Below are 56,798 nucleotides of genomic sequence, written 5' to 3' on the forward strand. Positions count from 1 at the left end.
AAGATAATGGCCATGATGATGATCCTTGAACAAAAGTTAGAAAAGTGGAAGAGTTGTAAGGAAGTTGCAAAAGGAATATTAAGGCAGTTCATACTCCTCCGTACCTTTTTGCTCCATTGTCATTTTTGGGGTCAAACTTTTAAAACTTTGACCATAAACTACCATATATTTATAAAAGATAATATAGTCATGAGTGATCTTGTTAGATTCGTCTAATTGCATATTTTATTAATATCACGTTTTTATAATTTTTGCATATATGAAAATAAAGATATAAATGTTTTATTATGCGTCTCAAAGACCATGCATAGTTTAATGATGCAAAAAAATAGGGATAGAGGGAGTATTACTAGGGAATCAAACTAGTGAGCTCTAACAATAAATCTATACTTCTTCTGTTTTTTTTAATTGACACCTTTCTATTATCACACTCGCCAACGCATGTTTTTCATGATTAATATCTCTAATTCTCAACATTATAAAATTATAAATAGTGGATATTAATAAAATATACATTGACACGATTCAAGCAAAATATTACATGACTATGTTTTATCGTATCTATAAATCACAAAAGCGAGTCAAAATGTAGTGTGTGAATAGTGTAAAAGTAACGGTGTCAACTAAAAAAAACGGAGCAAGTATTATTTTAGCTTTCACACTGCCAGAATAGTTGAGACGATCATTGTTAACGTTGTTGAAAACATAAAGAAATTTTGGAGTGTAACTGTATATATGCAAGCCTCATAGTGCCTTAATGACTGCTTTTTTTTATTTCTCATTCTACAAAGTTCATATTATGTGAGTATCTACGTATCTATATTACATAAATTTAAGTTACATATTCAAATAACAATCTGTTTTATATCACTTCTACAGCAACCACTCCTAATTTCATAATTAGATACAAGACTACAAGAGTGGTAAACTGGTAATAGTAAATTCGTATTGCTCCCTACTTTACGAATGAAGAATTTACTATTGTAAAGGTCAAAAGTCAAATGCTTTTAATGGTCCATTTACAAACTACTCCGTAATAAATTCTAATTTGGGCCAAATGTCTTGTTTGGGTAATGCAAGAATTTGGATTTATATTTGGGCCAAATCCAAGCATTTAAAGGATTAAGTCCAGTTAATGAATTACAAATGCCATTTCAAATAATGTCATTTCAAATTCTCACCTTAAGTAAAAACCAATTTTCTCTCTCCTAGTCCTAGGGCTCATTTCCCTTTCCCCAATTTTTGAAATTCTATGTTTTCCTAAATAGTTTTTTGGAATTTGAAATTCTAAATTTAAAATTCTCAAATTTCCCAAACATAGAAATTGGAATTTATTAACTGTTACTAAAACAGGAAATTGCTGACATCTTCATCTCCCCAAACTATATACGTGTCGTTTTCTCATAAAAAAATTTCCCGCCTAATACACTTATGATGTCATATATATTTTTGATTATTTTTTTTAATCATTTTCATTTCAATCTTTTGAATGTGTCAATAAATAAATAAATAAACAAATATTATTTTTATCTTTTTAAGTTTTTTTTTTTTATTTTTTATTTTTTTTTATTTTTTTTTTCTTCTAAGGATTGTGCAAGCAACTTAACTATGAAGTCATGTACTAATAATATGGATGTTTGTTATACAAAAATGAACTAATGTTGTCAGTAAATATTTTCATTGTTTTGTATTTCCAAGGTGATTCTATTTATTTAAATTACAAGTATTTTTAATTTGTATTTCGAACTCTTAGATGACATATAAATTCGTATGCATATGGTTTGATTAGATCAGATTGGTCGTCTTTCATTTTTATATTTTGTTACTTATGTAATTTATTATGATAGATATGTTTTTATGATCTAATTTATAAGTGTCCGGAAAAATAAATAGCATAAATAAGTTATTTCATTCCAATAATTTTTTTAATTTGTGCATCGCACGAGCCTAATCTAGTTGAAATCTAAAAATTGATATTCTAGAGTTGGATTCAACAATATGAAATGAATTCTAGATATCCAAATGCAACCTAAAGTATGATTATAAATCAACATCGAAAATTAGAGTTCTATTTGAATTTGTTTTTTTTTTTTTTTTTTCAAAGAGGAATGAGTTATTGTCAAGGCCGTCTAATTTCAGGCATAGAAACTGTGACCTTCATGATTGATTGAGGACATGAAGCAAATTCAAAGGCCCATCACATCCAGTTGACAAATGTAGCCCATAAAATCGCTTAATTACTGGTACTTAAATTGGGTCTCTGACACTACGGAGCTAAGCTTGTACTCCATTGCCCAATAATTATTACTCCGTATTAGACAGCCCGATGGCTAAATCAGTGTTGCACCCTTGCATAACAAGTTGACAGCATATCATCACATTCACCCCTACGTGATTAGGCCGTGTTTATATTTTTTAAGCCTGGTCAGCTAGCTCAACTACACTAATTAACGCTTGAGAGCATAGAAAAAGGTAAGGTAAGTTCTCCACCAAGCGTATTTGTTTACAATTTGTTATAAAAATAGTCAAGTAACCTCTTGTTAAAAAACTCACAATTTTAAAATTAATTATTATCCTAAAGAAAAAACATACAACAATGAAATAATATTTTATCAATATTTTTATACCTGTTTATTCAACATTTCCCCTCTTTGATTAATATTTCGTATCAAGTTTCCTCTTATATTTCAACACCTTGAATTTTCTCAAGTATTATTTTATGGTGTAGAGAGAGCTACAAACAAAATTAATCTCATTTTTTAGTATCAACCAAGACTTTAACCCCTACTTATGAATGATAATGGCAAGTTGGGAAGGATACAATTTTCTAAATACAAATAGCAAACCTAATAGTCAATGCTTAATTGCTAAGGAAGGATTGATATATATATATATATATATATATATATTTATTGATATTAGAATAGAAGTATAATGACATAAAATAAGTTTACTATATATAGACTACAAAGTTTGTGACTTATTTCTTTGGTTAAGTATGATTTTTAAACAGTCTATTAAACTTTTATAAAATTGTCTAATTAAATAATTTTTAATCAAGCTCTAACTTAAAATGAATTCGATATTTACACCATTATAAAATTATAGCGTAATTTTATTCATTTTTGTGCCCTCTCCATTTCATAATCGGTCAAATACTCGAAGAGAGGTACCAAAACTGGTTGTTACCCGGGACTCTCTCACACAAACCCGCAAGTACTACAAACACTATAAACTCGTTTTATTTTAGAGCTAAACTTTAACCACGGAAAAACACTTTAAACTTGAACATTTCATTTCAATTCAATCTCATTTTCAAAATCCACTACTAACAAAAACATTACAACCATCTTTCTCTCTTTTTTCTCTCTCCTCCTAAACTAACACCAGAGAGGTCGACTATGGCTTCTTCTTCGGAAGAACAGCAACAACAACAACCACAATCTCAAGAACAACAACAATCTTCAGATGAAACTGCTTCTGAAAGTGTTCTTCACAAAACGAAGACAATCAATTTCTTCGGTCGTTCTACTCCTATTATTCTTCAAAACGACAATGGACCTTGTCCTCTCATCGCTATCTGTTATTTCTCTTTCTCTCTCCTCTATTTCTAGGGTTTCGTGTTTTTCTTGATTGTGTTTTTGTTTGTTTGTTGATTGGATTGGATTTGTTGAATCGATTTTGTTGAAGACTTGTGTGATTTTCCGCCGGAAACCTAAAGTTGTTTTCTGATCTGAAATGCTTGTTTTGGAAGTTGTTTGTTGTTTTGAATTGTTGATTTCTGTGTTTGTGATTAGGTTTTGTTGTTGTTTTGCTTTGAATTAAGGAATTTTCGCGGTTGATTGAGTTTGTAATAAGGACGTTTTCCTTGATTTTGCGTGGTGAATGTATGAATTGCTTGTTTTCTGATGTCAATTGTGTCGTAAGTTTGAATTGGCGGAGTTTAGGCTATTGAGTGAGAATCTCCGATGTTTGTTAGAAAACTGACAAAGTAATTTGATTGAAGAATTTGTAAAATTAGGATTCGCTTACGTCTGTGGCGCTTTTTAGTCGAGCATTGGAGTATTGATGTGGACAGTTTTTCTAATGTGGAAAATACTGATGATTATGTCAATGTTTAAATTGGCGGAGTTTAGGCTATTGAGTGAGGATCTTGATGTTTGTTAGAAAACTGGCAAAGTAATTTGATTGAAGAATTTGTAAAATTAGGATTCGCTTACGTTTGTGGCGCTTTTTAGTTGAGCATTGGAGTATTGATTTGGACAGAGTTTTTCTAATGTAGAAAATACTGATGATTATGTCAATGTTTAAATTGGTTTTGACTTTCATATTAGAATAGGAAAAAATTTAGTTGTCTCTTGAATGTGAATAATCTTAATTAATGTATTCTATTGAAATAATATGGACATAGTTACTTACTGAAATTTATGGAAAATAACGGGGATATATAACTGCCACTGTAATCTTTAAGGAGGAGATGTTGGTATATGGCATTTTTACGTTGAAGTATGAAGAAGCCCTGATTTTACTGATAAGGTGTTTCGGGCTTATGTAGGTAATGTACTTCTGTTGAGGAATGAATTGAATTTGAGTGCTGATGTAAGTGAAGTTTCACAGGAGAAGCTACTTTCATTAGTTGCTGAGAGATTGCTGGATTCAGACAGCAATAACAATGTAAATATCTTGCCTGTATGATGTCAAAATCACTTTTGCATTTCGTGTTTGTTGGTAGTTATAACTAATTCAATGGGTTGCAGAATAAAGATGCAGGTTATGTTGAAAACCAACAACAAAATATTTCTGATGCGATAAACTTGCTGCCATGGCTTACAACTGGCATTGATGTAAATGTCAAATTCGATAGGTCTGATTTTCATTCTTTTTTCAAGTTTATCATGGTAATGCTTATCCTTGGGTTTTCTTATGCCTAGGTCCTCTCTAATTTTTCATTAACTTAACTAGCCTGCATTTCACAGGATTGATGCTTTTGAGTTTACTCCAGAGTGTGCAATATTTGATCTTCTGGGTATCCCATTATATCATGGTTGGTTAGTTGATCCTCAGGTATGCTTCTTTTATTGTGGATATTTTACATACCCTTTTCTTATATGTATAGTTGGTATTGTAATTATGTCTTTAAGAATACTTGTTGGTCCATTAGTGATAGCCATGTATACTATTTCTGAGTTGTCCGGATAGAGTTGTCAATTTTAGAAAATAGAGTTAGTCTAATAAAAGCTAAGGAGTTATATAGAGTTGTTCATATATACTCCTTAGATTTTATGCATGGCTGATTTTTAAGGGCATAGTGTTAGTCTAATACTGGCAATGACTTATATGTTGTTTTGCTTTCGTTGTGGTGCTTCTATGAATATGACTTGTGATGAATGTGTTAATCTAAGGAGTTATTTGTTCAAACCACAGAAAGAGAATAATCTTAGGGTAATCAAGATACAAGGTCATGTAAGCTATTAAATAAAGAGTTTAGATTCTAATTTCTCTTTTAGCCTTCTTCACCCCTCACCTCTTACTCATTAGGCTTGTTCCTTGCCACTTACCGCCTTCTCATTAAACTTGTTCCTTGCCACTTACCACCTTCTCATGAGGCTGCTATTGTTTCTATTCCCCAATTGCCTTGATCAGCCTCTACCCCTCAGATGTTCTATGCTACAACTCTACCTCATGCTGTTGGCTCACCTAAAGGCCATTTGCCACTTCATCCACAATGATTGCTTGTGAACAGGCTATAGGGGCTGGCCAATTGGCCATGGATGTTTAATCAATGTCCATTCTTGGGTAATGACCATTGAGGTTGAGACTTGCTGCCAATTTCACTACTTGCCACCCCACTTTCTTATCCCACTATTAGTGCTCAGATTGGTTTACATGGAAGCCTTGATAGTACCAACCATATGGGTTGGTTGGGCCGGTTTGTGTCAGATTTTACTCCCTGCCACCCCCTCTTTCTTTTGTAACCAAGAATTTTTCAGTTAGTTTAGGTTCTGGTAGAATTGGGTTTCAACTCACAAATATTTGGTTTAAAGCCTGTTTTCTAGCTGATGGTCATGTATTTAAGCTCATTAGAAACTGCTGTCAACAAATTTTTTCTACGAGCATGGAGATGCCTGTATTGTGTAAGTGGATATAGTGTTCTCACAAACAACATAGGGGTGTTTGAGAATTAACTAGAAATGGTTATGTTTGGTCTCAAATTACAATCAGAGTGCTGATCAGTTAGAAGGACAATTTTTGGACTCTCTGTTGGCCAAATTTCTTTGGCCACCTCTATTGGTGCTTTAACATGGGTATAATTTTAGTTTCGAACTTCGGTGCTTATGTTTTTTTTATTTTTTCAACAAAATCCTAAGTGATGGGACCCCTAACCCCATCTAGAAGGGGGAAAAATTGGAGCAAGGGAATGGAAATTTTATGAAACATAGACTGCACTTAATTCGCTTTCCCTTATCTACTAGTGCATGCAAAAATGGCCTCTAGGCCACATATATTATTGTAACTTGTATGTAGGTTATGTCCTTTTGGGCAGATAAGGCAATGCTGCCACTTCTTGACCAGCCTATCTTTTAATTGCATGGATCTTTATTTTATTATATTTTTATTGAGAAACTCTCAAGTGATACCTTTGTTTTTTTTTGGTCTAGCACTATAAATTGTGCTTTAATGTTAGTCTTTTTAAGACTATTGTTTATATTGCTTAAGGGAATGTGTAGTATATACATTTGATGATCCGATAGTTGCTATATGATGCTTTATGAGATTTGAGATTCAAATATGATTTTTTTTTTTGCTGTTACTTCTTCCTTGTTCCCTTTGGCATAATGTCTGTGTATCTATGGGTGTTAGGATCATGAGACTGCTGAAGCAATTGAATCAAAATCTTATAACACTCTTATGGGGGATCTTGTTGCCTTGGAAACATGGAAAATGGAGAATGTGGGCAAGGATAAATCTGATGAAGACTGCATTGATTTTGCGGCTGCAACTACTGCAGCCTTGGGTGTTCCTTCACCTAGCCTTTCAAGGGCTAAATCTTTTGACGAGTCTCCACGCTCTGCTTCTGATCAACAAATATTTGGGAAAGGAGATGCTGAGGAAGAGGCACAGCTGTTAGAAGTGTTGAAATTATCGAAGGCTGATCTACCTTCTAATATAGAAGCAGTCCCTGCAGGAGATGTAATAATATCTTTTGATGAGAATGTGCATATGTCCAAGTCACCTATGAATTCTGCTCATGTATCTGAAGGACATAGCACCAGTGGACTATTAGATGTAGAGCCTTCTGTATCAGGCAGTGATGATGTGCATGGTCATTTTGACAGAAAATTACTTTCATCTGAAGAGCAGGCTCTTTTACTTTCCTTCACTAATGATAGTGAAAAAGATCATGACCAATTATTTCCTGCTCCACTTGGAGAAGTTTCCTTGTCAAATGATTTGGCAGAATGCAAGATTGACACAGCGATTCTCAGTGACCCTGCTCCAGCAAAAGATACAGTAAATGATCAAAAAGCTGAAAGCTTGTCTACTCCTGTAATTGATGTCAGTGAGGGGTTGCATAAACTATCTTTAGAACAAACTTCTAGTCAGATTGCAGGTCATGCTGGTTATGAGCCATCTAGTGGCTCAATGCCCAGCATTGAAGCAGTTGAATCCTTTACGCCGAGTCTTGATGGAAGTGAACCTATATATGAAGGGGAGGAGTGTATACTGGATCCAGGAAAAACACTCTGTGAAGATCACGAACCTGTCTATGAAGGTGAGGTGGTTTTGGCTGAACAGGCTGACAATGGAGTTAAAGATGCCTCTGATGTGAGTCCCAAGCATGGAATATCACTTAGACAGGGTACATGTAATTTGAATTTAGTGATTTTCTGATTTATAATTTTAATTTTGAATTTCCATGCTGATACTATACATAAGGCTATTTTTTTTCCACTTGTAAAGTTGTAATTATATTTTCTCTCCATTTCAGGGGAACTTATTGACAACTTCTTGAAAGGCAATGCCAGCCAGTTGACTTTTTATGGGTATAATGCATGTTTTAATTGTTGATTTGCTCCTGTTCTTTTAGAGTAAAGTTACTTTTTTCCTTATGCCAGCTTGTTTTGTTTTTTTGTACAGCTTATTTTGCTTGCAAGCAGGTCTCGATGACCATAAGCTTTGTGTTTTTTTCCGAAATAATCACTTCAGCACAATGTTTAAGGTTTGTGTATATATGTATTTCTTCACATAGTGTGAATTTTGCTTATTTGTCCTTGGCTTTTCATTGTCGGATAATTTCATTATTCTGTTGCTTGTTGCAGCTGGATGGTGAACTCTATCTTTTAGCCACAGATCAAGGATACATGAATCAGCCTGACTTAGTATGGGAAAAGTTGAATGAGGTAACAGATTGTTTCTATTCTGATGATTATCTATTTATCTGTAATTTTTTATTTTATTTTTCTTATTGCTTTCTCTGTTTCTATTGTTTCACTTAGACTCTTACTCTATTCATATACTCCTCCTTAGCCATCTTTTCTGATATAAATGTAAAGTTTGATATATATTCTCTCATAATGTTAACCTTTTATTTTAAGATATTATTGGTATAAGCTGTGCATTTTCAAATGTGAACCACATAATGATGCAATAATAATAATAAATAAAAGACTAAAGGAATTATTATTTAATCGTGGTCATCAATAAAATACATGTTCTTTTAGTCATTTAGGCCTTGGACAAATTGGGGATAAACCTGGTTTTCTGATTTGTCGGTGGTGGTATCCATTTTTTTTTATATTCAAGTCATTCGGTTTGGCTTTAACTCAAACTGGGCCTAGTTAGTTCAGCTCTTATTCGGGTCTACTGAAAATGTAATTCTTATGAAAAATCTATCATAATTAGTTGTATTACTGGGTTGTTTTGGTGTGGTTTGGGTCAATTTCAGTATGGGTCAAATATGGTTTAATTAGTTTTTGGTATCATTTTAGTTTAGTTTGGTTAAGTTAATCCGATTATGGAGGAAAATGATAGACTAATTTTTATTTTTTTATTTTTAAATTCATGAAGATGGGCACAATATGCAACACTATTTATTTGCCCCAATTTTTAGTTCTATTTCAGCAGTATTATCCCCCTTGGTATGATTAGTAGGGGAGAAGACCCTTGTGAGGCACAAGCTTTGCAATCATAGTATGCTGATTATAAAGTGCTTAAGGCTGTGAGTTGTGAGTTGGGGTTTGAGTGTGCCAGCCATATGTATGATATTGCTTATTGCTGTAATGCTGTTTCAGCCAAAGCACTACTCATTAGATGTGAAGGGTAATTAGTTGCTACTATTTAATTTACAGCTGTTTAGTAAGTAGCAGAGGAAAACTAAGATATATTAGGTATTTGATCTGCGAAAGAATCCCCTTCCTTTGCAGTCAACCAATGCTATCCCCTGGATTTCCAATCATATGAAAGATTTGAAAGATAAAAATGATAAATGCTGTTGGTATCATGTATACATGACAAACTATCTTGTTGCTATGATGAGCTGTTGGCCCTGCGTCTGCATGACAGAGTATCTTGTTGCAAAGATGATGTGTGATAGGAACTATGTTTGACACATCCTTTTTTCTTTTTCTTTTTTTTGTTATATATCTGGCTGAGATGCTCAAATAATTTTTAAATTATCATGTGTTTTAATATGTTTGCTTAATGTATTTACTTATCTTTGAGACTTTGATTACCAAGAGCCAAGAGGTGATAATTTTTTTTCAAATGCAGGCAAATCCTACTATGCAGTAGGAAATAATTGCTCATTTCTTTTCATTGTCAATATATACATGGCTTCTTTTGCTCGCTCTCTCCCTCCCATCCTCATTTCTCTTTTTTAACCTAATAGTGTAACTTATGTTCATGTCAACAAATCTCTGCAGATCAATGGAGATACACTATTCATGACTAGTAATTTCAAGGAATTTAGGCTGGAAAGCAGTTCAAATGGTACATGGGATCAGCAGAATGCTGTAGCTAATACTGCTGTATGCCCCTTTATCTTTGAATTATCTATCTCTATGTTTTCTTCTCTTGGTCGTGCTGTGCTCATGTGTACAACTGAACCATACATTCTTTCCTGAAGTGTATATGCTTATACCTGCTATTTGTGTTAGCCTTAACCAGCTTGCATTGTGGACATACTTGTAAAAAACCAATTAGATGAAACTAAATTTGAATGGTGCTGGAGATAAACGTCTTACTTCTGGCAATGTTGCTCTCCTATTTGATTTAATATGTAAATGATTTGAATTCTTTACTGTTCTTTTTTTTTTTTTTTTTTTCGTGGGGGGAGGGGGGGGGGGTAATGGAATGTAGGTAAAGTGCATGTGTGTGTGTGTGTATATTAATGCAATTCTCTTTCATTCGAGTCAACTAGCTTTGCTTGAATGCATTTATGTTTGATTTAATTCTCCCTGAAGAACTTGTCATTTTGTAATATCTGTTGCTAATTCTTTTTTTTTTTTTTTTTTTTTTTTTTTTTTCCTCAGGACTATCTGGCTAGCATTGATAATTCAAAAACGAATGACTCAAATATGAAGTAATTATTCCAATTAAATAATAACCTTTTGTTTCTCCTAAAGCCTTTTGTGCTCTATGATTTGATAAGTCATTCTGTTCTTGCTGTACTGTTCGTTTTGCTCGGTATAGTTTGGTTGCTTTAGTCAAACATTTTCCTTCTTTTTCATTTGGGGGGTTTATAATATTTTTCTGTGCATCTTGACAGTTCCGATCTACAATTGGCAATCGCTTTGCAACAGCAGGAGTTTGAGCAGCAGCAGCAGCAGCGGAATCCTCCACAACAAGCTTCTAGTGCTGGCGGTTCTAGGCTCATAACAGGTCCCCAGGTGAGAGGGATATTTAATAACAATGAAAAATAAGAAGCTGATTGCTCTGTTTAATCTTTGATATTAGTGCTCAAAGGAGCGGTTAACTGTGTTCCTGGCTCTGCAATGTAAATGTAGCTGCACACTGCATTATTAGATGTTAGTACCTTCTTTCTAGCCTTATGATGTCAAACTTTTAGTTTAGCAGCCAATGAGAACCTAAGGGTTCCTCTAGAATCTTTATAATAAGAGAAATTCTAGTACAAGTCAGTCGTTATACAACATCTTCATCAGAGCTTTGATTCACAATGATGGGGTTGGCTAGTTAAAGATGTGTAAATTTCGGCTTAACTCTTGAAGGAAATGTTAAGATAGAGAAGAGAATAAATAATATTCTGTTAATCAAGAAAGACATTATTGTTTTTTATAGTTCATACTTTTGGTTCATTTGCTAACATATCTTAAATTAATCCCAACTTTAATATATGTATGGTTCCAACTCAATTGGCCATGGAATATGTGGCAAGTTCTTTTCCACATGGCTTCATAATGTTATTAATCTTTAAATAACTTAATATTTAGTGTTTTGTATGTTGCATCGTCTGTAACATGCAAATTCTACTTTTTAGGATGTATGCAGGGTTTTGTACTAAATAAGGGCATGATCCGTTGTCAATTTGGTTGGAACCATTTTAACAAAATATATTTGAAGCTGGGATTATTTCAATTATGCTAAAGTAGGGAATTGACAATTTACACTATTTCATATATAATATTTTGACCCGCTTTTGTTATTTGTAGTTATGATAAAACCTAGTTATGTGGGATCTTGTTAATATTGTCTCAATGCTTACTTTTATAATATCAAACTTTTTATAATTTTTACTTATTAATAATTAGAGATATAAATTATTGAACTTTTGCTTTGGCAAACATGATGAATAAAAACATGTTAACTAAAGTGGAATAGAGGAAGTATATCATTGAGATTCATAGTAGGATTTATTTTGTTTTGAAATTTTGGATTTCTCTTGAGTAGAGAAAAATATTGAATGTAAATTGTCTTGACTTATATTTGTTTAAAATGAGAAAAGAAAAAACCCTTTTATGTGTTGTTCGAAGTTCTTTGATTTTGTAACTGATGACATAGAAATTGGAGCTTCCAATCTGTGAAATGGAATCATATTTAATGTTGGTATTATGTCCATTCAGGTTTACTAAACATATTAAAGATTATGTGTATCATGCTTAAGATGAATTTCCTTGTTATTGATAATTTAAAAATTTATAACCATTTGATTGTAAATTTTTAACGTTTATATCGTCTTGTTTTTTTTTTTCTTTTTTTTTTATGTAATTTTTGTTATGTTTAAGTAGTTTGTTTTAGTGTATGACCAAGTGAATTATGATGGTGTTCTAGGTTCCCCGAAGTAGTGCAAAAGCAACATCGTCATCATCGACCCCGAGACAAGATCAAAAATCAAAAGATAAATCCAATTGTAAAATTATGTGACATTTTTTGGTGGGGAGTTTGTCAAATTGTAAGTGTAAATTTTGTGTCTCTAACTTGTTTTATAGCAGTACATCTGATGTATCCATTCAAAATCCCCTCCTGATTGGTTTTGCATCTTGATTTTATGCTTTTGGGCTGTAAATAATGATGGTATAATATTGCCATAGGCCTTGCAATGCGAATTCCTCCTTTTTGTTTTCCTCTCTCTCTTGCAGGTTCCATTGTTCCAGTTTCAAGTTATGCTATAAATTAATGGATTTCGTTATTTAGGGTCAATTTTTTTTTAGTGTATTTTATATTCATGTATATGTTGTATTGCAATGATTATACTACCTCTGTTACATATTAGTTGCAACTTTGGAATATTTTATGTCTCACAAATAATACCCTAAAGTTGCAACTAATCTGTAACGGAGGTAGTAAGAGTAAGTAGTTGAATTATTTAGGAAATTTTTTCTTTATCACTATTTTTTTCCCCTTTTTCTGCAACCCCTGTTTGTAAAACTTCAATACCATCATTCAAGTTTCTATTGAGATTTTGTGTATCCATCTTTTTTTGACAGTCTGTGTGGCCTATTACTACTACATTTGTATATTGGATGTTATCTTCTTGTTGCAGATGATTTGGAAGGAAAAGCCTTATCCTTCAAATTTATCCACGTGAAATAGACTATGTAGTCACTTGGCGACTATGCTTTGAGTCTTATCTTGTCGCTTCACTAGGTATATGTAGGTCATGTTATCCGATTCACCGGAATGGTGCAGGTTTGGCTAATTAACCCAAAATGAAAGCGCTGTTCAAGTTTCGGCTTACAGAGGAGGTATTGGGTCATTATTGTAGCTACTTTGGTTTATGTTTTCTTTGAATGAATTTGCAGCAGTAGGTATGAGTTTGTTGTTATAGCTGCATCTGCTGTGAGTGATGAGTCCCATGACTTTTGTTTTGTCTGCTTCTCTTGACACTTGATTATTTTTAACACTTGTTATCATCTCAAAATTTTAATTTAATTTCCAGGTGGCCCACGATTTTTTATTGGTCACAAGACTCCCAACAGTTCTAAAGTTCAGTCTTCTAACGTTATCAAACAACATATGATACTCACCATCTAAGTGATGTGGATTGCTTTCCTCAAAAAAAAAAAAAAAAAAAAAAAGTGATGTGGATAGCCACTAAATTTCCTCAAATTTCAAAACCAGAAACAATGTGATATCCAAAAAAAAATTAAACGATATGCATTTTTTTTTTAGAAAACACATGCAACTTCTTGTAATAGTATAAATAGGGATAGCTCAAGTGGTTAGAGCTTCCCTCCCGATTTCAGGAGATCCTAGAATTGATTCTCACCCCGTTCTTTGTGGCTTTCTAAACACAAAAAAATAAAACATGGTTGCATTACATTTTTTTTTTTTCCATATATGAATAGTTGTATAATTGTATTACAACCTAGGTCTTGTTTGATTGGATGTAGAAAGTAGAAATTTCCATGAAATCTCAATTCTTATGATATTGTACTTCCTAGGAATTCCCAAAAATTGTTTGATTGGATGTAGAAATTTCTACTTCCCATAGGAAGTTCCACTTACCTAGGGGGGACTAGATAAGTTAATTCCTCCATTTTGTGGGAAGTAGAACTTCCTAGGAAGTCCCAATTTCTACATTATTGTCAACCAAACAAGTATGCATATATTCATTTCCTAGAACTTCTTATGAATTTGTTTCTCAATCAAACAAGGCCCTAATGTAATAGAGAGTGTGTTAAGGTGCAATTTGGTAGTGAGCTATTCTTTGTATAATCTTATTTTTAATAGAAATTGAGTAACAAGTATCTATTAATTTATTACTCGTACGTCGTGCTCCTATAATTAGTGTATATTGGGTTTGGAGAGAAATGTAGGGAATTTTAATTAAAACTAGTGTAATTGTGAAATTTTGATTTCTTTTAACAATTTTCATGGAGTCCACTCTAAAAAATGTGTCAAAATACATCTTGAAAAAAAAAAGAGTATATAAATAGTGTAAAGGTAACAAAAAAAATTATTTAAGAAATAGAGGAAGTTTTTCATTAAGTACTCGTAATTGGTTTGCATATGGAGCATTTAAATTATGCTTTCTTTTGTTCTACATATCTTGTTGAAGTAGAAAGTTGAAATGATGAAAAAGAGATAAGAATGTGGCTATGAAGATTCCAGCAGCAATATGTTAGGAGTTAAAATACACCGTTAAAATGATCTTAATTAAAAGCATATGGACGATAATAAGTCTTAATCGCTTAATAACTCAGCTATATATAGATTGAATCACTTTGCCACTTCAAATTAAGTCGGGATACATTGAATTGGATTAGTTTTTAACATTTCTTTTAAATGTAGTATATATGTTAGTGATGAATGATGATTGTTTGGGTTCAATTCAGTTATCCCTAATTAGGCCGGTCCAAATGATTAAATTACAAAAGCCTAATGCAATGTTCAATTCTCCGGAAGCATGCTAAAGTCAATCAGGCCCAGTTTGCATGGCAAGCCCATCTGACTTCAAGGGCCCAAGCCTCTTCATTGAGCAAAGGTATATAAGACATCAATTGTATTAATTTACGGTCATTCACAATCAGTCTTAAGCAATTAATTCTCTTACATAGCATTTACTCTCAATACACTGAACTGACTTTAGCATCGAAGGGGCCTTCCTCGGCAACCACCCCCGAGGCTAGTTTACGTGTGTTTGCTGTGCAGGATATCCTCGGCCCAATCGTCACTTGGACTGAGATCAGTCTTCTCCCTTGAGAAGGGCCTGCTATAGGTCCTATTGTTTTTATTCGAAACAATTTGGCGCCGTCTGTGGGGACGATACAAAAAATCAATCACTCTTAGTAAAAGCATGACTAAGAGTGGCAAGAGCACCAAGAGTGCTAAGAAGAATGGTCCCACCTCTTCAAAGAGGGACAGAGATCCGATTACGGTGAGGGAACATCGACCGATCTCACCATCACCAGAACCAGCTTCTTCTACTTCAAAAGCTCCCCGTTCTCTGGAAAGGGAAGCTTCAGGGGACTCTCCATCCAACCATATATACTCGCCAGCCGACAAGTTCGTCTTGGCCGAGTAGGTCCAATGCGAAGGGTCCTCCACCGCAGAGTCTACACTCTCGGTCCAAGCCTAAAGAAACCCTCCATCGGGGCCCTCTACGGAGGAAGTGACAAGGGCTGTAGCGGTCTGTATGGAGTTCCTCAAAGCCCAAGGAGGACAACTCCCATTAACGCCCCACAAGTCTTCACCTCTTCTGCCGAGACACATGAGAAGGAGAATCGTTCAAGAGGAGGATGGACAAGTTCCATCCTATAAGGAGCTTGGGGATAAGTGGCAAGAGGACACTTGGAGGACCGAGCGGGAAAGGAAAAAGAACCCTCATTTCTTTCACCGTTCCGAGACCCGGGACTCCATGAGCTTCCGAAGTAGCAATACCACCTTTGCGTGGAAAGAGCCTGCTCGCCAAAGTGTCCATGAACGCTTAGGCTTGAGGGAGGTAGACGTGCGTAGCCGTCTCACCTTCCCAGAAGGAACCAGGCCGTACCCCGAATTGTCTCGGCCAGGGACGAAAACCACTTCCACCTCTCTAAGAGGGAGAAGCGAGGTCTCTTCGGCCAAATAGAAAGGGAAGGCCGTAATGGTCCCTACAAGTTCGCCCTTCCAAAGTTGGATATTGGAAGAGCATGTGCCGACGGTGAAAATACCGTCGCACATAACTTATGACGGTACTTCGAACCCGAAGGATCACATTGCCTCTTACGAGGGGCGCATGTATCTTAACCCCAGGTCCGAGGCTACCTGGTGTAAGTATTTTCCAACTACTCTCAAAGGTGTTGCAAATCGTGGATCACCAAGGGAGTGAAAGAAGGCTCTATAATCGGTTGGAAAGACCTTTCCAACAAATTCAAGAGCAAGTTTTCTACGGCAAATCGCCGAGAGAAGACAACTGCAGAGTTGATGAGCCTGCAGCAAGTGGAGGATGAAAGCCTCCAAGACTATCTGACTCGCTTCAGCAACGAGTTATCCAGAATTACAAGTCTGGATCAGGGCCTTGCCGTATTTTCACTACGGAATGGCTTGCAAGCTGGAAAGTTCCTTGACAAGATCTGGTTCGAAAGGGCTATCTGAAAAAATACCTTGCGGATCGCCGCGAGGAGAAAAAGCCGAGAATGATTCTCGGCAAGATCTGGACTTTCTCTGGAAAAAAGACAAGCAACAGGATAAGGACAACCTTGACATTCTTGCCATTTTCGGAGGAACTTCTCAGAGTGCAATGAAACGCCACTTGAGGGGTCTAACCAATCAAGTAAATCATGCTGAGTTTCGAGCACCTCAGTCTCCGGTGCCGAACATTCTATTCACAGCCGAAGACTGCGAGGGGGTGGTGTACCCCTATGATGACCCATTAGTGATCGTAATGGGCATTGCAAATCGCAACGTCTGGTGATCCCTCATTGACGGCGGTAGCGGGGCAAATATCCTCTTTTGGGGAGCATTCGACCAGCTGAGATTGTAGGCCAAGCACCTAACTCTGGTACCCTACCCGGTATCCGGATTCAACGACTCTCCATCATATCCTGATGGGAAGATCCTTCTTCCTATCACCATCGGCAAAGGCCGAGCAGCACGAAGCATCATGGCCGAATTCTTGGTCATGGATGTCCCATCTGTGTATAATGTGATCATGGGGAGACCCCTCATTCACGACATTCAAGGAGTTGAACCAATCTGTATATGTGGAAGTGCGCCGAGAAAGAAGTGTGGACCAAGAACCTGAGGTTTGCCGTGTCGCACACGAGTCGAGCTGGATGGACCCCATCCTAGCTTACAAAGTTCGGGGATAACTTTTTGAGGACAGAAACTTAGCCTTTAAGATAAAAAGAATCAGCTCAAGATTCATAGTCTTCAGAGGAGAGCTTCTGAAAAAGTCCTTTTCAGCCCCGCTACTGAAATGCGTGGGTCTAACAGATGCTGACTACATTCTTCGAGAAATCCACCTCGACATCAGCAGAAGCCACATAGGGGGAAGAGCCTTAGCCCATAAAGCGCTAAGGGCTAGATAATTTTGGCGACCCATGATCATAGATGCAAAGGAGCTGGTCAGAAAATGCGAGAAATGTCAAAAGTTCGCACCAGTCATCCATTGGCCATTGCGAGATCTTCAGCCAATCCTAAATCCCCTCCCATTTGCTCAATGGGGATTGGATATTTTGGGACCATCCCCTGATGCTCCATATAAAAAAAGATGGCTAATAGTCGGAATAGACTATTTCACCAAATGGATCGAGGCCGAAGCAGCTTCAAACATTACAGAGCAAACAGTCAGGAAATTCATTTGGCAGAACATCATAACTCACTTCGGGATTCCGAGAGTATTTATCTTTGATCATGGAAGGCAATTTGATAATCTGCCGCTGAAGCGGCACACAGATCAGTTCGGCATTAAACTGGCATATTCTGCGGTGTGTAATCCGCAAAGTAACGGTCAAGCCGAAGCTGCAAATAAACAAATCCTTAACGCTCTCAAGAAGAGAGTTGAAGATCAAAATTCCAAGTGGATAGGGGAACTTCTAGGAACCCTCTGGTCACTTCGGACAACCGAAAAAGAAGCAACGGGATATTCACCTTTCGAGCTTGTGTATGGATCTGAAGCTGTCCTTCCAGTGGAAATGGGCTCAGAAAGTCTACGAGTGAATCTCTTCTCAACCGAAGAAAATGAACAACTCTTGAAAGAGTCCCTTGACTTCTTAGACAAGATCAGAGATTCAGATCGAGATAAAATGGATGCATACAAGCAGAGAATCAGCAAATTGTACAACCGGGATGAGTTCGTGCAAGACTTCTCAAAATTGGGGATCTTGTTCTTCGGAATGTTATTGCTGTGCAAAAAGGCCGCATTCATGGGAAACTCTCAGCCACTTAGGAGGGACCCTATGATATATAATGAGGTTCAACCAGGCACGTACCGACTTCGGCAGTTAGATGGTACTGAGCTGAAAAATCACTAGAATGCCGATGTACTTAAAAGATATCATGTGTAAAGCCCTTTGGGGGAAGAACAATCTATGTAGGTACACTTTTTACACTAATGAAAGGCCTTTGAGCCACCATTTGTTCAAATTCAGCAAGTTTCTATTTTTTCCATTTTCCATGGTTTTTACAAATTCAAGGTTTTTGTATGGTGTTGTCCGAAGTATTTCCTAATGAGGCATTGTACTTCGGCAAGCCGCAAAGCCTGCTGAGACGAGGATACATGATTAAATCCCGAAGTATTTCCTAATGAGGCCTTATACTCCGGACGAATCAGTTTCTTTGGTAAAAGAGGCCATAGGCGCATCGGAAACATTGCCTAAAAAATAAGAACTGATAAAGCCCCAAAGTATTTCCTAATGAGGCCCTCTACTTCGGATGAATCAGTTCCAGGTGAAGGTTGCATTTCCGAAGTATTGCTTAAGTGAAGCATTGTACTTCGGATAGATCATTGCCTAGGAATTGTGCTTCGGATAGTTGTTCCCTTGGATGAATTAAAAGGGTCACAAGAGTATTGCTCTCAGAGTCTACGGCTCTTGAGCAAGAAATCAGACCTTTTGAAAACAAAATAGAAGAGAAAAGAAAGATGAGCAGAAACTTCAAAATCTGGATTATTGCAAAAACTTCACCAAGGCAAAGTTCTCGGCTGTGCCCAAGGAGTCAAAGAAATTACCTTAGAAACCTGAAGACTTCATCTTCAGATTTCTAAGGGGGGAAAGAGGCACTCATTTAGCAAGTTCCTAGCCAAGGCTTAGTACTTGGAAAAATTTTCACAAGTTGAAAAATCTGAGATAAAAGAGCAAGGTAAAAGGAATACAAGCAAAAGCAGTTCACTCTCAACAAATAAAGAAGTTCTCAGCCAAGAATGTCTCCATGCCGAGGTTCTACACTTAGACAAATTTTGAAGAAATTCAGAAAAACAACTAAGTACATAAATTAGAAAAATAGGCACTGGAAAAAAGCAAAGCTGAGAAGAACATCAAATATATTAAAAATGAGGATTTCAAATGTCAAATACAAAGATATCCTAAATCTCCAGCCGCCCACAAGCAGAAAACACAGCTGTCGAAAGATGTACATAAACAAAAATAAGTTTGTACAAAGCAAGGCTAGCTGAAGCACAAGATAAGGCAAAAAGCAGTTGCGGCATTAAATCAATCAAGAGCATGTAGACCCGCAAGATTCTGCAGACGACTACATGAGTCCCTATGCTTCGGCATTGGCTGGATCAGAGTTGGGAGCCTTTGGAATCTCAGTAGCAGAAGAAGAAGCAGCATCATTCTCTTTTGTCGCAGCCTCTTCCTCTTCCTCCTCATCTTCTCCAGCTTCATCTGCAGTGAGGCGAGCAAGGTAGGCATCTTTAGCTGGGTGAGCTGCAAGCAAGTTGGCATGGTAGGGAACTGCTGCCCATTCTTCGACCAAGTCCCAGTTGATGTTTGGATTAGCATGGAAGGCCAGACGCCGAGCAACATTGAATCCGTTATCAAAACCTTCCTTATATTGCTCTTAGGTATAGATCTGGACCTTCAGCAAGTTCTGCGTAGTCTCGAGATCTGCCTTAGCTTTAGAAGCTTCATTAGTCTGGACCTTTAGCTGGATCTTCACCCCTTGCAGTTCAGTCCTCATGGCAGACATATCAGAATCCTTGGCATCCAACTGGTTGATAAGTCGCTGAATCTCAACCTCATGATCAACTTGCTCCGTTTTAAGCTCTCGGCGAGCATTTGCCGGGTCTTTGCCTCCTGGATCAAGCACCATACTCCTAGATCAAGGCCTGGCCCTCGGAATCTAGGGAAAATGGTTTGCTCAATCCCTCGGCAGAAGTCTTGGAGTGCAGTTTCCATCTCTTTCATCTGAGACTGGCTAGCAGAAGACTCTTCTTCTGCCTTTTTGCTTTTCAGTTCTGCCAGCCGAGCTAGGCAATCAGCCTCCTCAGCTTTATTTTCAGCTCTTCGTTCAAACCAACTGTGATGACGTGGTTGTGAACGGCCTGCGAAGTTCAGAAAAGACAAGTCAACTGAGGAAAAAGACTTAGCAAAAATTTGAGAAAAACAACAAAATTAGAAGAATGCAAGCTTAACAAAAAAAAAAACGGGGAAGCAAAGACACTTAAAACTGAAAAGATTTAAGTAAAGGCTACCCGCATTAGCAGCTTGTAAGTTTCGACTACGGGGTCTGGCACCCTCACAAATGGTTCGGACGCTCCAGCAGCTGCCCGATAAGACCAGACCTTAGCCTTCTCCAGGTCTGAAAGGCCAGACAGATCACCAAAAAACTCAGTAGCTGAGTTTTGGTGAGACAGCATGTTGTTCCTCACAGCTTTCGGAACTGGCCCCAATAGGGTGGACTCAAACCCCATAATCGCAGACAGAAAGAGTTCCGAGCAGATGATGGAATATCAGAAGTTTTGGGATCATCAACTCTTTCATCAACCTCCTTAAAATCATCGGGTTTCCCCGGCAAAATTTGTACATCGTCATCCTTGACGGGCTGCACGATGAAGGCATCAACCTCTTTCTGAACCTCGGCAGCAAAGTGCTCAGCAACGTGCCGAGGAGACTGTGATAGGACAGTAAGAGTCCTCTGCTGTACTTCTTCCACCTGATCCTCGGGAGGAGGAGGAGTCTTTTCCTTGGCCGCCTCGGCCTGGCTCTCAGCGAGCCGAGGTCTCTTGGCAGCAGGCTCAGAAACCGGGAATTCTCCTGGGTTTACAACAACTCTTCTCAACCTCCTCCTCCTCGGGGCTGCCATGTCTTCTTCTGAAGATTCGTCCGAAGAAGATGACTTAAATTTTTCAGGATCCTTCTTGTTTTCTTCTTCTTCGTCAGACTGCAGTAGAAGAAACAAGGGGGGAAAGGGGTGATATCAATATCATCAGTATCATTAAAAAAAAATACATAAAGCCGAATCTTATTACTTGGACAATTTTCGCAAGATGAAAGGTATGGGAAGAAGGAGTGAGGCAGCTGAAGTTTGATACTAAGTAAAAAGAACAAAAGCTAGGAGTAAATGAAAGCTGAGGAAGCATTAAAAGCTTATTGAAGACTTCAACAACAATTTATCTTCAGCGCTTAGGACGTAGGGCTCAGCAACAGGTGTTGCTTGCTCAGTGTTCTGCCCGGAGCCAACAGTAAGGACTCTAGCATCAACAGCGGCAGCAGTAACAACTGCTTATTCCTCGGGGCCTAAGAGAAAAAGGGGTCCCTCTTCAAATACCAAGGCTTCTGCTTGGACTACTCAGCTGGCTTAACTATTTTAAGCTGTGATGGATGCAATGATGGGGCCGTGGCCGAAGGAAAAATAATAACAGGAGCGTTCCTCGTCACTTGCCGAGAAGCGCTAATTCCAAGCCTCCTATACTCCAAGCCACAGTTTCCCTCGTGCAGCACTGAAAAACCGAAAGAAAAAGGTTATTCTGCATGAAAAGGAAAATAAGCAAGGAGAAAAATAAGTAAAAAAGACAAGTAAAGGCTTTCGGCCCTAGCCGAGCTTCTTACCATCTTGATATTTTCGGTTGAGGCTGACAACAGCTAATATCTTCTCCTTGAAGATATAATTGTAGTAAGGGAGCCAGGTCTCTGGCACATAAACCTATCGGCCAGTCCCCCATGGGTTCTTCTTCTTTCCGAAGAGAGTCATCAACTCCTTCTCTTCGGCTGTGAATTCATTAGGGCCGAGGATGCTCATCTTAGGATTAAGCCTTCTCAAATGCCTCGGCCCACCAAAATAGTTCGGGTGCCCTTCTTCGGCTGGGGCCCAAATCCATATCCACTGTCCCCTTCAGTCCTTGTCAGAGGTGTCATTTGGCCAGGTGATTAGGAAACGCCTTTGGGTTTCAATTCTCCACCAACCAGGCCGTGGCGTTCATCAGACTGCTGATTTGGCATCAGCTTATGTAATTTTCAAAACACGCTCAGACTCGGATCAAAGCCGTAAAAAAGACAGACCCACAAAAATGTCATAACTCTTCGGATACTGACTGGGGTCAGTTGACACAAAGAAATGTTATACCCATTCAATATTTGTACAACAAATGGGTGCAATGGAAATCTAAGGCTAGATTGAAGCTTCCTGGTATACACGCCGATGTAACCAGGCGGGGGTCTATGAATTATATCCTCGGCAACGGGCATTTGACACCAATACCCGTCTTCCTCCATAATGCCGTAGAATAATTCGATTTGCTCGGCAAAATGATGGAGGGCATCCCCTTTGACCCCCCAGTCATAGGGGGCAGCATTTACCAAACCATTGTTCTCGGACGGGGCATCCCATTCCTCATCCCAAGCAGGCAGGCGCCGAGGCCCATGCGCTGAGCCACTGGCGGAGGTGCTGGCCTCCTCCCAACCTCGATACAACACCGAATTTAGTGGTATCGTAGCAATGGGGGGTTCCCCGGAAGAATCTGTATCCTCTCGTCACGGAAGAGAGGTGTTATTGCTTAAGCCTGGCATTCACCCTAATGGCTCAGTGCGCCTAGTACTTTGCTGAGGGGCTTCCTCATCATCAACCCCCATAGGTCTTTTTCCCAAATCTCGGGCCAATTTTGCAAAAAAGCGAAAAATCGAGAAAAAAGAGAGAACTCGAAATTTGCCGATCTATTGATACGGGGCAACAAATTTCAGTGTAAATGCTCGGAATCGCAGAGAATAAGGAAGAATTGAAATTGGGTTTGCAAGGGTATTTGCGAATTGCGGTGAGTTTGTGTTTGCGAAATGAACCGGAAAATAGTGGTAAGGGCAGTTTATATAAGTGTGCTAGAATCAAGAATTCCAAGAGTATTTAATCGCCATAACCCCACTAAATTCCACTTAAACACAACCGTTAAACACGTCCTTAGATTAACTACCCACTAAACCTTCTACCTTCCTTAGTTATTCTCCCTAATGAAAGTTAAAGCATCATTAACTATCTAAATTCCAAATTCAAAATTCAATCATTTGTTTCCCTCTATCTGGAAAATCCAAACCCGACCCGTCTTTCATCCGAATCGGGTCGGGGGGGGGGGGGGAAGTTATTTGGGTCCTATTCAGTCATCCCTAATTGGGCCGGTCCAAATGATTAAATTACAAAAGCCTAATGCAAGGTTCAATTCTCCACTAGCATGCTAAAGTCAATCAAGCCCAATCAGCATGGCAAACCCATCTGACTTCAAGGGCCCAAGCCTCTTCATTGAGCAAAGGTATAAAAGCCATCAATTGTATTAATTTACGGTCATTCACAATCAGCCTCAAGCAATTAATTCTCTTGCATAGCATTTACTCTCAATACACTGAACTGACTTTAGCATCGGAGGGGCCTTCCTCGGCAACCACCCCCGAGGCTAGTTTACGTGTGTTTGCTGTGCAAGAAATCCTTGTCCCAATAGTCACTTGGACCGAGACCAGTCTTCTCCCTTGAAAAGAGCCTGCTATAGGTCCTATTGTTTTCATCCGAAACAATGATTATTGAGAAAACACACAAAAACAAGCAATCTATGAATTAACAAAGAAGCAGTACACTAGATTTTCTTCCCTCATTGCTCTGCCCTTAGAGTTCGAGCTCGGGTACTAAAACTAATCAAAGCATTAATGGAGGTTTGTCCTCAAGTTTATAGAGAGAAAGTAAACTATAGAGAGAGAAAGAATCTAATGAATGAATGAAAACTACTGCTAGCTAGCCTATAATACTACTGTCCTAAAGTGGTTGCAACCACTTATTACAATCAAAGAAAATAAAATGCTGACTGTGTATTTTTGTAACAAACTAAAGAATCTGTCATAATAGAAAAATGCTAGCATGGCTAAGTTGCTGACTAGACGAGGCTATGCAGCTTCTAGACCTTCTGCTAAGCATTACTCTCATTAACCCCCCCTCTCAAGCTTAGGGTGGTGTGAACCATACCAAGCTTGGACAGTAAATCATTAAATTAAGCTGAGGGTAGAATTTTTGTGAAAATATCAGCAAGCTAGCTAGAAGTAGGCAAATAACTCAGCTGCTAAAGACCTTCAAGAACCTTATCCCTTGTAAAGTGACAATCGATCTTAATACGCTTCATCCTCTCTTGGAAAACTGGGTTCCTGGAAATGTGAAAAGCACTTTGACTGTCACAATGAAGGGTGACAGTTTTGAGAGAAGATAGACCCAATTCCTCAAGTAGTTTGACTGTCCAAGTTACCTCAGATGCAGCTGAGGCCATAGCCTTATATTTTGCTTCAGATGAACACTTGGAAATTGTGCTTTGTTTCTTACTTTTCCAACTTATAGGAGACTAGCCTAAGCCTGGGATTGACTTTCTAGAATCAGGGAAAGCACCCCAATATCTATCAGAAAAAAGCCTGTAAATTCAGATGATCAGAAGCTTTAAGAAGAATTCCCTGGCTGAAGTTGATGCAACATACTTGAGAGTATGCTGCAAAGATTGAAAGTGAGGGATCCTGGGAGACTGCATATATTGACTTAGTGTTTGTACTGTATAGGAAAGATCTAGTCTGGTGTTTGTTAAAAATATTGAGCTTGCCAATCAAACACCTGTAAAGAATAGGATCCTGAAAGAATTTTGTGGCAAGGGTGTAGCAACTCTTCTGTCCACCTGAATCCCACCAGTAGATAAGAGCTCTTTGGTGAGCTTATGCTGTGTCATAGTAATACCATCTGCTGTATAGCCTGAGAACACCCAAATCCTTTATGCTGAAAACCAAGTCAAGATGCCTCTCTAGTTGATCAATACTGGAAGAATCTGTTCCAGTAATGATCATGTCATCAACATATACTGCAGCAATTGTAGTATGTTCTCCAGACTTATTTATGAAAAGAGAATAATCATGTTTAGAATGAATAAACCCTTGAGAAAAGTTCACTGACCAATTTAGCAAACCATTGCCTTGAAGCTTGCTTAAGGCCATATAGTGACTTTCTTAGCTGTACACCTTGTTTCCAGTATTTGGTACTCTTTCTGGCATCTTCATATATACTTCCTCATGTAAATCACCATGAAGGAAGGCATTGTTAACATCTAATTGAAAAACCTTCCAATTTTTTCTTGTTGCCAAAGCTAAAATGCTTCTCACAGTTGCCATCTTGACAGTTAGAGAAAAAGTTTCTTAATAGTCAATACCTTCATTTTGTGTATATCCTTTAGCAACTATTCTAACTTTGTATCTTTATAGAGAACCATCTGACTTGAGCTTGACCTTGTACACTCATTTGCAGCCTATAGGTTTTTTCCCTTTAGGTAAGTCAACAACATCCCAGGTGTGATTTCTTTCTAAAGCATCAAGTTCCTTTGACATAGCTGTATTTCAGTTCTGATTCTGAGAAGCAACCTTATATGACTCAGGTTCTGTTAAAGCAGCTTTAGAGGTAATTAAACACTTTTGGTAGTAGACAAATCCTGAAAATGGACCATGTTACACCAATGTTTAGAAATAGATCTCCCTTTTGTAGAACAGTCATAGTCATCCAAATATGAAGGAGGTTTAGTTAGTCTAGATGATGTTCTGACATGAAGAGGTAGTGGAATATTGGAAATATCTAGGACAGTAGAGCTAGTGTCAGAATTAGACTCATAATTTGATTCAAAAGTCAGGAAGTGAGAACATAGCTCAGTGTCAGCTTGACTAGAATTGTCTGTCCAGAATACATCTGGAAAATCAAAGGAAGGATCATATTCAATGTTTACAGGTAAGTAAATTTTGAAGTTGAAGAAGAGGGAGTAGTAGGAAAATCAGAAAAATGATATGGGAAGTGCTTTTCATGAAAAATGACATCCCTTGACACTTGAATATTCTTTGTATGAAGATTCAGAACTTTGTAGGCTTTTTTATTGGTGGATAAACAAGAAAGACACAAGGCTAAGCTCTAGAGTCGAATTTGGTTCTTTGTTGTTTAACTGTTGAGACAAAACATAAGCAACCAAATACTCTTAAGTGGTCAACATGAGGCTTCACACCAAATAATCTTTCATAAGGTGATATATTATGCAAAACTTGTAGGGGCATCCTGTTTATCAGATGAGCAACACACAATAGACATTCTCCCCAATACTGAACAAGTACTTTAGACTGGAAATATAGAGCCCTTGCTGTCTCTAAAAGATGCATGTGCTTCCTCTCCACAACTTTATTTTTCTGTGGGGTGTCTGTGCACAGCTTTTCTAAATGATAATTTCCTTCTTATTATAAAACCTTTTCAATTCCCCTTCAGTTAGTTCCTTGGCATTGTCAGACCTCACACAAAGAACCAAAGAAGTAAATTGTATTTCAGCATAAGCAACAAAATCTTGCAATATTTAAAAAACATCAGACTTATATTTAATCAAGTGAACCCATGTATTTCTTGAAAAATCATCAACTATAATGAGAAACATATTACAACAATTGTAAGTTGAAATTTGATAGGGTCCCCATATATCTTCATGAATTAATTGAAAGGGTTTATTACACTTAATGCTATTAACTGAAAAAGGTAGTATAGTCTGCCTAGCTGCAGGACAGACCTGACAAATATAATCCTATAAACAACTATCATTAAAGTGTTCCTTAACATAATGTAATCTAGAAAAGGGGCAAGTGACCAAATCTCAAATGCCAAAGCTTAGTTTCCTCCTTGTCTTTATTCTTCAAACTGGAATTACAAGAAGTCACATTTGCAGCATGCTTATTAAAAACTTCTTCAAGTTTTCCCACGACACTATTACTTTGTTGAACTTCTGTACAATAAAGGCCATCTCTCAGTTTACCAAGAACTAGTGTCTGGTTCAGATGTTGACCCTGAATAATGCAAGAATCAACTGTGAAATTTACATTACAATTCATGTCTCTACAAAGTTTATGCACATAATTTAGATTAAAATGAAACCCTGGCACATGCAAAACATCTTTTAGTACGACTGTATCATTCAATCTTACAGTTCCTATATGTATAACCTTGACCCTTTTTCCATCTGGAATGGTTATAGTATTGTCTATGTCATTCATCAACTCATAAGACTCAAATATCCTCAAATCATGACATATATGGTCTGTAGCACCACTATCTATCACCCATTGTCTACTAAAACTAGCCATAAGACAAATTTAACCTGTAAAGAAGGCATGTCATGTATTGTTCTGCTTGTCTGATTTCTCAGCATATGGACCTGATTGCTTTCCAATGAATACCAAATACTATTTGTACTGATTAACACTAATTTGCCCCTTACCATTAGTGTTATGTATCTGATTTTCCATTAAAGCATTCTCATCATTTTCTTCTGAATCAGTCATAGCAAGATTGGCATCTCTTGCTTTCTGAGCATTTCCAGTCCATCATGTAGGGTAACCATGCAACATGAAGCACCTTTCTATGCCATGCCTTGGTATCTTACAATGATCACAAAACCACTTGGAAGCTCTTTTAGATCCTGACATCACCTTTCCACTAAAATTCTGATATGCATTCCTAGTATTCCGAGCATTATCAGTGTTTTGTCTGTAACCTTTGTCTGTATGCCTATCATAGAATCTCTTCCTGTCTACAGCAAAGGCCATTGATTCAATTCCACTTCCTGCAGCAATTTGACTTACTTCCTTAGGCCTTTCTTCTTGCATACAAAGCCTGTGAGCAACACCAATAGTAGGAAGTGGTTGCATCAATAAGACGTGTGTCCTTACCATGGACAATTTATCATCTAGTTTCATAAAAATCATAATCAATGTTTGATCTTGTTGATTCTTAAGCATTTTCTGAGTGACTGCACATGTACAATTTGTACAAATACACATTGGCAAAGGATTCTCACTATCTATTGCATCTCAAACTGTCTTAATTCTAGTAAAGAATTCAGTCACAGACTCATTTCTACCTTGCTTCATGTCTATGAGTTCCTGTTGTAAGGAATACAACTGTGTTGCAGAGGTTTGTCCAAAACGATCCTCTAAATCCTTCCAAATTTCTCTTGTAGTCTTATGAAACCATATACTCTTAGCTAATTTCTAGAGAAAACAACAAATAGCCAACAACGAGATCATTGCACCTTTGCCAAGCTCTAGCAATTAAGTCTGTCTCATTTGGCTGAATAATAAATCCATCTATGAAACCTAGCTTGTTTCTAGATGATATCCCTAGCATCATAGTTCTCTTCCAGTTATTATAACCGGTTCCATTAAACAAATCATTCAACAATTTTGTATTGGAATTATAAGAAGGATGTATATAGTATACACTTCTAAGAATAGTTGTAGGATCTACTGAACTTTCACGAGCCATTTTCAATAAACAAATTCTGAATTCTACTTCAGTTCCAACAGATTCAAGAAGAATATACCAATAACTAACCAACACAATTAATCAAGCAAGCAATTAATTCTTCTCATACACAACTGATAATCCAGTATAACAGAATTCAACAAGCAACATCCAGATGTTAATCTCCAAACAATTCTCAGCCAAACAATTATCAAAGAAAATCACAAAAAATATCTCCAATCACAATTAACTTCAGTCAAGAATTTCCAAGAAACTATCAAAACAACAATTAAACGATTACCTCAGATTCTTCAACTATTTCAATTGTTCGATTACTCTGCAGACTTCAGCAAAATCGAACGCAACAATTTGTAAACACAAAAGCACAAACCTGCTCTGATACCATGAGAAAACACACAAAAACAAGCAATCTACGAATCAAAAAAGAAGTAGAACACCAGATTTTCTTCCTTCATTGCTCTGTCCTTAGAGTTCAAGCTCGAGTACTAAAACTAATAATCAAAGCATTAATGGAGATTTTTCCTCAAGTTTACAGAGAGAAGGTAAACTAGGGAGAAAGAAAGAATCTAATGAATGAATGAATACTACTACTAGCTAGCCTATTAATACTATTGTCCTAAAGTGGTTGCAACCACTTATTATAATCAAATAAAATAAAAGGGAAATTCTACATGGTGGCCTCATGGTTTTGAGTTTTCTACATGGAAGACGAACTTTTTTCCAGCTCTCTTTAGTGGCACCAGGGTTTAGAAAAATTTACATAGTGACCTTTTTTAGGTTTATGGCTAACCTATTTAGTTAAAATGGTTAACCTTTTATTTTATTTTTTTATTAAAAAACTATTTAAATTATATTTTAAAATAATAAAATTTTAAAAAAAAAACAAAAAAAATTCCTAGCCACCAATCCTTGCCGGAATCCGGCCACCCCTGACCACCGAAACCACCTTCCAGCCCAACCCTTGACCATCGAAACCACCAAAACTGGCCGGTCGGCCTTCCACAATCCCACCTGACCTAGCTCCGACCCCCAAAACCGCCACCCTGATCCCCAAAACAACTACCAAATTCAACGAAACCACCGCCATCCCCGTCACGAAACCCTAAATTCAAATGCTAGCACCTCTTTTCCTTCACACAAGCTCTCTCTTTTCCCATAGGCTAGGGTTTTATTAGGTTTTGAGGGTGGATCGGCGCGCGGTTCACGGTGTTAGAGACGGAGGGCGGTGGTTTCGCGGCGGATTCGAAGGTGGTGGGTGGGGATTTGTGGGTTTGTTTCAAGTATGGGGGAAGGGTGGTGCTGGGGAAAGGGGTTGTTTCCGGTGTGGCTGGCTGGGTTGGGGTGGTTTTCGGGGAGTTCGTGGTGGATGTGGAGGTAGAGGAGGTTCATGGGGTGGCTGGTTGGGTTGGGGCGGTTTTTTTTTTTTTTTTTAAAGTTTATAATTTTAAAATATAATTTAAATAATTTTTTAATAAAAGGTTAACCATTTTAACTAAAAAGGTTAGCCATAAACCTAAAAAAGGTCACTATGTAGATTTTTCTAAACCTTGGTGCCACTGAAGAGAGCTGGAAAAAAAATTCGTCTTCCACGTAGAAAACTCAAAACCATGAGGCCACCATGTAGAATTTCCCAAAATAAAATGCCGACTGTGTATTTATGTAACAAACTAAAGAATCTGTTATAGCAGAAAAATGCTGACGTGGCTAAGTTACTGATTAGACGAGGCTATATGCAGCTTCTGGAACCTTCTGATGAGCATTACTCTCATTAATTATATAATGGGTTATTGAGCTAAACTTATTCCAGGTTGGATGAGAGTTCAAATACATATAAAATATCAGTTTAGCGATGATCCATTCTAAAAATCAATTGAGAAAAGCTTGTCAAAAAGAAAATAAAAATTAATTGAGAAAAGTATAGTAACCACACCAACATAGAGTTTTATGCTGAATCAACCTCCATATCACTAATTTTAACATGGCTTATAAATGCATCCTTTCTTTCAAAAAAGGGGGAAAAAACAAAAAAAACAAACTCGTAGGTATATTTTTTTTCACAAAAAATGGTTCATTAGTGGAAAAAATGCTATTAGCAACTGGCGAAAAGTGGCTACAAATCCTGCCATTTCTTCTTCATCTTCTTCTCATTCTAAAACCCTAAATCTCTCTTCTTCAATCTCCTTAAACCCATCAATTACATTCATCAAAAGATTATTACCCGCATTCCGATGCGAATCCCAAAATCGTCGGCATTGGACGATGGTTGATTATCACATCTCTAAACTCAACTATTGAATCGAAATTGGTGGTGCGATTTGCGATTGAATATGGTGAATTAGTAGGAGATGATAGAGTGTTCTCGTGTAATACTCCATATTTTTATAATATTTTTATATTTATAAATTATTTATTTTATTTAGGAAATTCATGGAATAATCCCACCTTTGCGCCGTTTGTTTTTAATAATCCCACCTTTGAATTATTTTTTAATAATCCGACCTTTCTCCCAATTCTTTTTTAATGGTTCCATTTGACCAGAAACCGATTAAACCGGTCAAATTTTTTTTTTTTGATTTAAAATACACGTGTCACTATGCAATTTGTCTAAAATTTTAAATTAAAAAACAAAATTAAAAAAAGAAAAACAATTTTTAAAACTCAACAACCACCATTCCACCAACCAGCCACCCACACCACCACCTCCACCAGTCAGCCACCTTTTTCCCCTCCCCCTTTGCCAGCGCCCAGTCTTCCCCATACCGCCGACGACCCTAAACCGACCTCGACTCTTTCTCCAAGCCCCCACCCTTTCCGATCGTCCACCTCGACCACCGCCTGAAACTCGCATCCCCCATCCACTTGCCTAGCCGCCTGAAACCCGTAACCCATCTCTAACCCCTTGGCTGAAACTCGCAACCCATCCCCCACCCTTGCCTGAATCCCGTAACCCATCCCACCCCCTCGCCGCAAACGGAAACCCTTATCCACCCTCCACCAGCTCTGAAATCCCCATCCTCACCTCTACCAGCTCTAAACTTCACCTGAAACACTGAGGCCGTGACCTCCATGTTTTCAATTGAGGAAAGAGAAGAGAAAAAGGTGGGGTAGGTGGCTAATTGGGGTTGTTGACAGTCGTGGAGGAGAGAGAAAAGAGGAGGAAGAAGGGTGGTGGTCTGGGAAGAAGGGGAAGGGGGTGGGTGGTCGGATTTCAGAGGGGAAGAAGGTGGGGTGGATGGGGAAGGGCGGTGAAGGTGGCTGGGGTGGCTGGGAGTATGTCGGAATTCATGGAGGTGAGAAAGAGTTGGGCAGGGGAAAGAGGAAAGGGGTGGCTGGGAGTATTTTTTTCTGTTTTTTTTTTCTTTTTAATTTTTTTGACCAATCACAGGCCGCCACGTGTCATGTAACCTGTTATAACAAGTTACATGACCGGTCGGGACCAGTAAAAAAGAATTAGGGGTAAAGGTTGGATTATTCAAAGGTGGGATTATTAAAAACGAACGGCGCAAAGGTGAGATTATTCCCATGAATTTTTCCTTTTATTTATTTTATAAATTAAAATGATTCATTTTATTTTTAAAAGAAATTAATTATTTAAATATTATGTAAATGTGCATAAAATAATATGAGTCATTAATTGAGGCAATAAAAGTGTTTTAAATTGGGTCATCTTTATTTTAATAGTTGGATCAATTTGTTGAGGAATTGAGGACACTTAAAAGCCCAACAAGTTGGCCCCAAAGGAAGAAGTCAAGGGGGAGTAGGATTTAGTAATGATAGTTTTGTAATTATGAGTTTTTGTTTTAGAAGGGGAGTATAAATACTTCAAAACCTCAAGATTTTTCACTCTAAAATCATAATTATCAGATTTCACAAAAATTCCAAGGTTTTCTCTTTATTTTCTCTCTCCTCTTTCCCCTTATTTTTCCTCTCTTTTGTTTTTTCTCTTCTTTTTCCTCTCCTTCCCTACGCCTCTCTCTCCCTCTTCTTCTCCCCTGACGCCGGCAACCACTAGCGCCACCACCACCACTGGCGAGCCACCGGGAGCAGCGGCAGCACCGGCGCACCACCGACCACTCTCTCCTTCTCTCTTCTCTTTTGTGGTTTGGTAGTGTATATATATATATATATATATATATATATATATATATATATATATATATAATAAAAAATAAATAAAAAAAACTCTTTTCTCTTCCTAATTTAATTCTATTGTTTTTATTAATTTAAAGCATGATTTTGATTATGTTTTGGTTTTGATTTTGGGTATTTGATGTTGTTAAATTGTTTATATAATTTTCAGATTTTTATTCAATCAAAAACCTCAATTTACAAACCCTAGAATTTGGGAATTTAATATTTATGGTTAGGGTTTGATCCTAGGTTGATGTTGTTGTTTAATTAATGGTTTAAACATGCTTTAATGAGTATAAAGCCCTCAAATTAATGCTGAAATTTATCTATGCACACTACTTTTTAATTATTGAGTTAGGGTTTGATTACCCATAAAAGGGAAAAAAGTTTAATGATTTAAATATGATTTCCTAGTCTATTAGTGATGTTTTATATTAAATAAGTATGCTAGAATTTTTTTATTTAAGTCATAAAAATTAAGTCTATTTGAAAGATTTGAAGTACCCACTTACAGAAAAGGTTTTATGGCTTTTATGTCATTAAATTGGGTTAATTAGTAAGGTTTAAAGAGTATAATAGTTGCTGAAAATTTGTGAGAATAGTGGATTAATTATAGTTATATATTCTTAATTGTAGGGAACTTTGAGCTAGGTGATTTCTAGCGAGTGTGGCCGAGTTTAGGCATTATTCAAGGTACGTATGTGCACAACAATATTTGTGTATGCGTAGTATCATGGCAGGATTTGTAAAGTATGATTTAAGTGATGAATTAGTAGCATGTTTAGTTGATTATGTGCTTGGAATTGATATTGTTTGAGCATGAATTGTTATGCAAGCATGTGAATATATTATTTGAGGCATGATACAAATTGAGTATGTATGAATCATGGAAGTATGTTTTATTTTCAAGTATCAAGAAAGCATGTATTCAATAAGCAAGGCTTATGTATGAGTTAAAGAGCTAAAGTTAGAATTATTGATCATGATTCATGAATTTATTTCTCACCCATTTATTATTGGTGTTGAGTCAAGAAGTTAGTTTATTTATTTACTCACTCAAGTAAGTTGAGTTTGAGTCGAGGAAGTTTAGTAATCGTGCAATTTTGTGCACAAAACTAGGCAAGGAACTTTAATTAAAATAAATAGTATGCTCACTAATTAATTCAATAATGAATTGGAAGTATGTATTGATTGTTATTATGTTTGTTCTTGATTGATTGGTTTGAGTCAGCACAAGTTAAATTTGTAAATCACGTAAAGTGTAAGAGAATACGCACCAAAACTCTTGGAATGTATATACCTTGAGTATGAACATATGGGGGAAGTTATGGGGTTTTATATTTAACCATAGCTTCTACAGGGGTGCAGGACGTTGTACTTTCTTTTATTATTTATGCGCTGGAATTCCGTCACCAAGTGTGACATAGTAGGTGCCAATTGGGTAGCTTCCTGATTGGAAGCTCAATATTTAAATGAGCTATTTTCAAGGAAGAAAACCCGTTCGATGTGTAATCCAAAATTATTATTAATAATTAATATTGCTAGTTATGAGTCAAAGGTAAGTTAACTTGTGATTGTGTGGTGAACATGTTTTATTTATTATTTTTATCTTGATGCTAGGATATTCATGTTAGTGTGGAGCATATGTACTCAGCTTTTGCTGATTCGTACTTTTGCGTTTGTGTTAGGCTTTCCTTTGGATTGGCCCTACTATGACCCATTTTTATGGTGAGTAGAGAGTTGAAATAAAGAGGAAGTAACAACTACTTGAAGTATGAAGAGCATGATGGGATAGAGTGCAGAGAGTTACTTGTTATGTTTATTAGTTTTAATGTTTTTGAATTGTTGATTTGTTATCTAACATTATTATGTTTGTTTTTAATTGGTTTTAAGAAGGGCCATGTTTGAATTGATTCCAACTTGTGAATGTTTTATTCTACTTTTGTTTTGAGGTTGTAAACTCAAGTATTATTTTCGAAAGTTGGTTTTTATGTTTTTAGACTTCCGCTGTAAGACTTTGAAAATTAGCCTTAGCCGTTATCACAGTGGCTGTAATATTTTGGTTATTTTGCTAAAAAGGGTTTTATTTAGAGTAAAAGGAGTATTTTAAAGGAAGAAAATTTCCAGGGTATTACAACTCTGACTTGGGTGAAAAGGAGTGATGTTGCCGTGAGATCTGGTGATGGTTTGATGGTGGATGTGGGAATTGATCTGGTGGCGGTTTGATGGTTGTTATGCGATATGCGATTGGCTTTTTTATCGTGGCTGGGTGCTGCTGTTGTTGGTTGCAATTGTTTGCGAATTGGTGAAGGGGTGGTGGCCGGAATTTGCTGCGATTAGGAGTGGAATAGAGGTTATGAGTGTGGGCTGTAGTGATTGAAGGAGTAGGGGAGTTGTGGTTTGGTGGTGGGTGTGAGCAGAGCTGCCGTAAATTGGAGATTGGTAGTGGTTGGGATTAATTGATGTTGATTGTTGTTGTTGTTGGAGAGAGGTAGGTGTGCGGGTGCTGATGTTGTGGTGGCTGGATTTGGAGGTGATAGGTGGTGGAGTTGCGGTGCAGGTGAGCTACGGTAAGAATGGATCATTGCTATACAAAGGAAAAAAAATAAAAGCAGGAAGGCTAATTGGAGAACTTTTCTCCATTTATCTTAATTCATTTGAAAGTGGATTTATTTGATGAAAATGGAATAGGTAGGACCCAACTGTTCATGGGGTGTTTGAGGTTTGTTTTTTGACATACCAAAGTGGTGAAGAATTAATTACTTGATTAAGCTTGGGCTATAAGTGGCTGGTGGAGTGTGTTGCAGTTGTGACGATGGTTATGGTGGTGCGTGAGGATTTGTGGTGGTGTGAAGATTTTATTAGTTTGTTGTTAATGAGAAACCCCATTCCCACTTGAAACAAAGAGAAAAAAAGAGAGGAAGAGGGGGAAAGAGGAGAGAGAAGGAAATAAAAATATATTGTATGTTGTTAATTATATTAGCCAACAAATGACGTATATCAACCATTAAAATGAACCTATCAGTCAATTGATATATATCTGATATCTGTCAACATTAGGGTCATATCAAAAAACAAAAGATACATATCAGCCAACAAAAGGAATATATTAGCCAACAAATGAAATAATATCAGCTAACAAAAGGAACATATCATCCAACAAAAAATACATATCATCCAACAAAAGATACATATCAGCCAACATAAGGAACATTTCAGCCAACAAATTAAGCATATCAACCACCAAAAGGATGAAATCGGAAAACAAAAGCAATAGGTAAGCCGACAAAATAAACACATCAACCAACAAAATGAAACATATAAGCCAACAATTAAAATATACATATCAGCCAACAAAATAAAGATATCAGCCAACTAAAGAAATATATCAGCCAACTGATGTTTGATAGCAGCCAACAAAATAAGGATATCAGCCAACTAAAGAAATATATCAGCCAACTGATGTTTGATAGCAGCCAACAAAAGAAACATATTAAAAATAAAAAATATATCAGCCAACAAAAGGAATATATTAGCCAATACAAAAACCATATCAGCCAACAAGTAAAATATATCAACCAAGCATGCCGTATGCATAATTTGCATGCGACAGTCCGCATCCAATACCTTCTCATTTTTTTTTCTTTATCTTTATTTTTCTTTGATGTAAGATAAGTCTCAATTTACATGAGGGATACTTTTAACCATTTTTTTTGGACAAACTCTTAACCGTTATTTTACGCAAACTAATAAAGTTACCCTCTAATTGTATCACATACACTTATTTTCTCATCTAATAATTGTTTATTAATTTTTATAAAATTAACATTATATACATTATACGGGATGAAAACTAGTTGAAAATGGCTTCACGTCTTATTCCACATATGTTGAAATGGACATCCTTGAAACAAAGGAAATAAGAAATTAAAAGATGTAACAAAAAAAAAGGGTCCAAAATGAATTCTTAAATGCCACGATAGCTCAATCTACGTTTGGTACGATTGACGATCTTTCAAGCCATAACAAACAAAGAGTATAAACGTGAAGAAACAACAATATTTAAAGATTAATCTTCTCTGCCGAAATTTCTGATAAAGTTCAATAAATTATTTAAGACCCAAAATATATATATTTGGTTGATTTGGTGAACATTTGTTGGATGATTTATAAAGCCCTTTAATTGGTTTGTCCACAAAATGAAGTTATTCCTAATTTCACAGTTTGCAACGTCGGCTACATCGGCTCAGCAACCGTTGGTTGGTTGTTTCTCTCGTGTATTATCATCATCTATAGCAACTAATCATGGATATTTATATGTCTATTGATTCCTTCCGTCTTAATTTAATTTATTCAATTATAATGTGAAATGATTTTAGAATATAAGTTAGTATTGACTTATTAGATGTTATCTTAATTATCAAGAGTTATATGTCATAGAAAATACGTATTAAATATTACAAAGTATTTTTAATTAATTGAGACATAATATGTGACCTTTTATATCATACAGCGTAGTTGTGGGAAAATAGAGGTAATAATAAAATATGTAATTCCTCTTTGTTGACTTTAAAAAGTTCACATATTTTATTATGACTATATTCAATAATCATAAATTCTTTTATATGGTTAGCCACATCATTAGTTGATGGTGTGACTATTGTCTACTTCACATATAAGCAATTAATTGAGCAAATGAGGTTTATATATAATGATGATCAAATGAGATTACCATGACAAAGGAGGGGTATATGGTTACTGGCTTACTGCAATGGAATAATGGGTTTATTACCCTTATAAATAAGTGAAATTGTCTTTTTATTAGTTATAACAAAAAAAGAATTACTCAAATTGAATGAACAAATGAGGTTATTATGTTTCAAATTAATTGATGTTACATTCTCATATACTTCGTATATATAATAATAATAATAATAATAAAAAAAAGGTTACTGGTAGACAAAATAAGGTTGCCCTTAATTCCTTATGAATAATTGAGGTTACTCATATTAATAAAGAAAGATAACTCTTAAAGAAAGATATAGTATGTATTAATTAATCACCATCGTATTGAATGGGAGAATCTTCTATGCATTTAGATGAAAGAAATAATGAAAATAGTATGGTAGAGGGGGGGTGTACCATGTGCATGGTACACCCACAAATATATTATATATAAATAAAAGAACATTGAGACAAATTTAATGTTCTTTTATTTATATGTAATGTTCTTTTTTAATGAAGCGTAATTTATGTAATGTTCTTTATTTTATATGTAATGTAATTTTCATTTCACCCATTCATTTTCTCTCTCTTCGATACTCTCTCTCCTCTCCCTCTAACTTCTTCTTCCATTTTATTTCTTGATTTTTATAGTTTTTATGTGCTTAATTCATCACTCACAAACACATTTATACTAGATTTTACACTCCAAAATTCGAATTTCACAACCAAATTTTCGGATTTTTCATGATGTGAGAATTTTGGGTATTTTTTATTTTGGCTAAAAAACTTGCAATTGAGTGTTCAACTTGCTTGATTTCCACTATTAATTCACTTTACAAGGGTTTTCTACTCATTTGAGGTATGACTTCTCTTTCTTTGTTCATCTTTGTTCTACTTCATGAATATGAAACCCTAGGTTGTGCTTCAATAGTGAACTCTCTTTATGCTTGTTATTTTTACCTATATTTTGTGTTTTGTGATAATGTTTGTTGTTCATATAAAGCCTTATTATCATGAAATTACTTGATTGTTTGAATTTTTGGCACTACCATTGTTGCTCATCATCTTCTTCCATGGGTTTGGGTAGTAGCATTTTTCCATTATTTATATGTAACGTTATTTTTCAGAAAGTTAATGTTATTTTATATTTATATGTAATGTTATTTTATTTTTAAGTTATGTTCTTTTATTGTATGTAATGTTCTGTAGTTTATATGTAAGGTTCTTTTTTTATGTACTCTATGTTCGTTTGTAATGTATAGTAAATTATTATAACTACGATTTTTTTTATTTATGGGCAATGTTATTTTATTTATATGTAATTTTCTTTTATTTATAGGTAATGTTCTTTAATTCATATGGTGATGTTCTTCCAGGTGTACCATGCACACCCGGCTGTACGAAACAATTATTGTAAAAATAACACTCACTGATATTTTTTCCGTATACTTCCACCCATTTGTTTTTGGTTAATATTCACACATGATTAGGGGTGGTTATTGGGTAGGGCTACCCAATGGCAAAAGGGTCGGGCCTAATATTAAAGGGTTTTGACCCTTTAATTTTTTAATAGACAGGGCTTTAATAGGGTCTTATTTTGTAGGGCTTTTATAGGGTCTTATTTTGTAGGGCTTTTATAGGGTCTTATTTTTAATGGACAGGACTTAAGAATTAAAATAAAAAGCCTAATAATAATGATTAAGGGTCAGCCTTACTTCCATTTTTTCTCTCTTCTCCTCTGTTCTTCCGCCCACCTTTCTCTATCCTCCATTGAAGCGCACTCAGAATTCTCCATTGAAGCGCACTCATAATTCTCCATTGAAGCCGCTTCAGCGTTAATAAGCTCAAAATAAGTTCAATTCAGATGATTATTAGAATTTCAATGAGAATTTTACAAAGAAACTACCTGGAGCATTCGAATTTTGGGTTCAATCGAATCGAATATTTTGACAAAAATCACGATTTCATTGAAAGAAATAATTGTAAAAATTTGTTTATAGCAAATGAAAAATCGAATTTTGCTAATTGTAAAAAAAAAAAAACACTTGGAGAAGAATCATATTGAAACAGAAAATCACGATTATCAGCTGCGGCAGCGAGATCGCCGGAAGGAGTCTCCGGCGACCAAGTGACGGAGACGACATCGGAGAATTCGGAAGAAGGAAGGAGAAGGGAAGTGAGATATAACGAAGCATGAGGGCTAGTGGTTAGTTGATTTACAAGGGAAGTGAGATATAACGGAGAAATTGAATTTTATTGTTTGGTGTTGTTAATTGAATTGTTAGTGTCATACTTCGTATTTCATTGTATACTTTCATTGGATTTCTTTGTATAATGGCACTAAATTAGCATGATTGTTGCCTTAACTTTCCTGATGGTGTTTTGATTCAGAACTTTAAGCGTGCTTCGTGTTCAGCTGTGCTTACTTTGGCATATCAGCTGTGCTTCTATTAAATTTGGGTAAAGGCCCGTTAATGGTCCGTTTCACTTTTACCTCGACCCTGACCCGCATTGACCCTGACCCGCTAAATATTATCATAATCCGCAACCGACCCGCCCTGCTAATGACCCGCATCGAGCCGCCCAATAACCATCCCTACACATGATATGTCTATCACTTTCATTTTGTACTATTTGTATTACTTACAGTACATTGTTTTAAAAACTCATTTAGATGTAATGTTGATATATAGTGGATGTTGCATCTATTCATCTGAGTCTCGACTTGATTTCACGTTAGTTTGATATTGTCTAAGACTTCTGCCCACTTCTAAGGTCCAGCTCCCGAACCTTCGGCTCTAATGCCAATTGTTAGGACGTGTTTATCATCCAATATTTTTTTTAGTGTTCCACCCAAATCACTCTTTGGACTAATTCGGATTTAAGGATCAGTTTTGGGTGGTTAGGTTCCACTCCCCTCCCAATTGTTGTTGTGGGGGATCGAACACGCAATCTTCCCTACTAAGTGTAGCCTCAATCACCACTACACCCAATTAGTTGTTCATCATACTATATATCAACATACACTTTATTATTATTATTATTATTATTATTATTATTATTATTATTATTATTATTATTATTATTATTATTATTATTATTATTTATTTTTTATTTATTTATTTATTTTTAAGGAAATATCACTTTAAACTTGCCTTGCATAAATTTGTTTTTATTCCCCTTTTTACAATAATCACATACTAATAAAAACACATAGACATACTCTTCTAAGGAATACAAGTTAATAAGTTATACAACTGTTCCTAATTTTTTTCATGTGGGACTTGGGTTGGCAACCCAATCTTAATCATCACATAATTTTACTCGTACCATACAAATATATATGCGTGAACGGTGAACCGTGAACACAATGACATGCAATTTCTTTTGTCAAATCAGTTGAAATAAAAGCTTTCATGTACCCTTAATTAAAAATAAAAAAAAAGGGCTTTCATGTAAACAATGTTTGACTTAAATAAAAAAGATGAAGAAGATGACAAAATTGATAAAGGTAGTGTAAATCAGACACTGGCTGAAGACAAAGCAACCCCATTTGTCTGGCATAGTCATCCTCATTCATCTTTTCTTTTTATTAAAACTCTCAAATTAAAGTTACATTACAATTATATACCCCTTTTTAATTATAAGTTTATAACCCTTCATTCATGAATCAAAAAGCTTGATTGGTTATGCAAAGAAGTACTCCGTATACAACTGCCACATATTTATCACTCCGTTATCAAATGTCTATAACTTGTATTTCCATCACGTGTTATCTATGCTCATATTATTTGTCCTTATGAATTTATTCTACGGAGGTGAGATCAATTTAAGGATCTAATTAATGATTGTTTTTAATGCAATATTTGTGAGACTATATTATCAAATATGTATTGGTCTCAAGACTCTCAACAACGTAATGTTGATTTGTCACTTATGTCAAGACTATTGTTCATCGGTGGTAATTCCTGTCAATGTTCTCGCTTTACTGCAACCATATATTATAAGTAGAAGATACATGTAATGGATAATGGATTATCGTTACTTTACATGATTAGATACACAACTAGTTTTCTTCAATATCATGATAAGATATAATCCACCCTACCAAAAAAAAAAAAAAATTGGAAGAAAAGGGCGGATCACATTATGATAATTATGTGATCTATCTCTCCATTTAGGCCCCTCCCAAGAAAAACTAAAGTCGACAAATCATATGTATATTTCATATGTATGACCCCTTAATTCATTCCAAGAACTCAAATCAATTACTCCATAAACATATAATACAATCAATTCAACAACTTTTTAGAGAAATCTTCAAATAATTTATTACGAGTTCATTATTTTCCAAGCATGTAGAAAATATCTCAATGTAACATCATCCACTAACAAAGCATGGATACTAGACTAGTTTAGCTGGTTAAATTAAAATTTTACATTATTACACCCATTTCTGAAGATGTAAAACCCTGTCTCATTACTCATCGTTTGTGACTCTCTTACGATAAAATACCAATAAAGTTGTAAGAAAAAAAATATAGTGGTCCTATACTTCTACACAGGGCTCATCTTTTAATTTGATCCAAGTACTAACACTTTAGTTTTTGAAAGAGATTAGATACAACAACAAAGGTTAAACAAAAGCTAAAACTAATTAAAAAAAAAAAAAATCTCAGAGAAAAAAGCAGCCAAGATGTCAGGATCACAGACACAGCCAAACAGCTTTTTTTTAATAATCTTTGATCATCTTTCTCTCTCTTCCTTCCCTTTCATAGTAATGATCTCTTTCTTCCTTCTCTCTCTCTCTCAAGTCTCAACCAACCAACCTCTCTTTCTCTCTCTTCTAAATCTCTCTCCTCTGTTATACTTTCATATGATCAGCATCTTCTGCATTCATTACTATATAAAAATCAAAAAAAACTTTATAATATTAACTTCATTTTTCAGCTTGAAAAACAAATTTATAAAAAGCTTACATACTGTTTGTCTCAGATCCCAATAAATTTATCATATCATAAAATATAATCTGTCTTTCTCTCTCTAGGTTTTTATATTACAGTTCAGTGTTCACTGTCTGATTTACTGATTTAGCAGTAAGTTTAAAGCAATCTCTCTCTTTCAATTTTTCTCGCCCTATATTTGTGGTCCTTTACATAGGGTAAATTCTATTATTATTACTCCTTTCTTCCCTCTTTTTTTCCCCTCTTTCTCTCTCTACCTTAAACTTTCTCTCTCCTCATTTTTTCTTCATACCCATTTCATATAATCACCTAATTCAAGTACCCTTTTGAAGGTTTTGATTGATTCCATTAAAAAACTAGTTTTCGATTTTGAGGGTTTTGTGAGAAAAATGCAGGAACAGGGGTTAGGGATGATGGGAGGCGGAAGCGGAAGCGGAGGCGGAAGTGGTGGTGGTTTTGGCGGTTTGATGGGCGGAGAAATGGCGTTTTCCGATCAGTATAGACAGCTAAAAGCTGAAATTGCGACACATCCGCTGTATGAACAGCTGTTAGCGGCTCATGTTGCTTGTTTAAGAGTTGCAACACCAATTGATCAGTTGCCTTTAATTGAAGCTCAATATAATCAATCTCATAATTTACTTCGTTCTTATGCTACTAATTCTCAACATAATCACTCTCTCTCTCCTCATGAACGCCAAGACCTTGACAACTTTTTGGTAATAATTCTAATAATAATCATCTTTTTTTTTTTTTTTTTTTTTTTTTTTGAAGGCATCTTTTATTTTAGTTTATGTTTGAGTAATTAGGTATAAAGTATAGTTTGTGATTTAATTAGTCTAAACTTTGTTTTGGGTGTTGTATTTTTAGGCACAATATTTGTTGGTGTTGTGTTCATTCAAGGAGCAGCTACAAAATCATGTTAGAGTCCATGCTGTTGAAGCTGTCATGGCATGCCGTGAAATCGAACAAAATTTGCAAAATCTTACTGGTATGTTCTCGATAATGTCTCTATATTTTTTTTTTTAATAGGGATAATGTCTCTATTTGAATTTAGTTGTTAAATTACTAGTTTAAATTACATGGTGATAGTAATAGTAATAATTTACTTCGTATTCGTATTTCAGATGAAGAGAGTATATTTTTTATTGGATCTATGTATGACTGTATATATCAATGTATGTGTCATATACAAGTATTATTATTATCTGGTGTGGTGAAAAAGACTAATATTAGGAATAATAAAAGTATAAAACAATACATGTATAAAATTCAAGAAACATACATATGATTTTGTACTATTTATAAACAAAACATATGATATAATAATATTCTATCCATTTTGCTTGATTAATGAAGTTTGCATACATTTGGGTTTCCTATGTTTCACTATTCTGATGATTATTAGTTTGGTGGGCAACAAATAAAAATCTATATGAAAATAAATAAATAGTAAATATATAAATTATCCATGACAAAATTGGAGGTTTTTGCAATTTCTTGTGTTGACAAACAAAAGGGTGGGTGGTAGTGGGCCCCATTGAAAAGGAAATTTTAATTTATAGTCAGCAGAAGATAGTTAGTTAGTGAGGAAGGGTGGGAAGAAGAAGGAGGGTAAACAAATTAAGCAAGATGTATACTATTACTGTACATATATTATTATGTGTTAGCATCAACCCCAACCAATCACAAATCGAAAGGTACACCCAATAATCGAATATTATTGTTGGTGTTATCTAGAAAGTATTGAATGATTGATTAGTTGATTAATGAAGATTACTATTCACTTAACAATATGATGTGGTCAAGCATTCATTTGTTATGAGTAGTTGTTACTATTAGGCAAGATATTTTGTATCATTCTAGATCCAATTTTGAAGTACACTTTATCTTTTTTACGTTTGTCAATAAAAAAATTAGACTATTAGTATCTCCATAATGTATTGGTATAAAAATAAAATAAAATATTAATATATGTTAAGATGAATCTAACAAAACCTTATTGTAAAGAATTGAACAATATACCATTAAAGTAAAGTTTGTATATAGTGCTAGGTATAATGTTAATAACTTTAAAAATTAGAGATTACATTATAAGAAAAATACAAAAACATAATTTGATATCTCATTATGTCTTGTCAATTTAGGTTAACAGTAAAAAGATATATTCATTTGTTTTCCAAAGATATTGAAGTGGGGTTCTTTAAGCACATTGATTTATATATTAGATTGATATGACTTTCACTTTTTGTTTAATCTAACATGCATGGTGATTGATTTGGTAATGACCGGTTGGGATTTATTTACAATGATTGTCAATGTTAAATCCATTGTAACAATGCAATCATAACCACTAGATTTGCTAATCTTATAGTTGTGATAAATGGTATACTTTTTTTGTAAAAAAATTTGAAATTCATAACACATAAATTTGGCACTTAAACATTTTTACTCTAGTTTTCGCTTTTTTGTATTAATTGTGAAGAAAATCTTACATACTTGATGTGATACTTTGAGATCTAATTTAGCTAGTATATACTCGTACTAAGCAATTAATTAGTGGTTGTAATTGTGAAATGCTAGCTAACACATTATTTGGCAAGTTGTGCTTGTTAGCTAGAAAACTTAGGTATTCTTTCTTAATTATTTGTGTTGAAAAATTAGTGACAGTTTAAAAGGAATTAAAAAAAGCCATTGTCAATGTTGTTGATGTAAGAGAATGCGTGTTTTAGAATCTTATTATATATTTAATCAACTGTTTACTAGTCATTGTCCATTTTTAAAGAACTTATGGAGTTTGGCCAATTCAACCTTCATTGATTAATCAAGAATTCGTTACTTGATGAGTAAGGAATCTCTAGAAGAAGAGTAAAAAAAAAAAAAGTATATTTAATAGGAGTATTATATAAATTGGGGAGAATAATGAAGCTTATTTATGAAGAGGGTTTGGTCTCTATCAAATGTATAAAAGATACAAGTATGTCATATTACTTTGTGTGCCAATATGAATGGCCTTTGTTTTTATTTCATTGGTCCATATTACTCCATATATTTCTAAGTTGTAGAGAAGTGGTGGACCATTCACTAACGGAGTAACATTTACAAATAAAAATAAGTGTCATTTCATTATTGTACACAAAAATGAGATGATCTATTTTGGCGCTTACATAAAAGATGTGGTCATCCACCATAACTTTTGCTCACAAAGAAGATTTTTAAGCATATGCTTATACTTACATGTATTGTGCATCAAAGCATGCATACACAACCAATATTTGAGTGGATTAAGTGTGACAGCTTTATATTTTGAGCTTTAGAGCCAACTAACTTAGTGTAATATGTGCATCTAAGTGGTATGACGGAAATATTGCACTTAAAACTTAGGTTATATGCCATTTTCATAACATAAAGATAAAGTTGGCGCACCAATGAGTCACATGATCAAATTTATTACTTATATTACTAGATATGTTCTTCTCAAACTCCTTTTTTTCCACTGGTCAAGGTGGATGAACACTAAACATAAAAAAGATAGCTAAAACTGATGTATAGTAATCATATTATCCGAATTTTTTAATGCATAGGCTTTTTCGAAATCATTTTGCTATTCTTTTATTTGTGTTAGTAACATACGAAGTATATTAACTTGTGTAATTCTTGCTGTTTATGATTTGCTTAATTGCATGCTATGCCTTGTTAGATGTTACATTGTAATGAGCATTTGTTATTTGACAATTGCAGGCGCGACACTAGGAGAAGGATCAGGTGCAACAATGTCAGATGATGAGGATGATTTGCAGTTGGAATACTCTATGGATCAGTCATCTGGGGGAGATGCACATGACATGATGGGATTTGGGCCTTTACTTCCTACTGAATCTGAGAGGTCTCTCATGGAACGAGTCCGTCATGAACTCAAGATCGAGTTGAAGCAGGTAATTAAATCTGTACACTATGTTCAACAGGAGTATAAATCATCCAAAAAGTCCAGATTTTCTATATTTAAAGGTTGCTTTTGTTATTTGATGATTGAAGAACAATGTACTTGCAGGGATTCAAGTCCAGAATCGAAGATGTCAGAGAGGAAATTCTGCGCAAAAGGCGAGCTGGGAAACTACCTGGGGATACCACTTCTGTTCTTAAGGCATGGTGGCAACAACATTCGAAGTGGCCTTATCCTACTGTAAGATACACTACTCAATCTTTCATATATGTCTCTTCATGGTTTGTAATTTTCTTCAGATTTATATGTTTTTAGACAGCAACCTGTAATGCCTGCTTTTTATGATTACAGGAAGATGACAAGGCGAAACTAGTTGAGGAAACAGGGTTACAACTCAAGCAGATTAACAACTGGTTTATCAACCAAAGGAAGCGCAACTGGCATAACAACTCTCAGTCTGCAAACACTCTCAAGTCCAAGCGCAAACGGTAAACAGCCATGCCATCTGATTCATTCCTGCAGAATGACATACAGATCAGACCAGCAAGATCATATGCAAATATACGTTTTTGTATCGCGTTTCCATCAGTTTGTATGTAACTTCTCGTGCAGGTTGATATCAATCTAACCAAAACCACTGTTACTTTTGGGATATATATACTGAAAATTCAATCATGGAATTACTATTAGGATGCAGGATATGCGACTTCGTTCAACAGTCTGGTGTAAAGAAAAATGTTAATGCATAGAGGGGATCAGATTAGGTCTTTTGGATTCTTAGTAAAGATATGTAATATACTACTTCATATATCCTATTATTATGATCTGATCTTTTCATTATTCTTAATCTTTATACTTGAAAGTTACTCATTACTCCTGATTTCTTTTGTTTGAGACTATTGCCAAGGCACATGTGATGTTATGATCTTGTTGAATTTATTTCCCTCCTCATCATTGTCAAAGGACTAGCATAATTATCATCATTTCCATTTTCGACTTCGAGGGTTGCTTTAGCCCAAGTTCAAGACTATAGTTGATGGGTATGGCAAAGTGTATGCTGCTTCTAATCTTCTAGACAAGGATAATTTAAGCAACCGAGGAAAGTTTTCCAATACTGCGGCCAAAGACATAATACAGAGTATTCCCGCTTACCCTTTTTGTTCTCCCTTAGGGAGAGTATCCTCCAAGTGCTTAGTTTTGTACGTAGCTTTCCTTAAGTCTAAGGTGGTTCATGCAAATAATTGTCTTATAGACTAATTGTTAGTAGTGTTTGGCATACATGAAGACTATAAACCAAGTCAATGCAAAATGTTTAGAAGTTTGTAAACTTGTCATGAAGGTTGTCCTAAGAGGAATGTCTCCCTCATGTGATGTTTGGTTTCCCATGTTTACTTGGAATTGTTCAATTCCGTTCATGGTATGATTGTTACGTAAACATGCCTATGATTAAATAGATGAAAATAAGGATGTTATTCATTCTCCGTTGTGTTTTTTTAGTGCTTCTTTGCTTGAAAATCAAAGTTCCTAGAAAATGAAATAGTGTAAAATTGTTTGGATAACAAAATCATAAAACGTTGTGCTTGTTTTAAAAAATAGATAATATTATTTATCTAGATTTTTGAACGTTAGTAGAACTTCCAATAACTCTTAGAAAACCAAATAACAAGAAATAAGATTACATGGATACATAAACTAGGAAATTTAGTTCACATGTTCAACTTAACATTGACACAGAGATGAAATTATGGTTTATAATCCCAATGAGTAGAATTTACCTTGATTAAGTTTTTCTTATACTCCATAGGTGTTTGATTATAAATTGTATGCTTTCACAATAGTGATCGAAGATACATCGAGACAAGAGCTTGCTTGAAAATTGGCTTATATTGATCGTTGATTGTCAGTTGTTTTGACCGATTGTTTATATTGACTTTTATTTTGTAGCTTGTCTTTTTATATACTTAAATGCCTTATTCGGTTATTGAATTTTGATTGACTTTTTCATTGGCTTTTGGGTTTTTCATTTAGTCAAACAACTAAATTTTTGTTTGGTAAATAGTTATCTGAGCTAGTTGAAAATTTGACTTTTAAGGGAAAATGAAAAATTTGCTTAGAGTAGCTTTTGGCAACATTCAATTTTTCCAAACATGCTAGTAAACATATAAAAATTTAAACAGCCAATCTATTGATTTTTTATTTTTTATTTTTTTTTTGTATTAGCCGTTCAATTGTACTTAGATAACCCTTATCAAATTTTATCATAACTTATTTTATCTAGATCCTGAACTTATCTTTTCTATATCTTTTTTTTTTTTTAATATGATATATTACATCCGTTTCATATTATTTGCAACGTTATAATAGACTTCTAGTTTTCAATTTTATCAATAATACGTCCGATTTCAACACCCAAAAGAAAAAGAAAATTATCTTAAAAACAAGCACGGGAACAGTAGCGGACTTCAACTGTAAAAACAGATTGCAGAAAACCATTGATCAACCAGCTTCAGCCACTGACATTAACTCTTTTACTTAGAAGTTTCCTTAACCCAACTTTCTCTCCCTAATTAATCTAATCTATTTTGCTACCAATTTACAAAGATGAACAATTTTGAATCATTTAATAATCAAACAGTAGCCTAGTTCTTGTTGACTTTTGTCAATGCAAGATCTTATTCAAATTAATGTGCCCAACAACTTATTTCTGGTTTCCCACTCTCTTCCAATCATTCAAAATTCAATCTTTTTTATTGATTTTTTCAATTCTTCAACTTCCCAATTCATTGGTGCTCTTTTAATCAAACTTGGGTAATCCTTTTTAAGCCTGATTTTTGTAATCTTGGCACAAACCCACATTTATACAGCTCATAAATCAGGTAAATTTGACAGATTTAGCAGTTTTTCAGACTTTTTTTTTATTATATTGTCATTCTTTGGTTAATTTGACAGTTTTTAATCATCCTGCAATCAAATTAATCAGAATATAACAGAATTAGGAAGTTTTTGTTGGGTTTTGAACTTTTGATTGCTTATTTAGGAGTATTATTGTGATTAATTTGATTCTGAAGATTGTGTAAAAGTATGGCACATTTTAGTCAAGTTCATTCACCTTCCTTTGATGGCTCACAACATGGTCAAGGAACTGAGTATTTGCCATTTCAGACCTCTCAAGGGTCTCTAAAAGTTATGTTGTTACATGGGCATTTAGACATTTGGGTTAAGGAGGCTAGGAACCTTCCTAATATGGACATGTTTCATAAAACCTTGACTAATTTGCTAGGGGGTTTATCGATTATGGGTTCCTCGAAGAGGTTAACGAGTGATCCATATGTCATTGTATCTGTTGCTGGTGCTATTATAGCAAGAACTTTTGTGATGAGGAATGATGATAACCCGGTATGGATGCAGCACTTCTTTGTGACTGTTGCACATACTGCTGCAGAATTGCATTTTGTAGTCAAAGATGATGATGTTGTAGGTGCTCAGATTATAGGTGCTGTTGGTATACCAGCACAGCAGTTATACTCAGGTGAAAGGATCGAGGGGTATTTTCCTATTACTAAAGCGAATGGGCAGAATTGGGAGACAGGAGCAGTTCTGAGTGTTTCGATTCAGTATATACCGGTTCACAGAATGAATCTTTATCATTTGGGTGTTGGCCCTGGTCCTACTTATTATGGTGTTCCTAGGACATATTTTCCACTTAGACAAGGGAATAGAATAACTCTTTACCAAGATGCACATGTTGAGGATGGTATGCTTCCTGAATTTAGGCTTGACAATGATATGCATTATGTGCATGGGAAATGCTGGAGGGATATCTTGAATGCTATATCTCATGCTCGTCGATTGGTGTACCTTACAGGGTGGTCTGTAACCCACCTTGTCAAACTTGTTCGTGATGCTAGAGATGGCTTGGGGATCACTTTAGGAGCTCTTCTCAAAGCTAAAGCACAGGAGGGTGTAAGAGTGCTGCTCCTTTTGTGGGATGACCCTACTTCTCAGAATATTCTGAACTTTACTACTGTAAGTGGATTTTCCTGCCTACTCTCACTGTTATTGTTTGCGAGTTTTGCTTGTGACCAGATTACTTTCTTTCAATCTTAGTATCTAATACTTGAGGGCAGCTATGTAGAATCTTATTAGTAGTGCACATTGCGCTTTCCACTTTCCTGCTTGATTGATGTCCATTTTTTTTCCTCTTTTACTTTTCTGTAGTTATTATAATTAGAATAGACAATTGTCGAGAAGTGGATATAAAAATGCATTTTTTCTGTCACAATGAGAATGCCAAATTGCCAATTGCTGCTCTCCTAGTTTCTACCTATTATGGCATCATTTGCTTCGGCCTTATCAGTTTTCCTTATTTTACATCTTTAGATTCTTATAAATGTCATGTAAAAAAAGGATCTTTTGCTTATTTGTGCATCTGATGTGTAGCAAGGCATCTTAGCAACAGATGATGAAGTAACTTTCCAATTCTTCAAGAACTCCTCAGTGCATGTCATACTTTGCCCACGATCTGGTGGGAAAGGGCATAGTATTATCAAGCAGCAGGTATTTACATGCAACTTTGTCCAAACCAAATCGTTGTTCTCTCTTTGTTTCATAATTGTACAATTTACCTCGACAGTTATATTAATACTGTGTTTGTTCTGATATGTCCCTTTGATTATACTATGGTCAGGAAGCTGGAGCAATCTATACCCATCATCAGAAAACTGTTATTGTAGATGCTGATGCAGGCCACAACTGGAGAAAGATAATTGCTTTTGTTGGCGGGCTTGACCTCTGTGCTGGGCGATATGATACACCAGAGCATTCTCTTTTCAGAACATTGCAGACAGTACACAAGGATGACTTTCATCAGCCAAACTTCACTGTAATCATACTTCTCAACTCCTCTTTCACTGTATAAAATACACTAGATTGATATCGATATATATCAATGCCTATAACATATAGTTACTGAGGTGTGCAGATGCATTTTCATGCAAATATATTGATCCTCTATTCTACAGGGTCCAACTGATGGATGCCCTAGAGAACCTTGGCATGATTTGCACTGTCAAATTGACGGTCCAGCTGCATATGACATCATGGCCAATTTCCAGGAGCGTTGGTTAAAGGCTTCAAAACCTCGGGGGCTACAAAATTTGTCAAAATCTTACGATGATCATCTACTTCAAGTAGAGAGGGTTCCTGATATTCTCAAACTAGAAGATGTAATCAGACACAGTCATGATGATAGGGAATCATGGCATGTGCAGGTTCAGCTTGTTCTTAAAGTTTCTTTTAGATTTTCAGATTTTTATTTAAAGATATTACTCACGACTAACTAATTAACTAAACTATCTCAGATCTTCCGCTCAATAGACTCCAATTCCGTGAAAGGATTTCCAAAGGATCCTAAAGATGGGATACGATGGGTTAGCATCTTGACTTCCTCTGAACTTCTGTGGATTTACTACCCTTCTTAGTATAGACTGTTAACGAACATTTGGGTTTTCATTATGTTTGACCAGAACCTTATGTGTGGAAAGAACGTACTCATAGACATGAGTATACAAGCAGCTTATGTACATGCCATCCGTTCTGCCCAGCATTACATTTATGTTGAGAACCAATACTTTCTTGGCTCTTCATATAATTGGGATTCTTACAAAGACTTAGGTAATTCGCCACAATCCTGAATTCGATATTCTCATTTACTTTTGCACGATAAGAGAGTTCTGAATTTCTTTCATATCAGCTCAATGATGGATACAAAGTATTATGCAGTAGGAAAAAAAATTTAGTGTTAGAATTCTCAAAGGCGATCTTGCTAACTCACTAGAAAACTAAGCTTGAAGCTGCAAACGATAGAACTTGACCAGCCATCGTATTCCAAACTACCAATGGTTTATATATTATTATTGTTTATTGTTTTTGAAAATGTTGTGTTTATAGTTCAAATTAGATGCATCCTTTGAGTGATAACTTGCATGACCCTGTATTGTCCTGATTCTGAGCAGGTGCAAATAATTTGATACCGGTAGAAATTGCTCTTAAGATTGTCAGTAAAATCAAAGCAAATGAGCGATTTGCTGCATACATTATCATTCCTATGTGGCCAGAGGGTGACCCCAAAAGTCTTGCCATGCAGCGGATTCTTTTTTGGCAGGTATAATGCAGATCATATAGTTGTAGGCTTCTTGACTATGCCACAATTATAGACATCAACTTGCTACTAAATGCTAGTTCTTCATACAGTATCTGATATTTTGATTATCCTAATTTACTTGGCTTTTCCCTTTTTCAACTGCAGTACAAGACAATGCAAATGATGTATGAGATGATCTACAAGGCATTGGAAGAAACAGGAATGCACAGCAAATATGAGCCTCAAGACTTTTTGAATTTCTTTTGCCTAGGAAACCGCGAGGTTTTAGATGAAAACCGTACTAGAAATCCTGGTAGTACTCCAAATGGAAATACTCCTCAGGTAATTATCTCATTTTCTAGCTTCATTTGTAAGTATTTCCATGGAAGTGGTCTGTTCTTAGCACGTCATAAACCAATATTTGCTTCAATATTAGGCTCTTTCAACCAAGAATCGACGATTCATGATCTATGTTCACTCGAAAGGCATGATAGTGGATGATGAGTATGTGATCCTTGGTTCTGCAAACATCAACCAACGATCTATGGAAGGTACTAGAGACACTGAAATTGCAATGGGTGCATATCAGCCAAACTACACTTGGGCTAATAGACATTCTAGTCCACGCGGACAGGTATGCATACGTTACCTTAAGTAGCTTGTTAAGTAATGTAGCACACCCTCATCCTGATGAATTAAACCATCTACTTTTGAGACGGTTCCTAATGAAACTTCCCTTAGCTACAATGCTAGATTGCCCTTTATAACACATATAGTACGCGTACACTAACTAATCTTAAGTTAAACGCGTGATTTACTTCTGATAAGCTAAATGTACAAACTTAATCTATGATTGCAGATATATGGATACAGGATGTCGCTATGGGCCGAGCACCTAGGGAAGGTAGAGGACTGCTATGCACAACCGGAGAGTGTCGAGTGTGTGAGACGAGTAAGATCAATGGGTGAGCAAAACTGGAGACAGTTTGCTGCAGATGAGGTAACAGAGATGAAAGGACACCTTCTCAAGTATCCTTTGCAAGTTGATGAATTAGGAATTGTAAGCCCTCTTCCTGGTTATGAAACATTCCCTGATTTAGGTGGGAAGGTCATGGGAACCTTCTCTGGCATTCAAGAAAACCTTACCATTTGATCATTGACCATAACACTAATTTTTTTTTGAAATAATATTAATTAGGTGATTGTTTATACTTTATACCCTTGTTTATTGAATAATTGTAATTAGTTGAGAATTTGTAAGCTTTGCTTAAGTTGAATGAATGAATGATGATAAATTGTTGCTCTTTATACTTTCTAATTTGATGTCCCAATTAAAGTTGTTATTTTTGGGTTGGGCTTAGTTTGCTATGTGTTTATTTGACCCCCTTTTTTTTTTTTTTTGTGACAGCGTTTTTTTTTATTGTTATGTACTTCTCTTTTCGTAAAAAATAATAATAATAAAAACAAAAAATCAGTATTAAGCAACAATGTCATGAATCATCAATCAATGAACCTATACTAAAGGTGAATCTTATACGACACGTGTCATTATGTGGTTAAGAAAATTTTAAAAGGAATGGTGTCCTTCCAACAAGTGTATTATTCCGATAGAGGGTTCGGAATTATTAGAAATTTAATTCTTCAATGAGGTTAAGTGATCGGGATGTCTAAGTGGAGGCCGCTTCCGATCAGTAATATTAATGAGTAATTAATATTACAGCTTAATCTTAACTGAACCCTTCAAGTCGCACCCCAATCGAGTAACCGATCCGAGACGACGAATCAATCCGAAGGATTAGATGAGTCATTAGAGTATTACGAACAAAGATGTCGGATATTGAGCTTAGAGCGTCGAAACCGAGCGTCACAAGTCGAGTCAAATTTTGAAGACGAGATGTAGAATCAAGCAAGCGACAAGCAGCGTGTTGGGCATTGGCTCCTACTTGTCGCTAGCTACATCTCGTACTTGTCGCTTGCTAGGCTAGGCGAGGGCACCAACCGCATGCATGCTAGCGTGGTGGGCATCGCACCCAGCACACGCATAGTCGCAGCTAGGCTGCGCTGAGCATGCAAGCATCGCAAGCATAGTGCTATGTGTATGCGTGCTATGGATGTGCATGCTTGCTAGCATGCTAGGCCAAGCACCCAACCCCTCGCAGCATCGCACTCACACAACATGAACATCGCAAGCAGCGTGTTGTGTGTGCGTGTGTTGTGCGTGCTTGCTAGCGTAGCAGCACCAAGTAGCAGCAGCTGGGCCTCGCCTCTTGCACAGCAGCACACATCGCAGCAGCAGCTCGCATTGCGTGCGTGGCCTGCTTGCTGCACGCATGTGTCTGCGAGCTGGCTGGCAGCCCAACCTTGGTGCTAGATGCCAACTGGGCAGCCAAGGCAGGCTGCAAGCCAGCCATGTGTGCGTGGTCAGCCCGGTCAAAAATGGGGACCGGTCTTATGGCCTTGCTTGGGGAGCAAGGGGATTTTGGTCCCCCCTTTGGTGGTCCTCACCTACTCATGCTCTCCATATGCCACTTGGAGCTTGTTGATTGCTTTGCATTTTAATTTGTTTTTTATTAAAATAAATTGAGGAAAAATGCAGTTCTCCCACATTGATGGGAAAAGGGAGATCAAGGCTCCCTTCCCTATAAATACCCAAGTTTTGGAGTTGGGAAAAATCACTTGAGTTGAACTCAATAAGGCATCTCCTTGAAAGTGAGAAAACATTTAAGTTCGTAATACTCTAGTTTATCTTTGGTCAAGTCCCAATTAACCTTCGGGATAAAGACTGCTCGGGTCGGGTCGAGGGTGCGAGCCGTTGGAGGCCTTTGCACTTGCGAGGCTAGAGCTTTGAAGTAAGAGCTCGTATGCGAGTGAAGTACGCGTCGAGGGTAAGAATATCATTTCTCTTTCTCTATCTTTTGTTGTTTAATTATGTGATTGCATGTTTAGTTGATTTAATTAGTGGGCGGGTTTCTCTTCCGCATAGTGTCGGACACTACGAAACCCAACAAATTCCCGCCTATTTTTCTTTCCGAATTTCTATAATATTGTTACTAAATCTTAATGTATCTTAAATTATTATTTTTATGGATGATTCTAATAATATATTTTTATTTAATAAATAAATCAAGATATGTACATGATATTGCATTAGTAAAAGTTTCATAAGTGGCTGGCCACACCATGCGGCCAGCCACAATATAAGGCCCATTCGCGTTTTGGGTGGCCTTTATAACGGAGTTCTGTTATAACGGACTCCATTATTTCAAAAAAAAAAAAACATTTTTCAAATTTTATTTTGTTTTCCTTTGGTCATAAATCTTTTAACCGCCATTTCATCAATTTGTCATTTCAATTCTCTACAAATTCTCTTTCTTCCTTTCTACTCTTTCAATTTCTTTGTTTACTTCTCTTTCTTCTTTGAATTTCTCTTGATTGTTTTTTTGTGCAATTTTTCTTTGAAGTTGTACAATGACGAAACTTAAAATCGTTTATGGCAAGGGTAACAAGAGCTTATCATCGAACAAAAATGGCGACGATTCTGGTAATTTCGTAACCCTATTTTTCCAGTTTTTATGCTTTTTCTGATTTCTTTTTGAGTTTTTTTTGTATATCTAGGCTTGTGATTTTGATTTGTAATTTGTTGTCATTTTTTTGTACAAATTTTACTTGTTCTGAATTTTGATTTCGAAACCCTAGGTTTTCGTTATTTTCAGTTTCATATGTTTCTAGCGCTTCTGTTTTGTTCTTTTCGAATTATTTTATTTCATTTGTATTTTAGGTTTTGGATTCTGCTTTTAAAAAATTTTATTCTCTTTGTTGATCATTTTCTTGTGTTTGTTGTTTTTGCATGTTTTATAATTTGATGTTTCTTTGATTTTCCTAATTTTTTTGTTTTTCTTCTGTGATTTAGTTCAGTTCATTTGTATTTTAGGTTTTGGATTACTTGTACTAAATATAGAGGTTACTTGATTTTATATGTTTTGCTGTGTGCCTTCTATATTATTTGACATAATCCATAAATGTTGGAAGAAGTTTTGCTTACCTTTGAATGTATTAAAAGGTCATTTTATAAGGGTTACTAGTTCCTCATAACATTATTTAGGGGTTACTAGTTGTGTACATAAGTTTTAAGTACTTGTTACAATGTCTACAACATTAATTATATATGTTACTAGGTGATTCCAGGGTTACTAATTTGTTAGATGTATTTGATTATAATTATATATGTTACTAG

At 35.8% G+C, this 56,798-nt stretch overlaps 4 protein-coding genes across 5 annotated transcripts; 3 read left to right on the forward strand and 1 right to left on the reverse strand.

The window, feature by feature from the left end:
* Positions 1 to 3,216: 3,216 nt before the first annotated feature.
* On the forward strand, positions 3,217 to 12,586 carry LOC110719433 (ubiquitin carboxyl-terminal hydrolase MINDY-1-like). Of its 2 annotated transcripts, XM_021898379.1 has the most exons (12): positions 3,221 to 3,582; positions 4,556 to 4,674; positions 4,758 to 4,864; positions 4,977 to 5,064; positions 6,862 to 7,861; positions 7,991 to 8,045; positions 8,140 to 8,221; positions 8,322 to 8,402; positions 9,924 to 10,028; positions 10,533 to 10,582; positions 10,769 to 10,889; positions 12,289 to 12,586. In XM_021898379.1, exons 1-12 carry the CDS (start codon positions 3,402 to 3,404, stop codon positions 12,379 to 12,381), a joined length of 2,082 nt encoding a protein of 693 aa, XP_021754071.1. In that variant the 5' UTR covers positions 3,221 to 3,401; the 3' UTR covers positions 12,382 to 12,586. The 2 variants fall into 2 exon arrangements, 1 of the variants encoding a protein (XP_021754071.1); XR_002511096.1 differs by lacking the exon at positions 10,533 to 10,582 and having other exon boundaries at positions 3,217 to 3,582.
* Positions 12,587 to 25,715: 13,129 nt separating this feature from the next.
* On the reverse strand, positions 25,716 to 28,662 carry LOC110719163. The gene is made up of 7 exons (XM_021898067.1): positions 28,618 to 28,662; positions 28,259 to 28,388; positions 27,828 to 28,147; positions 27,583 to 27,704; positions 27,324 to 27,474; positions 26,990 to 27,185; positions 25,716 to 25,807 (listed from the first exon to the last, which is right to left on the reverse strand). The coding sequence occupies exons 1-7, from the start codon at positions 28,660 to 28,662 to the stop codon at positions 25,716 to 25,718; spliced, it is 1,056 nt and encodes a 351-aa protein (XP_021753759.1).
* Positions 28,663 to 42,871: 14,209 nt separating this feature from the next.
* LOC110719434 (homeobox protein knotted-1-like 7) lies at positions 42,872 to 47,277 on the forward strand. The gene is made up of 5 exons (XM_021898380.1): positions 42,872 to 43,198; positions 43,350 to 43,470; positions 46,221 to 46,414; positions 46,531 to 46,662; positions 46,774 to 47,277. Exons 1-5 carry the CDS (start codon positions 42,872 to 42,874, stop codon positions 46,912 to 46,914), a joined length of 915 nt encoding a protein of 304 aa, XP_021754072.1. The 3' UTR covers positions 46,915 to 47,277.
* Positions 47,278 to 48,467: 1,190 nt separating this feature from the next.
* On the forward strand, positions 48,468 to 53,872 carry LOC110719435 (phospholipase D beta 1-like). The gene is made up of 10 exons (XM_021898381.1): positions 48,468 to 50,448; positions 50,863 to 50,979; positions 51,110 to 51,304; positions 51,444 to 51,692; positions 51,783 to 51,851; positions 51,948 to 52,095; positions 52,437 to 52,585; positions 52,730 to 52,906; positions 53,001 to 53,198; positions 53,424 to 53,872. The coding sequence occupies exons 1-10, from the start codon at positions 49,504 to 49,506 to the stop codon at positions 53,715 to 53,717; spliced, it is 2,541 nt and encodes an 846-aa protein (XP_021754073.1). The 5' UTR covers positions 48,468 to 49,503; the 3' UTR covers positions 53,718 to 53,872.
* The last annotated feature ends 2,926 nt before the right edge of the window (positions 53,873 to 56,798 follow it).

Source organism: Chenopodium quinoa, unplaced genomic scaffold (assembly GCF_001683475.1).
Source record: "Chenopodium quinoa cultivar QQ74 unplaced genomic scaffold, ASM168347v1, whole genome shotgun sequence".
NCBI classification, from domain to species: domain Eukaryota; kingdom Viridiplantae; phylum Streptophyta; class Magnoliopsida; order Caryophyllales; family Amaranthaceae; genus Chenopodium; species Chenopodium quinoa.

Bases quoted from the DNA above. Each gene is read 5' to 3' on its own strand.
- LOC110719433 (XM_021898379.1), top strand. From the start codon at position 3,402: ATGGCTTCTTCTTCGGAAGAACAGCAACAACAACAACCACAATCTCAA. The intron at 7,862-7,990 runs GTACATGTAATT...TCTCCATTTCAG, and splicing joins TGGAATATCACTTAGACAGG to GGGAACTTATTGACAACTTC. The intron at 10,890-12,288 runs GTGAGAGGGATA...ATGGTGTTCTAG, and splicing joins GGCTCATAACAGGTCCCCAG to GTTCCCCGAAGTAGTGCAAA.
- LOC110719163 (XM_021898067.1), bottom strand. From the start codon at position 28,662: ATGGCTCGTGAAAGTTCAGTAGATCCTACAACTATTCTTAGAAGT. The intron at 28,389-28,617 runs GTATACTATATA...TGTTTTCTCTAG, and splicing joins CTACAACTATTCTTAGAAGT to AAATTAGCTAAGAGTATATG. The intron at 25,808-26,989 runs GTCACTTGCCCC...GTCCATTTTCAG, and splicing joins GCTTTGGCATTTGAGATTTG to GATTTGTCTACTACCAAAAG.
- LOC110719434 (XM_021898380.1), top strand. From the start codon at position 42,872: ATGCAGGAACAGGGGTTAGGGATGATGGGAGGCGGAAGCGGAAGCGGA. The intron at 43,199-43,349 runs GTAATAATTCTA...TTGTATTTTTAG, and splicing joins AAGACCTTGACAACTTTTTG to GCACAATATTTGTTGGTGTT. The intron at 46,415-46,530 runs GTAATTAAATCT...ATGTACTTGCAG, and splicing joins TCAAGATCGAGTTGAAGCAG to GGATTCAAGTCCAGAATCGA.
- LOC110719435 (XM_021898381.1), top strand. From the start codon at position 49,504: ATGGCACATTTTAGTCAAGTTCATTCACCTTCCTTTGATGGCTCACAA. The intron at 51,852-51,947 runs GTTAGCATCTTG...ATGTTTGACCAG, and splicing joins CTAAAGATGGGATACGATGG to AACCTTATGTGTGGAAAGAA. The intron at 52,907-53,000 runs GTAATTATCTCA...CTTCAATATTAG, and splicing joins CAAATGGAAATACTCCTCAG to GCTCTTTCAACCAAGAATCG.